Raw genomic sequence first — 58738 nt, 5'->3', positions numbered from 1 at the left:
ATTTCATTCCCATAAGAAATGCATTGCTATTTATGCTAACGAAATTTTCGGTAGCGTTCAATTTCGTAAGCTGGTACGCACCTCTAATGAAAATAACAGGGTCGTCAAAAGCATATTTTGGCAGCAAACATTTAATTTATTACAATCATTGTGTGCGTAAAAGTTTTAAAAGGTCTGTAAATAATAAAGAGTTTATTTGAGGAATATTTGGAACATATATTAACAATTTTTAAAAGCTATTAGCTGGTTTAAAATTTGTGCACACAGCCCTGTTTTTTTGTTGTAGACTTAAATAAATTTTTGCTACCGAAAATTTCGCTAGAGGTGCATACCGGCCTTTAGTGTCAACTAGATGATAGATTGAATTAAAATTAATGCACATCCTACGAATAGGCTCCACAGAAGCATAATTCGAACGTTGAAAATCAATTAAAAAAACAGGTAATTCCTAGATGCCCTAAAAGGAACATTTATCCTAATCTTAGATATCAATTCAGAGCAAGGAATATCCCCACAAACTACCCTTTACATCATCATGGAGCGTAAGGAGGAAGAACAAAATCACTGTTCCAATGAAGATGTCTTAGAGCGAACAACAAGAACTGCTTCTGTACCGATTCTATCTTATCAATGTAAACATCATACTGAGGATCCCACACCATAGAACCATGCTCCAGAATGGGTCTAACAAGGGCAGTAAACAGCCTCTTGGTACCATAAGGATCCGAAAACTCCTTCGCTCAACGCTTTATGAATCCTAGAACCCCAGATGCCTTACTCACCATCGAATTAAAATTAAAATTAAGCCTACGATCCATAACAATGCCAAGATCATCAAAAGAATTAACCTCCTCCAATAACGTGCCCTGTATACTATACCGAACATCAAAAGACTTGAAGAAACGCATAAACGTGCATTTCTTCAAGTTCAAATCCATTGATTTACCCTACCCCAATCACCAAAACTATCCAAATCATCCTGTAATAAATGCACCCGACCAGAATTATCGAACGAGGAGAATAACTTAACATCATCAGCATACATCGAAATCCTAGAGTTATGCGCTTTACAGACTATCAGTTATTCCGGACGACAGTACTTGTGTCGAACATATCCCATACATTGTGCACATTATAAGTTAAGTCCGAAGGCATAATCGATACTGCTGCATGTTTATGGGATCGATAACACATTTACCGATTATTTAGTCATCGCCGACAAGTCGTATCGATCCGACACACTGTAAGATTCTTTACAAACACCGACATTCCGTCCGGAACTGATAGTCTGTAAAGCGCATTAACTACGGACTGAGGTAAATCGTTTATAAATAACAAAAATAAGACAGGACCCAAATGACTACCCTGAGGTACACCTGTTTATGGGATCGATAACACATTTACCGATTATTTAGTCATCAACGAATTGTCGTATCGATTGGACACATTGTAAGATTTTTTACAAAACACAGACATTCCGTCCGGAAAAACTTATAGTTTGTAAGACGCATTACAAACTACAACTTATAATGTAGCCATCGAACATAACTTATATTTTGGCCATTATCTGGGTTATATTTGACACGAGCACTGTCGCCCGGATAAACTTATAATCTGGACGGCGCATTAGCAACCTGCAGTATCGATCGAAGGGCACGTACTAACATCGCGTATCATATTTCAATCGGGTAGGATGAAATTTGCTTTTCCAAGATGGGGATCGGTATATAAAGGGCTATACAGTTATGGACCAATGTGGACAAACATTTGCACGGTTGGTGGAGGGCATATAGTGATATCACATACCAAATTTTAAACGGATCGATGTAATTTGTTCATCCAAGCGGATCTGTAATGCGCTGGCCAGACTATAAGATTATCCGGACGGAATGTTTGAGTTTGTAAAGAATCTTACAGTGTGGCCGAACCCTAAGAGTTATCAATTATATCTTCAGGCCGGTACCATTATTTCGCACATAGAAAGCGGCGTTTTTTAGGTAGCTTCCCTGCCAGCATTTCAAAGTTCCATTTCATCCTCATCGCTACCACAGACTCGTAAATGTCACCACAACCATCGGAACAGTGATGGGGGAAGCATATCAAAAAGTACAAAATGTACATGAAAGTATTTTGCCATCACTACTGTTAGAAGAGCCATTTTATTTTTTGTGAAACGCCAAGCGCAACCAGCTTGTTATATTTTATTTAAATAAAAACGAAAATAAAGTTCTGAAAACATAGATATTACGCTTAAAATTGTGAAAGGTATATGGTGAAAAATTTTCGACTTTCCAAATAGAATAAAGTGATCGTTTTCCAATATTTTTCCAGGCACGCTGTCTCCATCGAAAATAAACAAACTGGCTGATAGACGCTGCAATATGTAACTTGCTACTTAAAACTCAACATAATTCTTTTATTAATGCAAAAAATTATGTTAAATGTGATGAGATAAACCGAAAAATGATGAGAAACTTTTTCGTAGTAACTTGGCGTGGTACAACTTCTCAATAGTGACGGCGCTTTTCCGACGAGTTTTTGATGTCGTATATGATTGTTTTCGACGTAGTGGGGATTCTCAGAAGCGCCCCCAATTTCAAAAAATGTTGGCAGGGTTGGAGCGCTATTTTACAGGGAGCGATATTGGATTAAGTTGGTGGTTGTTGCTTGTTTTTACAAAATAACATTTTATTTTTCCTTGGGCAATTGATCTGCTATTCCTTTGATCCTTTATATAGTTTCGGAACAAAAATATGGTCCGTGTTTGATTTATAAACCCGCACAAATAGTTTTTAATAAATAAATTATTTCTTAATTCACATTGCAAATGGCGCCGTGCTATAAACGTCAGTTTTTCAACACGAAAAAACAAAGTATCACAAATGGAAAAAATTTCGCAAATTTTTCGCATTTTTTGGTTTTGTATGGAGTTTCAACGCGAAAACTGAACAGAGTACCGGCCTTTCCGTGCCAACATTTTTTGAATTTGACGGCACTACTGAGAATCCCCACTACGTCGAAAATAAACGTATACGACATCAAAAACTCATCTGAAAAGCGCCGTCACTATTGAGAAGTTGTACCACGCCAAGTTACTACGAACAAGTTTCTCATCAGTTCAATTATTAGGTGCCTATTTAGATCAATTTCGAAGGACACCAATAAGAACCCCTGCAAACTATCAGAAAAAGTGAATTTTAAGGTAATTGTAGGAGAATCATTGTGGTCAAGTAAAACACGATTGTGTAGATGTTTATTGATTTGATTAAACATTTATAATTTCTTATAAATATTACATTTTTCGGTTTATCTCATCACATTTAACATAATTTTTTGCATTAATAAAAGAATGATGTTGAGTTTTAAGTAGCAAGTTACATATTGCAGCGTCTATCAGCCAGTTTGTTTATTTTCGATGGAGACAGCGTGCCTGGAAAAATATTTGAAAAACGATCACTTTATTCTATTTGGAAAGTCGAAAATTGTTCACCATATACCTTTCACAATTTTAAGCGTAATATCTATGTTTTCAGAACTTTATTTTCGTTTTTATTTAAATAAAATATAACAAGCTGGTCGCGCTTGGCGTTTCACAAAAAATAAAATGGCTCTTCTAACAGTAGTGATGGCAAAATACTTTCATGTACATTTTGTACTTTTTGATATGCTTCCCCCATCACAGTTTGCGATGGTTGTGGTGACATTTACGAGTCTGTGGTAGCGATGAGGATGAAATGGAACTTTGAAATGCTGGCAGGGTTGCGCTTGGCGTTTCACATAATATAAAATGACTCTTCTAACTTTAGTGATGGCAAAATACGTTCATGTACACTTTGTACTTTTTGATATGCTTCCCCCATCACAGTTGGCGATTGTTGCAGTGACATTTACAAGTCTGTGGTAGCGATGAGGATGAGGGTTTGAACATAACTTATAATTTGGCCAATATTAGGGCTGTTTTCTTTTAGCACTGGATACCCTAAAGGCCGATATGCACCTCTAGCGAAATTTTCCGTAGCAAAAATTTATTTAAGTCTGCAAAAAAAAAAAAAGAAAAACAGGGCTGTGTACACAAATTTTAAACCAGCTAATCCTTTTAAAACTTGTTAATATATGTTCCAAATATTCCTCAAATAAATTGTTTATTATTTACAGACCTTTTAAAACTTTTACGCACACAATGATTGTAATAAATTAAATGTTTGCTGCCAAAATATGCTTTTGACAACCCTGTTATTTTCATTAGAGGTGCGTACCAGCTTACGAAATTGAACGCTACCGAAAATTTCGTTAGCTAAATAGCAATGCATTTCTTATGGGAATGACATTTTTCGGTAGAGGTGTATACCGGCCTTAAGCCGTGAAGGACTAAAAGAGAACAGAGTACTCGTTTATCCAGGACATCTCCAAAAATATGCAACACTGTCATCAGCTGTTCAAAAACAATTACAGAAAAGAAGTGAAATCTTGCATTTTTAATGTATGAAATGCTCCAATTAGTAATAAATATTTACTGCTGCGATTATTTATGACACTATACCACTTTGAATTTCATGTTTTTCGATAAATTAGTCACAATAAAGTGCTATTGTGAATCGATGAAGCGTCACTTTATTGAAACACAATCTGGCAAGATCGGCGCGACTTGCACTGATGAGATGTTCTGGATAGAACACCAGTGGAACGATGTTCTGGATAGCCCATACAAATGTTGTATCCAGTGCAAAAAGAAAACAACCCTAGGGCTGTTTTATTTTTGCACTGATAACCAGTGCTAAAATAAAACGCAAAAATTTTTCAGTTCAAATTTCGATTTTGGTTGGCAACACTTTTACCCCAGCTGTCAAAATGAAGTTTTTTGTTTACAAATAAAAATGGAGGTAGAGACCACCAATTTATAGCAAAAAGTGAAAATAATAACATTAAATATAGATATCAAAAACAAACAAAAATAATTAGTCTTTCAATTGCCATTACCGAATTAGTCGTAAAAAGGAATCATACAGAAGAAGGTGAAGCGGCGGTGTGTCCAGCAGGTGATTTGGACTCTGATTATTCGAGTGGTGGTGATTATGAATGGTCCGAAGAATTACAAGGTTTAATTCTGTCCTCATTCTATATTGGTTACATTGTAACCCATATTCCTGGTGATCTATTGGCTGAAAAATTCGGTGGTAAATGGACTTTGGGTATTCTATCGACGGCTATTTTCACTTTGGTACACCAATCGCCATTACCGAAGGGGGTTCCACAGCTCTTATCATTGTTCGCATATTAATGGGGTTGGGCGAAGGTACTACTTTCCCAGCTTTAAGTGTTCTACTATCACAATGGGTCCCTCTAAAAGAACGTGGAAAATTGGGTGCCTTGGTTTTGGGTGGTGGTGGTAGGTACTATATTGGCTAATTCCTTATCCGGAGTACTTTTGGATGCCTATGATTGACCTATTGTATTTTACCTCTTTGGTGGTCTTGGTGTTTTATGGTTTATATTTTCCAGTCTCTTATGCTTTAGTGACCCCGCCTCTCATCCCTACATCAAACCCAGCGAACGTGATTACTTGGAAAAAGAAATGGGCTCCATTGTTCTCAATGAAAATCTTCCACCCACACCCTGGAAGGCTATTTTAACTAATTTACCTATGATTGCTTAAGTCTGTGCTCAAATCAGTCATGATTGCGGCTTCTACATTATGGTTACCGATTTACCCAAATATATGTCTGATGTTATGCAATTCTCCATCAAAGCTAATGGCTTGTATTCATGTGGATTTTCTCGATTTCATCTGGTTTCATTGGCGATTGGTTGATGGGCAAAAAGATTTTGAGTATTACAAATACCCGTAAAGTGATGACTGCTGTTGCTGCATTTGGTCCTGCTATTTTCATGGTTGCTGCATCCTATGCTGGTTGTGATCGTGTTGCTGTTGTGGCCTTCATTACAATTTGTAATGTGCTTTCTATGCTGGCATGAAACTTAGCCCACTTGATATGAGTCCGAATTATTCGGGTACATTGATGGCCATCACTAATGGTATTGGTGCTATAACTGGTGTAATTACACCATATTTGGTGGGAGTTATGACACCAAGTGATACATTACTGGAATGGCGTTTGTTATTCTGGGTGGCTTTTGCTGTTCTCTGTGGTACTGTTGTAGTTTATTGTATTTGGGCTTCGGGAGAAGTTCAATCTTTCAACGATCCACCAGCAGTGAAAGATATTGAAAACGAAGAACGTGGCAAAAATGAGGAAAAGAATTAAATTCCACAAGACTGTTTGCAAAACGACAACAGAAATGCAGTAAATGGATTTAGTTTTAACCTAAGTCCAAAAATTAAAAAAAAAGTTATTTGGTACAGATAACTTGGAGAAACAATAAATCAGGATTAATTTAATTTAATGATGTCTTGCTACCAAATGTGTATTTAAAGGAGATAATTGATTTATTCTCAGAAAACAGTATTTTCACTGTTTTAAGTTTGTTTTTATTTAAAAAGCACAAAACGTTTAATTTTAAAAACAATCGAACTAAAAGCCTTAAAAATGGTACCATCATTTATTCTATTTTATTAAGCCAACTGCCTAAAAATTTGACAATAACAATTGGAAAATTACCGAGAAGTATTTATTTTTGTCATTACAAGTACACTGAAAAAACAGTGAACCCTTTTCCATTGCAAAATGAACTAAACTGTAGTAATATTGACCATGATTTAGCCCTTAAGATTTTTTTCAACTTATCTAGTTTATAATTTTCTTCAATTTTAGTTCATCTATAACATTGTAGTTTAGTTCATTTTTACAACACCATAAGATTTATATACCCCTACCAAGTTAAAAAGTCCGTATTATTTTGGTTTACTTGCTTATTTTGTGAGAAACCCGATAATAAAAATTGGTTAACAGTCTCTTTAAAATGTCGACGACTAAACTATTTTTAAATCAATCATTCCACAGTACAGAGAAATTAAATAATTAAAGGAACAGCAAACCGTTTTACTATTATGAAAATTTTCATACATTAAAATTAAACTTTCTTTAAGCAAAAGTACTTTATTATAAAAACGTATGATGAAAGTTCTTAATACAATGTTTTTTGTGATTAAAAATTATGACCACGTGGAACAGAGAGTAGTTCATTTGAACTCGCTGTTTGGACATTTTGACTTATCCTTTTTTTCTTCATCGTAGGTAATTTTTTCACATATCTTGCTGGAAAAAATGGAAACAATAATGAAAATTGTTAAAAATTAACACCATGTAATGAAATATAATTTTTAATTCTTCATGTTAGCTTGTAACTTACAATATTTGGGGCATTTTATCAAATGGTGTAAGGAATTTAACTTTTCTTTGGAAAAGGTATCTCATAAAATTTGTACCTGAAACAATTAGAGAAATAATGAATTACTCTAAATAAACTCATAAAACTGTGTCGTTATCGATGTGAAAGATATAATAAAATAAATATTCTAGTTGAAAGAAAGCCAAAGTTTTAATATAAAACTTACCAATTCTCTATTAAATTGTACGCTGAGGGGAAATATAAAAAATTGTCCAAATTTATTTGGGTTACTCTGAAATTAAATATTTATTTTTTACATTAAATAAAATTATTAAATAGGTTTTCAAAAAATCTAATAAAAAAATAATAATATGCATAAAAAACCAAATATTCTTGATATCCCTAGACAGTCATCATTCGTCAAAATGACGACACGTAATTTCATTTTCGATTTAAAATGCTTTTTAGTCTATTGGGAAATGGTAAATTTAAGTTATACTAATCCGACCGTTTTATGAATTTTTGTTTTATACTACTTAAAACCAAATTGAATAAGAAAATAAATTCAAGTTTGGTTCACTTTTTCGCTCACGATGAAAATTATAGCGTCTTGAAATCAGCCATAGTCAAAATGACGAAGGATGACGTTAATGTACAAAAAATAAGGATGACTGTCCAGGGTTAAAAGAAAGTGAAAGAATCCTTACCAATTCACTATTAAATTACAGGCAAAGGAGTACTAAAAATTTGTCCAAATTTTTAAGGGGTTATTCTGAAATTATATATTTGTTTTTACATTAAAAATATTACATTGCTTTCCAAAAAAATTTATTAAAGAAATACTAAAATAAGGTATTAAAAACCTGTAATTTTGATGATAAAAAGGTCATAAAAACGTAAATATTCTAGTCGAAAAAAGGCAATTTTTAAAAGAAAACTTACCAATTCTCTATTTTTTAAATTTGTTCGAATCCATCTGGAGTTGCTCTGAAATTAAATATTGTTTTTACAACAAAGAAAACCAGTAAACTGATTTCCAAAAAAAATAATTAACAAATAATAATATACATAAAAAATATTCTTTTTTAAAGAAAGTCATATTAAAAAAATACTTACAAATTTATGAATAAACTATACGCTGAGATATAACAAAAATTTTCCAAATTCATCTGGAATTGAATATTATTTTTTTTACATAGAATAATAAAAATTTCAATACACTTTCAACATATTTTCCTAAATATTCTTAATAACTTTTTTCTAAACTACTGATAAAATATTAATAACTTTCATTTAAAAGGTTTAATTAACAAACACCAATATATGTCTCAAAAATCCAAAATATTCCACGTCTTTATATTCCCTTGTTGCATACCAGCTAAAAAGATGCAACAGCCCACGCCAACGCCAACTATACAACTAAAGCATGCCAAACAAAACCAAGCAAAGCCAAAACATTCCTACAACAACAAAAACACATGTGCCTTTATTGAAAACAACACCTCATCCAGCCAACTAAATCATCCGCGAATAACAAACACACACACACAAACCACTAAATGGACAAAAATAAAAACAACCCCACACTCATGTATACACAACAAAACTCAAGTAACATCATCTTTACATTAATCACATTCCACTATGCCGATAAAGATCTCTGTACTATGCATTAGTTCATAGCATCTGCTGACAATTTACTCTAAGAATAATACTCGTAAAGGCACACCAGTTTATGAACGATGAAACGTTTAACTTAAAATTTGCAAAATTTTCATGAAATGTTATCTACCATTTTTGACGAAAATGTCTATAAATTTAATTACATGTGAACTAAAAATATTTCATTGGGTAATTTTTTACCAACAATTATTAACTATAGGAATTGTCAGTAAGAAATTCCTATCCACTTTCAAGTTCACTTTTCGTAAAAAAATATTTTCTCATACAAAAAAATCTTATAGTAAATTGCACTTATTATTTAGAAAATACTTTACATTTCACAAGTAGTTTTATAGCATGACAAACGAATTTTTAACTACCAGTTAAGAAATTTTTTAAGGAAATTTCCATCGTATTTTGTAGGCCATGAACTAAACGATTGCTACTTAGAATTTGTAAAATTTCCTTTCGAGTAGTTAATTTTCGTTGAAGATACGAAAAATGAACTAAAATTCTGGAAAATTCTTGTAATAAATTATTGTAAAAATCTTCTTAAATTTACGAGACACTTTTTTTTCTGTGTAAGTCATTATAACTCATCGCAATGTATTGCAACGTGTAATGAAAACTGATGCCAATTGTAATGGGTTGTGGTTACCTAGTTTTTTCTGGGTAACTATGGCAACCGTGCTTGGAGCCAGAGAAGTGTATGGAGTTAAAAACAGACTATGTAAAAAATAAATTGATACTTTTTCTTAAAAATGTTATTTATTCAGGATTAAAAAACACACACTTTTTATTAAGGTTGTTTCGGTGCTGATGGAACCTTAAATTGTAATGATTTGCTTAAAACAATCCGAATAGAGTATGTAATAAAAAAACAAATATTCTTACAAATGAAAAAAATATGTTTGTATGTACATATGTTGGTTTAAAATAACAGTTGACAAACATGTAAGCAAATGCAATGCCTTTAATACCTCATTCACATTACACTTCTAAAATCCACTTTAACTAGATTTCAACTGTCATTTGCCTTATAAATAAGGGATTTCAAATCAACTTTTAATAGATTTCGAGCCTAATGTGAATGAGGTATAAGAAACCTATAATAAAATTCAAAACGAAATGAAAAAAGCGAATAACTTGTAGTTATATGTGTTGCTAAAAAGTATTTTTTATGTGTACTTGGAGTAATAAAAAGAACGTTAACATTTTTGTATGATGATTATTCAAAGCGAATGGTTTTTATGTACAGTTCAAATATATTTCGGATATGTTACTATAGATTATGCGTTAATATTTAAAAATCCATTTTGAATGCAAAAATAATTGCCCATACTATACAAAGAAATTTAATAGGTAATCCTGATGGGGGAGCAAGTAAATACTCTATACACTACCCCATCATCCTGATAGCCATGTAAAATTTCTATTTTAAGATTTAAACTAAAAAGCGATTGTTTTTAACAGACAGATGAAAATGAGGCATTTTCTGATCTTAATTCCATAAATATAAAGTTTAGGGGCATCATTATTTCTATAAAAAAAAAAAAACAAAACAAAATGATAAACATGCAAAATAAAATCTAAAAATAGACCAATTGATTTCCAGCATAATTGTCTTATATCGATGGAGTAACAATCTCTAAATTATCTGCATATTTTCAATTTATTGATAAACCAAAAAGTTATCGGTTTGTGTAATTTTCTGAGCGAAACTTTTACCCATTTCAGTGGGGGCACACCCAGAAAAAAGTGCCTTCGAAACTAAAGGAAAAAATTTTCATCAATATAGTTTATCCATTTTATTTCCATTAAGGTAAATTTTTGTGAAAAATAATAAAATTTACTCGTTTCAGTAAAAAAATCCTAAACTGTAAGCAGTTAGGAATAGTTCATTAACTAGAATAAGGCATGTAATTTTACTCATACTATTTTCTTCGCTGGGTATAAGAATTTACTACTGAAAAAGAAAATTTTATTCACCGATAACAAAGCATTCGTAAAAATAAACAAAAACCGAACTAAAACCAAGTTTCCTCAAAATTAGTAAAATTTCTTATAAAATGATAACTGCGACTTCCTTTATAATAGAAAGTTTTTCATACATACGAACAACACTTGGAATAAAAAAATATTTTAGTTCATTCGTACTAAGAAGTATGCAATCCTTTCAAAACTTAAGGAAACACACTTGTTAGAATATAGGAAATTTTTCTAAATTTCTATTGTCTACCTGTAATCGAGACCTGTCATCGTAATCGATGTGTTTGCGCGCGGGTGTACTCGATATATTTGCGCGTCGGTTGTTTTTTTAGTTGGAATCGCGTTGTTTTGGTATACGGAGAGATTGTTAAAAAATAATATGGTAAAATAATATAATAAATAACAAATAAAATATATAAAATATTTGTTATTTTAAATTAGTGAGAAAAATTTTCGTTTTTTTTTTAAATAAATCTATCAATGTTCGTGATGGTATATAAAGAAAGAAAACACCAGCAGAATAACAACCCTTTCATTTGTCTTCATTTTGGAATCTTCAATTATCAGGTAATATTCAGTGACGCTAACCTTTTGCAACAAAAATGTTTTATGATTTTTTATATTTGTAGGTATTGAAATTGTAAAAGGAGGACAAAATCGTTAGGCAGCAACTTATTAAAGGTGAAAAGTACAAGAAGAAGAAAAAGTGCGTTTTACAGTTGATAATATCACAGGGAAATTGGAAATAGTGGAATAATAAACTAATATTTCAAAGAGATTCGATGCTGTTGATTCTTAATAAATATATTCAATATATTAATAAAACATGTCTTTTATTGAAGATAAAATTGCTTATAGAAATAAATAAAATTGTATTTAAAAACGAAGGTAAGCAGTTCTAATTATGAAGTAAAAGTTTTACCACAAATGTGTAAGATTTGTCGAAATGAATGAAAAAATTTCAATAAAATCATTCCATATATGAATTCAAATTAGCTAAATTTTTTCATTCTGTAGTATAGTGGTATATAAATATAGGAAAATGTTAACTAATATATGGAATGCATTATTCCTAATTTCTACGAAAATCACATCGTTCAAACAAATAAAAATGTCTTTGGCGCTATACGAAGTTCAACTTTCTTCACAATAAGTTCATTTTAACTTAAAGAAGGGGTCACTTTTTTCTGGGTGCACTAAAGGCTATTTTATCCAAAGGTATTTCTTCACCATATATCGTATTTAATTGCACTGCTTGTATCAATTTGGTAGCGATGTGGAATCGCCTATGTAAAGGGGAAACCCATATGCGTGAAATGCCACACCTAAAATCGGAAGGAAATTAAGAATTTTTTTACTCGTTTGTTTGTTTTCATTTGTTGTTTGAAGGTTTAACTTACTTGGCTTCAAATTGTTCTTCTGTACAACAATCAACACCATCCACACACATATAGTTGTTGGCCTTTTCCAGTGGTTGGACCAAACATGAGCCCACAATTTGCATTTTTCTTACGGCGAAATAGGCAACAAACGTTTTTGGTACAATGTACGACGAAAAGCCCCGCTTTTTATCGACAATTTTTAATATATCCATTAGATGTTCCTTACGTTTCAAGGCAGTTGATTCTGGTAAGCGGATAATGCGACCATCGGGCCCCATTCGGGATATATGGCCATGATGTCCTCATCTATCCAACCCTTAAATTGCAAAACATGAAGAGAGGCGTGAAAATCACGATGGAGTTTTTCTTCTTCGGGTTCATGGACTGTATAGATTAAGCCGCATTGTTTGCACTGGTGGGCTCCAAACTCTTTTTGTCCAGCATCTATTTGATACTGATCATGACCTGCCTGCCTGCATTCCAGGAGCGAGGTTGTTTTCGTTTAGTTTCTGGCACAGCCAATGGTTGACAACCTCTCATTTGCATTTTTCTCGTCTTCTGCAATTTTCTTTGCCGCCTTCGAAATTGTGGTTTGGGAATATAGTGGAGTTTCATATACAACTTGGCTATATTCATATTCGCCCTCGGAGAGAATTTCAATAGACATATTTTCATAAGATTCCACTGGTATTAAAACATAAAGAAAGAGGTTTACGCTTAGCTATTTAAGCATTTGTTAGACAATAGTTCTATCTTTCTATAAGGGTCACAATTTTAGCAAACCCCAATATAAAGCACTGAATTCACTAAAATACCTGAAAGTTTTGAAGGAGTACATCTTTGTTCTATTCCTACATCTAATGAATGTTAGTTGGAAATTGTTGGCTGCCTTCCAAACAACTCTTCCAATTCATCCATGTATGGAACACAAGTAGCACCAGCGCCTGTGCGCCCAGCATTGTCTTTTGCAGATTTATAGGCCCTTAATAAAGATTTCATTTTATTTTCCAGGCTTTCTGGCGTTATGCTGGTATCCTAGTAAATGGGATGTATTAAATATTAAATTGTAAATATGATTCTAACCTTAAACCCTTGAAAAATCATGTCCTCCAACACACATGAATAGGCGCTTATTTCTCTACGAGGATCTTCAATATCCTCTTTCCTTGCACTATAGCACGATAAAAAAGGAGCGTTTCAGATTTGGTCCACCCTCTTCGTTTCCTATAATTTATAAATAAATTATTAGACAAAATCTAGAAATATTTCTTGTACTTACAATTTCTGCGACATGTTTGTTATTTATTTTCGTTTGATATTTTCAGTAGTTGCCAATCCAATTTTTGTAGTTGCCAACTCATATTTTGACAACTACAAAATTATCTTACCATGGTAACTCTGGTGCGACTTGCACTGATAGTTGCACTGGATAGAACACCAGTGCAACGAATCACATACAAAAGTTCCATCCAGTGCAAAAAGAAAACAGCCCTCCTATTCTTACACGAGCGCTGTCGTCCGGATAATGCGCCATCCACACTATAAGTTTATCCGGATCCGCAAGATACATCTGAGGGTCGATATGGGGGCTATACGTAAAGGCCGGTACTATGTTCATTCTTGCGAAAAATTTTTATGGAAACCATTATTTCGCACATAGAAAGCAGCGTTTTTGTAGGTAGCTTGGAGCGCTATTTTACAGGGAGCGATATTGGATTAAGTTGTTGGTTGTTGCTTGTTTTTACAAAATAACATTTTATTTTTCCTTGGGCAATTGATCTGCTATTCATTTGATCCTTTGTATAGTTTCGGAACAAAAATATGGTCCGTGTTTGATTTATAAACCCGCACAAATAGTTTTTAATAAATAAATTATTTCTTAATTCACATTGCAAATGGCGCCGTGCTATAAACGTCAGTTTTTCAACACGAAAAAACAAAGTATCACAAATGGAAAAAATTTCGCAAATTTTTCGCATTTTTTGGTTTTGTATGGAGTTTCAACGCGAAAACCGAACAGAGTACCGGCCTTAACAGTGGTCCGATATGGAAGATTTGCAATACTATATCAGTAACAACTACTTTCAAGTCCATACTTGTTTTGTTCGGAAGTTAGCGTAATTTCCACAGGCGGAGGGGCATCGCTAGACCGACTGAAAGTTTCACAATGAGCCAAAATTCTATTCTATGGCGGAGGTATACAAATACATCAATTATTAAATAAATCTGATTTATGCGCCATTCAGACCATAAGTTAAACCGGACGAAATTTCTTTGTTTCTAAAGAATCTTGAAGTGTGGTGAAATGCTAAGTTTTGTCGGGAGTAAGTTAAATATCGATAAATGTGTTATCAATCACATTAACAAGCTGTAGTCTCGATGATGCTGTAGAATATGTTACAAAATGTTGGACACGAGCTAATAATAAGAACGGCGCCCAGAGAATGAATAGTGCAAAAATTTAGTTTCAACCGCCGTCGGCAATGGGTCGGTTTCTTTTTATCCTTCATCCAAATCTTCTTATGTAAAATCGGCTTTCGATTTAACACAAGGTGTAAACACTCGCATAATTAACACGGACCCCTATAAGTATACTGTGATTTATCTACATATCATCACGACCTACAGGTGTAATAACGTATGCATGTAAAAAAGTACGATTAACACGTTGCGAATATTGGGGTAGACTTTCAATTCGTAAGATATAAAAGGCACGTTAAGGTGGGTATTAAGATCGAGTTTAGCCGCTAAAATCGTAAAATTCTCTCTAATACTAATAGCGTTAATAAATTTATCAATTATTAAGTTTTTCCTTATTTATGAATGTATTTTTCCACAAAACTAAAGGTTTGTGCAAAGTGACTGCATTTGACATTTCTCTTCGGCAAAATGCGAACGAATGGAGTTAGAGAAATCCAATTTTAGTGGTTAACGTTACGTTTTCGTTCGCATTGATTTTCGTCTCACTTGTCATTTAAATAGAGCTTAGAGAAACTCAAATCAGCTGATTTTCGTTTTGTATGCGAACGAAGAGTAGAATTCGGATATCACACGCAGAGAAGAAACATGATTGCAACAATCATATTCGAAGAGCAAAATAATATGATAGCAGCTATTTTTGCGGCGACCATGTAACATTTTAACCTGCAACCATGTTGGCTCAGTGAACATGGTTCTAAGAAAAATACAATTGTCCTCATCTAAAATGTTATTATATTGATAAAAAGAATTTTGTTTCCATTAAAAGACAATGGTCACGATCTAAAATGTTATGTTATTCGTCAAAAATGTTTTTCTTCTAGTTAAAAGAACATGGTCACAACCTAAAATGTTTTGATTTTTATGAAAAAACTTTTTTCGTCGTCGAAAAAAGGACGCCACTTGAGAAAAGAAAACACAAAATCAACTTTATTTATTTGTTTTTATTTATTTATAAACTAATTCATTGTTTATTTGTATTTATAATGTCGTGCAAGCAAACTTCACATATTTTTACACACTCTAGTTTGGTTCAATTTCAACAATAAGTAATCATTCCATATTTACTTCGTGCCCATCAAATGTACAAACGCAGACATCATTTAACTGCAAATAAAAATAAATTATACCATATATCAAAATGCAGAACAAAAACCAGGTATATTTTTTTCAATTACACTTTCCTTTTTTGTATTCACATAAAACCACGTGCCATTTCTGAATAAATAAATTATCACAAAACACAATAATTCCGTATTCTCCGTCCATTCCAAGAAACAATCAACACACGACTGACGCGCAAAATGAAAATCGTGTGTACCTGCTCAATGTTTTTATAAAATTCTTGTCGCTGCAAAAAAATTAAAAAATTAAATGGTCACGAAAACAATGTACATGGTCTTTATGGTCATGTAATGTTTGTAGACATGTCTATACGTAAACTATAAAAATATTTTTTTCTCTGCAAAAAAGTCAAAACATTGAATGGTCAGATACATGATTTTCCTGACCATATAATGGTCTCAAATTCTATCATTTAAATAATAGAACATGTTTGCGGCATTTGAGAACCATTTAAATGCTTATTACCAACATATATTTTTCTCCGCTCGAAAATTATTTTTACAAAGACAAAATACATGGTTTTCGCGACAATTACATACTCTAAATAAGCATTAAATGGATGCGGCAACCATGTCCAAACATGTTTTTTCTGTGCGTGCAGAAATAGTTTGTAAAACTACCACAGCGTTGCAAAAAGTTAGGTTTCAATACTAACACCGCAGATGAAAAAGGTAGCGGGTTTTGGACGATTTTTTTTTTCTTTTTTCCCCATTTCAAAACCTTGTTAGAGCTACAAACATGTATACTGCATAAACCTTTCCCATATAATAAAATGGAAGCACTGTTAATAAATATCAATATTTATTTTTATTATTACTCCACAAATACTAATGATATAGGAACATATTCCATAACTTTTCCCATATAAGCCTTTAAGACAATTTGAACTGCTTGATTTATGCTCGGTCGTACTACAGCAAATAGAGATTTCCAATTATCATTTATGAGAGTATGGAAAGAGTCTTCTAAAGTCTTGTCACCATTGAATATATTGGCTAAAGTAATGTGAACATTTTGAGCATCTTCTAAATCCATGCTAATTTTTTCCAAAACTGCAAATACATGGTCGCCATCTTTCCGTGTTTTCAATTGAGCTTCGAAATTAGCAAAACCATTTTCTAGAAGTGTGAGAAAAAGAAAAAATTTAATAAAGATTCGTTGTAAATTTTAATATCTTTGTTGAATATGAGGGTTGCCTTTTATATTTCGGGATTATAGAACAAACACATGTATTAATCATCGGAAATGTATGTATTTATAGACAAAAATTTATTTCTAATTACTTAAGTAATAAACTTGGGCGGTAGATAAATATGAAGGAGAACCATATTTATCTACACGCAGAGAAGAAACATGATTGCAACAATCATATTCGAAGAGCAAAATAATATGATAGCAGCTATTTTTGCGGCGACCATGTAACATTTTAACCTGCAACCATGTTGGCTCAGTGAACATGGTTCTAAGAAAAATACAATTGTCCTCATCTAAAATGTTATTATATTGATAAAAAGAATTTTGTTTCCATTAAAAGACAATGGTCACGATCTAAAATGTTATGTTATTCGTCAAAAATGTTTTTCTTCTAGTTAAAAGAACATGGTCACAACCTAAAATGTTTTGATTTTTATGAAAAAACTTTTTTCGTCGTCGAAAAAAGGACGCCACTTGAGAAAAGAAAACACAAAATCAACTTTATTTATTTGTTTTTATTTATTTATAAACTAATTCATTGTTTATTTGTATTTATAATGTCGTGCAAGCAAACTTCACATATTTTTACACACTCTAGTTTGGTTCAATTTCAACAATAAGTAATCATTCCATATTTACTTCGTGCCCATCAAATGTACAAACGCAGACATCATTTAACTGCAAATAAAAATAAATTATACCATATATCAAAATGCAGAACAAAAACCAGGTATATTTTTTTCAATTACACTTTCCTTTTTTGTATTCACATAAAACCACGTGCCATTTCTGAATAAATAAATTATCACAAAACACAATAATTCCGTATTCTCCGTCCATTCCAAGAAACAATCAACACACGACTGACGCGCAAAATGAAAATCGTGTGTACCTGCTCAATGTTTTTATAAAATTCTTGTCGCTGCAAAAAAATTAAAAAATTAAATGGTCACGAAAACAATGTACATGGTCTTTATGGTCATGTAATGTTTGTAGACATGTCTATACGTAAACTATAAAAATATTTTTTTCTCTGCAAAAAAGTCAAAACATTGAATGGTCAGATACATGATTTTCCTGACCATATAATGGTCTCAAATTCTATCATTTAAATAATAGAACATGTTTGCGGCATTTGAGAACCATTTAAATGCTTATTACCAACATATATTTTTCTCCGCTCGAAAATTATTTTTACAAAGACAAAATACATGGTTTTCGCGACAATTACATACTCTAAATAAGCATTAAATGGATGCGGCAACCATGTCCAAACATGTTTTTTCTGTGCGTGTACCGCCCAAATAAGTGATGAACACTGATGATGTTTTGTTTTTTTATTTGTCATGTTTTGAAACCTGGTTTCGATAATTTCAACTTTATCACAAATAAAAAAAAAAAAAGTATATACGGCCGTAAGTTCGGCCAGGCCGAAGCCGAATGTACCCTCCACCATGGATTGCGTAGAAACTTCTTTTAAACACTGTCATCCACAATCGAATAACTTGAGTTACGGTAACGCTTGGTATCTTAAAACCTCCTAACACCGTCTTCTAAATTGTAAGTAAGTCCATACGTGGTATATATTAAATTAAAAAAGACCGATTAAATAAGTATATAATTCGGTTTGATAAAATTTTCTATAGAAATAACATTTTGACAAAATTTTCTACAGAAATAAAATGTTGAGAACATTTTCGATAGAAATAAAATTTTGGTAGATTATTTTTGGGTGGAGTGGCAACCATGATTATGAACCGATATGGACCAATTTTTATGTGATTGGGGATCGGCTATATATAACTACAGACCGATATGGACCAGTTTTGGTATGGTTGTTAGCGGCCATATACTAACACCACGTTCCAAATTTGAACCGGATCGTATGAATTTTGCTCCTCCAAGAGGCTCCGGAGGTCAAATCTGGAGAACGGTTTATATGGGGGCTATATCTAATTATGGACCGATATGGACCAATTCTGGTACGGTTGTTAGAGATCATATACTAGCACAATGTACCAAATTTCAACTGACTCGGATGAAAATTGCTCCTCCAAGAGGCTCCAAAACCAAATCTGGGGATCGGTTTATATGGAGTTATATATAATAATGGACTGATATGAACCAATTCCTGCATGGTTGGTGGATACCATATACTCTTCCAAGGGGCTCCGGAGGTCAAATCTGGGGATCGGTTTTTTGGGGCCTATATATAATTATTGACCGATTTCGACCAATTTTTGCATGGCCATTATACCCAAAGAAATTTGTTAGTAGGGACAGCAGAAAAGTCTGCTAAAACAACAGAAAGTCTGCTGAAAATGGGACAGCAGTCACTGTTTGCTGAAATAACAAACATTTCCTGATATTTTTGAAGCTAGATTACACTAAAACATGTTTTATTTTGGCTAAAAAAAAATGTCAAGTTAGGAGCTATCCTAACATAATTAAAACAATATTTTATGAATATCTATAGTATTTGACCAAAAATCTGAATATTTATAAAATTGAGGAATAACAGCAAACAAAATGTTTGTTTATCGTATTTAGGAGCTTGTAAGTATATTACAGTGCAAAAATATACCAAAAACTACTTTTGATTCTTAAATATGCTTTGGGGAAAAATTTATAACCTAAAAATTTTATAAATTGTTGTTCATTAGGTCCTGAAGTACAAGCAGACATCGGCTGCTGTTTTTAGCAGACTTTTTTGTATGAGTGTAGAGACCATATACTAACACCATATACGAAATTTCAGCCGGATCGGATGAAATTTGCTTCTCTTAGAGCCAAATCGGGGGATCGGATTATATGGGGGCTATATGTAATTATGGACCGATGTGGACCATATTTTGCAATGTTGTTAGAGACCATATACTAACACCATGTACCAAATTTCAGCCGGATCGGATGAAATTTGCTTCTCTTAGAGGCTCCGCAAGCCAAATCGGGGGATCGGTTTATATGGGGGCTATATGTAATTATGGACCAATTTTGGTTGTTAGAGACTGTTTACTAACACCATGTACCAAATTTCAGCCGGATCTGATGAAATTTGCTTCTCTTAGAGCAATCGCAAGCCAAATTTGGGGGTCCGTTTATATGGGGGCTATACGTAAAAGTGGACCGATATGGCCCATTTGCAATAACATCTGACCTACATCAATAACAACTACTTGCGCCAAGTTTCAAGTCGATAGCTTGTTTCGTTCAGAAGTTAGCGTGATTTCAACAGACGGACGGACGGACAAGCTCAGATCGACATTTTTTAGAAAGGCCTCAGGCGGGAAGATTGTGACCCCTCCAGAAATTTGTATATCTTTGTTTGTTATTACACAAAAAAAAAGTGAACTGTTTTATAGAAGAATGAACTACCACGCACGAAAATTGAACTAAATTTTACTCCACATTTTAGATTTCCACAAAGCGTTGTAAAAACCAGGAAATTTTAATGCCCTACTTATACTTTTTAACTGCAGTTCACGAAATCACATCATCTCATAGAAGAAAAAGTTAACTAAAAGTAAAGAAGAAAATCATTGGCGCCAAGTCATGACCATTTTAACCATACAGTAGTTCATTCTTACTATTTTTGGGAATCGTACGAAAATTTTCATTTGTTTTAGTTCATATTGAACTTATGTGTACGGTCATTGAACTTTATACTCACGTTTAGTTCATAAAATTTTTGAGACATACTTACAAAAAGTAAGATTTCATTAAACTGTGAAAAATTTAGATAAAAATAATAAAATTGAACTACAAGCAAATAAATTTTTTCCAATAAAAATAAATTAAATTTACCGTTAGTTTAACTACGGAAATTTTTTTCTGTGTATAAAAAAAACTATTAGTAATAGATGGGAAGCGGATCTACACATATGTAAATTCAATCAAAGGGAAGCGGAAGATTCCCAGCTTATGTTTTTAACAGAACAAGAGATGAACGTTCTAGTTTTCTCATTAGCTTTGTAGATTTTATTGGCGGTCTTCTATTTTCAACGGAGTTTTAGCATAGCTACTTGATGCTCTCTATATCCTCGGTTTTATTCACCAGGTGAGTTTAGGGTATGATATAGTTGGTCCCACCCGACTTTCTACTTTAACTCCTTTGTTTAAACTTCCAATAGTTATTGCGGAACATGTTCACTGTACTTGTTTGGTATTAAAAAATGCTACGTTTTGCAAGATTTCACTAGGAAGAAATTTCTAGCTAAAAACTTGCAATTTCTCTATCTAAAAAATGTCAAATATAATCTCTCTTTTGTTGGTTTTTCGGTGTAAACGAACGATTTCGAGTAAAATATTTTTAACGGAGCTAATATCTTCATTTTCGAGCCAAAATTCGAAAAATCGGCATTTTTCAATTGTTTGAGAGATTTTCGTCAAAATGCCGATAAATCGGTAAAATTGGCAGCACTGGCCTTAAATTTATTATACTTTGTGAATAAAAGAATGTAATAAAATAAAAATAACGCATCTTCGAAATTGATGTGCATTATAAAAGAGAACAATAGACCAAAAATGCGAGTGAGAAAAGTAGAGCTCAACTTTATGTTCTCTTCCGATAAAAAGATAAACAAACAAAAATTGAGAAAGCTACCGTTACCATCAATATGAGTTTCATGCAGGGCTGCCAATCTTTTTATCGGCATTTTGACGATTTTTGACTCTAAAAATAGCAGTATCCAATTTTTGCCTCAAAAACGACGGTATTTCAAAAATCGTTTCTTTAAAAAATTTGGGAAAATCGAGCGAATTCGAAATATGAACCGATTTCGATAAAATTTTGCTTACTTTAAGGATGCTTAATTACCTTGTAATGAATTTGAAGACGGACGGTTTAATTAGCTCATTACGACCTCATTTGTTGAAATCGGGCGATACATATATCTAAATTCGATCCAATTTTTTCCACATTTAATAGCGCTCGTCCTTGTGCCAAAAAAGCACTGAACCAACCGGAATCGGTTGCCATTATGTTGATGACATAATTGTCTACCGACCGGTCGGTAGACAGACCGACCGAGGAACGAACCGATGCGAATAGATCAACTCAGGAAGTGATTCTGAGGAAGTGATTCAATATTTCTGGTAGGCACATTTTTTGCATATAAATGTTATTATACCACTAACCACTATGTGGGTTAGGATATAAAATCTGGATGCATTTATTGTTTTTAATGTTTAGAAGCTGAAATTAGGAATATGCAAATAGTTACTGGATTGTGTTCACCTAATTTTCGACTATGATTTACTCAGAATGCGTAATACAAACATGTACTAATTATAATAGAATTGTGTGTTTTTATATGAAATTAATACCTTTTGTTTGTTTTTAACCAAAACATAGGTTTTATTTTAATATTATTTAAATTTCCGATTTATTGTAGATTTTTAAAATGCAAGTGGCGATTATAACGATTTTTTCGGGAAAAAGTGATGATTTTTCTTAAAATTTTATTGGCAGCCCTGGTTGCATACGTTTAATATCCGCTTCTTCTCCTTGCTCAACAGGTTATTTTATTATCATCCAAAAACTAAACTAACAGTTCGGTTTTTATGCTCGTACCGTACAGTTCGTGTTGTGTGTTATGAGAATTTCTATTTCTTCTGTGGACTATATATAACAGTGTTAAAAACTATACCCATGACACACATACTTGTCAAATAACTTGAATAAATCCAATTGGTGCTTTACATGTAAGTTTGTTTACTGTTCAAAGTTTTTAAAATGCTTATACGAATTTGTTGTTAATGGAGAAATTCAATACATAACGGTTAGATCACTTACGAGCTGTACTTTTGTGGACGTAGTTTTGGTGAGTATGAAATTTTGCGTTATTTACTACAAATCCAACATCAACCATAAGCTGTTCTTGTGTTACGAAAATAATATAAGATTTGTATTTCTTTACACACACATAAGCTTACACTAAATATGAGCATACATTGCTTGTTTGCTCAACTCTTTTCATCGTTGCTTAACAGTGTTCGCTACAACAAAGAGAACATAGTGGTGAATAAAGCCAGTGATGCCAATTTGGTGCTTTTAGCACCAAATTTAGTGCTTTTTGATTTCTAAAAAGCACCAAATTGCAATTTTGGTGCCTTTTCAAAAAAAGCACCAACTTGGTGCTTTCTGGCATTTTCATTTAGTGCTTTTGGTGTTTTTTTCATTTGGAACAGTATTAAGTTTAATTGATACAAAAATTAGGATTAGACTTTCAAGAGCCGAAGAAACTCAAATTTATTGCCAAATATAGAATTTGATTGTTGTGAAGTTGGTATTGATTATTTTTTAATTAATTTAGGGTATTCTGTAGGAAAGTCGAGCGATGAGTGTCGAATTTTTGAATTTGGTAAAGATGTCATTAAAAACGTTTGTATTAAATTCACAAAAGCACGCACAACTGAAATAAGCATAGACTCCTTCCATATATTAATATTTTGAAAGTTGAAACACATCACTGATCAAAATGAATTGGACGAAAGCATTAAAACTGATCAAAGTGTATACTTGAATAGCGGTTCATAATGGTGAGTACTAAGTTTGAGTTTTGCCGCTAAAGTGAAAACTATATCAGTAAAAAAGGTATACAATTATGTATATTTGATGCAAATTTTATTATAATGGCCAATGTGAAAAAATGACTATTTTAGTAGCTAAACTCGATTTTAATGCCCACTTCTTAAAATTCAATTCACAAAAGTTCTATAATACATCTTCGGAAGTTTTTTTTTTTTTTTTAGTAGCATTGAATTTTCGATTTTGTGGTGGAAGGTGGTATGTTAGAATTTATAATATATTTTTGGTGCTTTTTGGCCTTGGGGAGTTGGCAACACTGAATAAAGCATAGGATTTACAGAGCATCAACATCGTTGACAAGGGAAGTGCGGCAGAATAAATCTATAATGGTGTGGTGGTTATAAAGGGGAACAGAAGAATCCAAAACTGTGAGTGAGAAAAGAAGAGTTTAACCCTCTAATGCCCCAGCGGAATATTCAATGTTTACGACACAATAGCAAGAAAACGAAAGAAGAAAAATGTATACGATAAAATTCAGTATATACTACAAAGCCTCTTGAACAGTTTTAACTACGTTTTTCTTAATCATTTTTATTGTCTTAAGATGTGTTTTACTAAAAGCTTCCTGATTTAACGAAGCCCGCCTAAAGGCGGGATTGGGTATTAGGGGGTTAATTTTATGTTCTCCTCCGATAAAAAAAAACACACACGCACACACACAAAACACTGAGAGTTGACGTTGTCGTCGACATGAGTTGCATGCGTTTAATTTCCGCTTCCTCTCCTTATCCAACAGGTTATTTTATTGAGATCCAAAATTGAAACTATCAGTTAGTTTTTATACCCACCACCATAGAATGGTGACGGGGGTATAATAAGTTTGTCATTCCGTTTGTAACACATCGAAATATCGATTTCCGACTATATAAAGTATATATATTCTTGATCAGGGAGAAATTCTAAGACGATATAGCCATGTCCGTCTGTCCGTCTGTCTGTCTGTCTGTATGTCTGTCTGTCTGTTGTAATCACGCTACAGTCTTCAATAATAAAGCAATCGTGCTGAAATTTCGCACAAACTCGTCTTTTGTCTGCAGGCAGGTCAAGTTCGAAGATGGGCTATATCGGTACAAGTTTTGATATAGCCCCCATATAAACCGACCTCCCGATTTGGGGTCTTGGGCTTATAAAAACCTTAGATTTTATCCAATTTGCCTGAAATTGGAAATATGACAACAAAGAGGTGTGTCAAAAATGGTGAGAATCGGTCCATGTTTTGGTATAGCCCCCATATGGACCGATTCCCGATTTTACTTCTTGGGCTTCTAGAATCCGTAGTTATTATCCAATTTGGTTGAAATTTGTAATCTAGAGGTATTTTAGGACCATAAAGAGGTGTGCTAAAAATGGTAAGTATCGGTCCAGGTTTTGGTATATCCCCCATATAGACCGATCACCCGATATGGGGTCTTGGGCTTATAGAATCCGTAGTTTTTATCCAATTTGCCTGAAATTGGAAATCTAGAGGTATTTTAGAGCAATAAAGAGATGTGCCGAAAATGGTGAGTATCGGTCCATGTTTTGTTATAACCCCCATATAGACCGATCTCCAATTTTTACTTCTTGGGCGACTAAAATCTGTAGTTTTTATCCAATTTGCCTGAAATTAGAAATCAAGAGGTATTTTAAAACCCTAAAAAAGTGTGCTGAAAATGATGAGTATCGGACCATGTTTTTATATAGCCCCCATATAGACCGATCTCAAGATTTTATTATTGGGCTTATAAAACCGTAGTTTTTATCCAACTTGCCTCAAATTGGAAATCTAGAGGTATTTTAGGACCATAAAAAGGTATGCCGAAAATGGTGAGTATAGGTCCATGTTTTGATGTAGCCATCAGTAGACCGATCTCCCGATATAACTTTTTGGGCTTCTAGAAACCGTAATTGTTGTCCACTTTGCCTGAAATCGAAAATCTGGAGGTTTTTAGGAATATAAATAGCTGTGCAAGAAATGACTTTATTTTTTAGGCTTCTAGGATCCGTAGTTTTTATCTAACTTGCCTGAAATGAGAAATCTAGAGGTATTTTAGGACCTTAAATATGAGAGCCGAAAATGGCATGTAGTGGTCCATGTTTTGGTTTATCTCCCAAATAGACCGATCTCACGATTTTACTTTTTGGGCTTTTAGAAACCATAGTTTTTTTTCAAATTTGCATGAAATTTTAAATCTAGAAGTATTTTAGGAACATAAAGAGGTGTGCCGAAAATAGTGAATATCGGTCCATGTCCATGCACTGATAATGAAAATTGCTTGAAACTGAATTATAGTTTCCAGATTTTACTTCTGGTAATCATTTAAATAATGGGGGTAAAAATCTACAGATGTTAGATTTTAAATAAGGCTTTATTTCATCGTTTTCTTGCACACGATGTTTATGATTCCTCTTAAACTCAAACAAATATGGTTCTTATAAATCCAGAATCTGATCTAGTCTTCATAGGTAAAATCTTTGAATTTATCTTCGGGAAGTGTACTGGTTGAACTGATCTGCTTGTCATCAAATCCCCCTGAAATTTTCACAGGAAACTATAATATTTGATTCATGGTGGTGGGTATTTAAAATTCGGCCCGGCCGAACTTACTGCTTTATATACTTGTTTCTGCTTGTATCGTTTGGTTGGTTTTGTGTGTTGCGATAATTTTCCACGGATGATACTTTTTATAGTTCTGTGTTTTACTTTATTTCTTCTGTGGACTATATAACAATGTTAGAAAACTATTTACATCCATGACAAGCATACTCGCTACAAAATTAGTGTTTTCTAAGTAATTTCTTGATTAAATCGAATTGTAAGTTTTTTTTCAGTTCATAGCTTTTAAAACTTGTTGTTATATGAGAAATTAAGTTTTTACCAATACATGGTTGTTAGATCATTTACGTACTGTACTTTTGGGGGAGTAGCTTTGGTGAGTAACTGTAAGCTGTTATTTTGGTAGGAAAAAAAAATTGTATCTCTCTTAAACACACGCACAAAAATGCATTAATTATGAGCATATATAGTGCTTTCCATACAAAAGTTCTGATTAGACTGGCAAAAGCTTAAGAAATTTAACTAAATTGCCAAATATAGAATTTGATTGCTATGAAGGTGTTTTAAATCAATTATGTTAATTAGGGTATTCTTTTGTGAAAAGTCTTGTGACGAGTGCAGAATTTTTGAACTTGATAAAGATGTCATTAAATATTAATAAGAAATAGACTCCTTTCAAATATTAAAATACCAGTGAATATTTCCAAATTTAATGTTGAAAAATGTATTTTCTCCTCTGAAAAAATAACAGATTTTGAAATTTGAAATTCATTACTGATCATTACTGATCAAAATGAATAAAAGTAAAATAAGCATTAACAAGTATACACGGCCGGCCAGGCCGAATCTTATGTACCCTCCATCATGGATTGCGTAGAAACTTCTACGAAAGACTGTCATCCACAATCGAATTAATTGGGTTGTGGTATCTTAAATCTTCTTAACATCGTTTTCTAAGTTGTGAGTTAGTCCATTCGTGGTATATATTAGACAAAAAAGGTATGTATAGGTAAGTCTACAAATAATTACGAATCGACATGGACTTTTGCACGGTATGTAGAGAGCCAGAATTGAAATATGGGGGTCGCTTATATGGGGGCTATATAGAATTAGGAATTTGATATGGGCCAATTTTTGTGTGACTGCACGCAGAGAAGAAACATGATTGCAACAATCATATTCGAAGAGCAAAATAATATGATAGCAGCTATTTTTGCGGCGACCATGTAACATTTTAACCTGCAACCATGTTGGCTCAGTGAACATGGTTCTAAGAAAAATACAATTGTCCTCATCTAAAATGTTATTATATTGATAAAAAGAATTTTGTTTCCATTAAAAGACAATGGTCACGATCTAAAATGTTATGTTATTCGTCAAAAATGTTTTTCTTCTAGTTAAAAGAACATGGTCACAACCTAAAATGTTTTGATTTTTATGAAAAAACTTTTTTCGTCGTCGAAAAAAGGACGCCACTTGAGAAAAGAAAACACAAAATCAACTTTATTTATTTGTTTTTATTTATTTATAAACTAATTCATTGTTTATTTGTATTTATAATGTCGTGCAAGCAAACTTCACATATTTTTACACACTCTAGTTTGGTTCAATTTCAACAATAAGTAATCATTCCATATTTACTTCGTGCCCATCAAATGTACAAACGCAGACATCATTTAACTGCAAATAAAAATAAATTATACCATATATCAAAATGCAGAACAAAAACCAGGTATATTTTTTTCAATTACACTTTCCTTTTTTGTATTCACATAAAACCACGTGCCATTTCTGAATAAATAAATTATCACAAAACACAATAATTCCGTATTCTCCGTCCATTCCAAGAAACAATCAACACACGACTGACGCGCAAAATGAAAATCGTGTGTACCTGCTCAATGTTTTTATAAAATTCTTGTCGCTGCAAAAAAATTAAAAAATTAAATGGTCACGAAAACAATGTACATGGTCTTTATGGTCATGTAATGGTTGTAGACATGTCTATACGTAAACTATAAAAATATTTTTTTCTCTGCAAAAAAGTCAAAACATTGAATGGTCAGATACATGATTTTCCTGACCATATAATGGTCTCAAATTCTATCATTTAAATAATAGAACATGTTTGCGGCATTTGAGAACCATTTAAATGCTTATTACCAACATATATTTTTCTCCGCTCGAAAATTATTTTTACAAAGACAAAATACATGGTTTTCGCGACAATTACATACTCTAAATAAGCATTAAATGGATGCGGCAACCATGTCCAAACATGTTTTTTCTGTGCGTGTGGGGATCGATTTATCTGAGGGCTATATATAACTATAGACCGATATGGACCTAGTTAGGCATGATTGTTAACGGCCATATACTAGCACAATGTACCAAATTTCAACTGACTCGGATGAAATTTGCTCTTCCAAGAGGCTCCAAAACCAAATCTCGCGATCGGTTTATATGGGGGCTATATATGGTTATGGACTGATATGGACCACTTTTGGCATGGTTGTTAAATATCATATACTACCACCACGAACCAAATTTCAACCAGATTGGATGAATTTTGCTTCTCCAAAAGGCACCGGAGGTCAAATCTGGGGATCGGTTTATATGGGGGCTATATATAATTATGGACTGATATGAACCAATTCCTGCATGGTTGGTGGATACCATATACTAACATCACGTATCAAATTTCAACCGAATCGGATGAATTTTGCACCTCCAAGGGGCTCCGGAGGTCAAATGTGGGGATCGGTTTAAATGGGGCGTATATATAATTATTGACCGATTTCGACCAATTTTTGCATGGTCATTGGAGACTATATACTAACACCATATACCAATTTTCAGCCGGATCGGATGAAATTTGCTTCTCTTAGAGGCCCCGCAAGCCAAATCGGGGGATCGGTTTATATTAGGGGGCTATTTTATAATTATGTACCGATGTGGACCAATGTCGCATGGTTGTTAGAGACCATATACTAACACCATGTACCAAATTTCAGCCGGATCGGATGAATATATATATATATATATAATTTCATAAAATTAAAAATGCTTCAATTCAATTCAATACCCAAATTATTTATAATAAATCTTTGAAAGTTTGAACTTTGAATTTCAGGAGTAGTTTTTGTGGTGGGATCTGCTATGTTAAAATTTATAAAATATTTTTGGTGCTTTTTTTACTAACCGATCGTCGTCAAATTTGGCACAAAGTAATCTTCTGCATCACCCTTTAATTCTGGAAAATTTCATCGAAATCGGTTCAGATTTAGCTATAGCTCCCACATATGTTTTGCCCGATTTTGCCAAATTGGGCCGTAAAACTCTTATTTATCGACCGATTATTGGCTAAATCTATAGCACTAACTGTATGTGCAAAATTTCATCGAAATCGGTTCAGATTTAGATATAGTTCCCATATACATGTATCGCCCGATTTTGCCAAATTAGGTCATAAAACCCTTAATTATCAATCGATCTCACACAAATTTGGCTTACTCTAATCTTCTATAGTACTGACTATATGTGCAAAATATCATCCAAATCGGTTGAGATTTAGCTATAGCTCCCATATATATGTATCAACCGATTTTGACAAATTTGGCCATAAAACCGTTATTTATCAATCGATCTCACACAAATTTGGCTTACTCTAATCTTCTATAGTATTGACTATATGTGCAAAATATCATCCAAATCGGTTGAGATTTAGATATAGCTCCCATATATATAACGCACGATTTTGAAAAATTTTCCCTCTTATAACCTTATTTTTGACCATAGTGGCATCATTTATTAACCGATCTTACTCATATTTAGCACAAGGTAGTCTCCTGTAATATCAACCAAACCAGCAAAGTTTAATCCAAATCGGTTCAGTTTTAGATATAGCTCCCATATATATGTGTCGCCCGTTGTTCTAAAATGTACCCCTTATAACATTATTTCTGATCATAATCCCCCAATTTGTAACCAATCTTACTTAAATTTAGAACACGGTAACCTTCTGTTGTATTAACCAAACCTGAAAAATTTCATCCATATCGGTTCTGATTTAGATATAGCTCCAATATATATGCATCGCTCGATTTTCCCAAATTTGACCATAATACTCTTATTTATTAATGTTTTGAATAACATTCAAATTTTGAAATATTAGCCGATCGTAGTTAGACTTATATGTAACTCTTACTGAAATATATTTACCCACACTAATTGAGCGATTTCCTCTATTTTAACAATGGACTCAATATTAGTGGCATACTAACTCTGTAGGTTCAGAATCAACTATAGCTCCTAATATCAGAAATTTGTGTTCAGATTGTGTAAAACTCCCATAACCATGTACCCCTCTATGTTCTTAAATATGGAAATGCGGTTTATCTCCCAAATCTATACTATTGATACCCCACAAACAATGTTTACTAATTCAGTAGGGGTGGTTTAGGGTATCATATAGGCGGCCCCGCCCGACTTTCTATTGTACTCACTTGTTTAATAAATTTCATGAAAATCATTATTGCAAACCTGATTTATTATACTGAACGGATATCGAAAAAAATCCCCAAATTTATGGAAATTTCCCATCCCAAGACCCCAACTCAAAATTTTCGTCTACATCCACGAAAAAATATTCCCAACTTTGAGAAAATTTGCAATACTGGTAACACTGTCCGTGACAACAACTGATTTTGGACGACCTTCACGAAATTCGTTGTGCAGTGAACTACGACCTCGGTTGAACTCACCAAACCATCGATAATCACCGGTCCTTGGCGGAGCTTCTACACCAACAATTATATTAAATTAATCGATGCACTGTTGGTGAGTTAATTCACGTCGAAAAATAATTGCACTAAATTGTTTACTGTTTAATTCCATTTTTTGGGCGAGATGATTTTTTTAAGTTGCTGTAAACAACACAGGTAGCGCCCGTATGTCGAAAAGTTCAGAGTATGTATAACCTCAAAAATGTCAAGCTTTATGATAGAACTGTCAGTTGGCAGATTTCAACCAAGATAAGTTAACTATTAATATTTCCATAAAGTATAATTAAGACGTACTTATCAATATTTCGATCTTTCCTTTGCCATCTAATGCCAAATTCAAAACATTCCCTTTTACATCGTAATCGCCAACAAGTTTAAATGACGGCACTTTGACTTTATATTTGAAATAAAGTTTGCTGAGATCGCTTCTGAAAAATTAAAAAAAAAAAATAAAAAAAAAAATGTATTAAAATTTAGTATAATTAATAATTAAATATTATAATATTTTTGTGTATTTTTAAATTTTTTTTTGTCTTTGAAATGTGTGTAGGTGTTTGTAAGATGGGGGTTTGTAAGATGGGTATATATTTGTCTCAGTATATATATTCTGAATCGTTGTGATCTGAGTCTATCTAGGGATGTCCATCTGTATTGGTATTGCAAATTAGCCATATCGGGCCACTTTTAGATATAGCTCCTATCGCCAGATTTTACTTCCGGAGCCTTATGGAAGGGCCAATTTCATCCGATACTGTTGAAATTTGATACTCGATGTAAGTATAAGCCCTTTAACAATTATAAAATAATTGGTCCATCTCGGTTCATAATTATATATAGCTCCTATACAAACTGATCGCCAGATTTGACTTTCCGATCCTTCTTGGAAGTGCCAAATTTCACCAATAATTATATGTAGCCACCATATAAATCGTTCAACAGTTTTGACTTCCGGGGCCTCTTGGAGGAGTAAATTTCATCCGACCCGGATGAAACGTACGTGATGTCAGTATATGCTTTCTATTAATCTTTCAACAATTGTCGATATCAGTTAATAAAGGGTGATACGGTCAAAATTTGGTCAATATAAACTTTTTTTTTTTTAAATTTTGCATTTAAAAAACCTGAACACCCCTCATTTTGAAGGTGTGTGTGTGTAGAATGTTGCTCATATTTTGATTTTGGAATTCACTCTTCAGTTGTCAAAATGCCGTCCAAGCAAGAAGAGCAGCGTATCAAAATTTTGCTCGCGCATCGCGAAAATCCGAGCTACTCGCACGCTGGCTGGCTAAAAGTTGCCAAATCAACCGTTACAAATGTAATTAAAGTGTTTGGGGAACGTTTGTCGACAGCCAGGAAGTCTGGATCGGGGGGAAATCGAAAACCGGAAGCCGCTGAGACGACAAAGAGAATTGCCGGTAGTTTCAAGCGAAACCCTAACCTCTCTCTCCGAGATGCCGCAAATAAGCTGGGTGTATCGTCTACAACCGTGCATCGAGCCAAAAAACGAGCCGGACTATCGAATTACAAGAAGGTAGTGACTCCAAATAGCGATGATAAACAAAATACGACGGCCAAAGCGCAATCCCGAAGGCTGTACACGACGATGCTGACGAAGTTTGACTGCGTGGTAATGGACGACGAAACCTACGTCAAAGCCGACTACAAGCAGCTTCCGGGACAGGAGTTTTATACGGCAAAAGGAAAGGTAGCAGATATTTTCAAGCACATAAAACTGTCAAAGTTCGCAAAGAAATATCTGGTTTGGCAAGCCATCTGTACCTGTGGCTTGAAAAGCAGCATTTTCATAGCTTCCGGGACTGTCAACAAAGAAATTTACGTGAAAGAGTGTTTGAATAAACGTCTGCTGCCTTTCCTGAAGAAACACGGTTGTTCCGTACTGTTTTGGCCGGATTTGGCATCTTGCCATTACGGTAAAAAGGCCATGGAGTGGTACGCCGCCAACAACGTGCAGGTGGACAAGAACCCTCCCAACACGCCAGAGCTCCGCCCAATTGAGAAATACTGGGCTATTGTCAAGCGGAACCTAAAGAAGACCAAAAAAACTGCTAAGGACGAGTAGCAGTTCAAGGCAAACTTGCTTTCTGCGGCGAAGAAGGTGGACAAGGTGGCTGTACAAAATCTGATGGCAGGTGTCAAGCGTGAGGCCCGGCAATTCGGATTTGGAAAAGCGAAAGCCTAACTGAATATTTTTCCTCAATTTTATACTAATTGAACTTGAAAAAGAAATGTAATTTGATTTTTTAAATAAACGATTTCACCGATTTACACGCGTTTTCCCTTGACCAAATTTTGACCGTATCACCCTTTAAGGCTATTAAAGCCTTAATAAAAACCGACCCCAAAATGTGGCATCTGGAATCCCGAATTGGAGATATTTTTTCGTGGATGTGGATGAAGTTTTTGAGTGGGGGACTTGGGGATGTGGTGGGGAATTTATCTACCATACAATTTTTATAACTTTAGTTATTAGTAGAACATTTGGTATGACAAGCATTTAATATATTTTCAATTTTGTTTGTATTACTGATTTTCTACCGCAGAGTAAAACTTTTTATACCATCCACCATAGGATGGGGTGTATATTAACTTTGTCATTGCGTTTGTAACACATCGAAATATTGCTCTAAGACCCCATAAAGTATATATATTCTTGGTTGTGGTGAAATTCTGAGTCGATCTGAGCATGTCCGTCCGTCCGTCCGTCTGTTGAAATCACGCTAACTTCCGAACGAAACAAGCTATCGACTTGTAACTTGGCACAAGTAGTTGTCATTGATGTAGGTCGGATGGTATTGCAAATGGACCACATCGGTCCACTTTTACGTATAGCCCCCATATAAACGGACCCCTAAATTTGGCTTGCGAGGCCTCTAAGAGAAGCAAATTTCATCCGATCCGGCTGAAATTTGGTACATGGTGTTAGTATATGGTCTCTAACAACCATGCAAAAAATGGTCCACATCGGTCCATAATTATATATAGCCCCCATATAAACCGATCCCCAGAGTTGGCTTGCGAGGCCTCTAAGAGAAGCAAATTTCATCCCATCCGGCTGTAATTTGGTACATGGTGTTAGTGTATGGTCTCTAATAACCATGCAAAAATTGGTCCACATCGGTCCATAATTATATATAGCCCCATATAGACCGATCCCCCGATTTGGCTTGCGAGGCCTCTAAGAGAAGCAAATTTCATCCGATCCGGCTGAAATTTGGTACATGGTGTTAGTATATGGTCTCTAACAACCATGCAAAAATACAAACCAATCACCAGATTTGACCTCCGGAGCCTCTTGGAAGACCAAAATTCATCTGATTCAGTTGACATTTGGTACGTGGTGTTAATATATGGCCTCAAACTCCTATGCAAAAATTGGTCTAAATTGGTCAAACTCCTATGCAAAAATTGGTCTCCTATGCAAAAATTGGTCTAAAATTGGTCTAAATATAGGCCCCATATAAACCGATCCCCAGATTTGACCTCCAGAGCCCCTTGGAAGAGCAATATTCTTCCCATTCGGTTGAAATTTGGTACGTGATGTTAGTATAGGGTATCCAACAACCATGCAGGAATTGGTTCCTATCAGCCCATAATTATATATAGCTCCCATATAAACCGATCCCCAGATTTGACCTCCGGTGCCTTTTGGAGAAGCAAAATTCATCCGATCTGCTTGAAATTTGGTACGTGGTGATCCTATATGATATTTAACAACCATGCCAAAAGTGGTCCATATCAGTCCATAATCATATATAGCGCCGTATAAACCGATCCCGAGATTTGGTTTTGGAGCCTCTTGGAAGAGCAAATTTCATCCGAATGAGTTGAAATTTGGTACATTGTGCTAGTATATGGTCGTTAACAACCATGCCTAACTAGGCATATATATATATATATATATATATATATATATATATATATATATATATATATATATATATATATATATATATATATATATATAAGTTAATTAATATCCTATTTACTGAATATTAATAAAAAGAGTTTGTTTTTTATTTCGGTACCTGATTACCAGACGTACCATTTATTTTCAGTTCCGTAAGTAAACTAAACTTTTAACAATTACCAAGAACTTAAAGCTACCTATCGTTAGTGTTTGTTGCCTGTGCCCATAAGTTGGTATTCGCTGACACTGCGCCTCGTGCGTGGTGTTAAGTTTCCCGGTATCTTCGCTTAGGCTGGGAAACGTTTGTTTGCTGACACTACTGTCTGGCAAGAAATGCTGTGGTTGATCATTCGCTGAGGTGTTAATTCATTTTGGTAACACAATGATATTATTAGGGTGGATCGTTATTTTACAAAAGTGACTAAGCACTCGAAACTGTGTTAACTCCTCCCTTACTTAAGTTAGGGCCGTCCTCGGACGTTTTGTAGCTATCGATAACTGCTTCAATATCCTGACGTCTTACTACCCGTTTTTGACGTAATTTAGAAATTACAAAGTAGATGAGGATTAGAGAAATTGTTGCAATGCCTGAAAGTGCTGGTCCTGTGATTGTTTTATCTCTGATTTCGTTGATGTGTCTTAAATTTTCCAGGCTTAGCCTCTGGAGGTATGGGAGGCTCAATATTTCTTGGTGCTTCGTGACATTGACGATTGTTGTCGCTGCTGAGGTAGGATTTCTTTTTAGTATTCCTTTCGGGTTCTTAAAAACGGATCCATTGATGCTGACTTCATTGTCGAACGTTACCAAGTGGGTACCAGTAACTGTTGTAACAGAGCCTTCTGCATTTTTTATAGTAGCAGTGTTATCGTTAATGATGATCACACCGTCATCGATTACCTGCAATGGGTCGAGGTGACTCGGCCTTGTGCTGCAGTGTGCCACATCACCTGCATGAAGTTGTAGAGCGCACGTTGGTTCTGGAGATTGCCTACAGAACGAAGCAGTTAGTGCAGCTTTGCATTTTTCAATTGGAATTATACGACTTCCACAATTAGCGACATTGTTATCGTCGCCCAAGTTTAATACCGTTCCATTATGTTGCACAGGGTAGAGGCGAATTTTCTTACATTCTAATGTAGGTTTTGGGTATTTGATTACAAAGTGTAAAAGCTTATCATCTAAAAATACCTTAATAAATGATACCTCTAATAGGTCTGAGATAGTTACATTGACGAAATTTGATTGTAGTATTTGCTGTGTCTCCGTGGAGTCTAAGAGAACAGGATTTATTATACCGGCTTTTGCGAGGGCGACTGAAATCAAAAGTGTTTCTATTTCCGCGATTATGATTCTATTTCTGGCCAGAAGTGTTTCGTATAAATGACCAGTATCAATCCGCGCCTTTGTGTTTCCGAGGATTTTGTTTACGGTATCAGTCAATTGGTTTATTTGTTTTTAGGTCTTCGTGTTTATCAGTATTTGTCTGTTTACGGAGTCAATTAGTTCCTGTTGTCGAAATTTTTGATTTTCGAAGTCATCAAAATCCGGGGTTCCAGCAATTACTTTAAGTGCTGTTCCCAGGATGTTAATACTTCTGGCCTGTCTATGGTGGACTTCTAGAGATTTTAGCAGGGTTTCTATGCGCATTGTGTCGGAGTTAAGTATTTCTACCATGTGCGATGAGGGGAAATGTTTCGTTAGTTGTTTTGTTTCGTCCGCAATGTACGAGTAGGTGGTCAAATTTGATGTGCGTCCTACGAAATCAAAGTCGCTCCAAACAACCACGTCACCATCCTCGATTGGTATATAGTCATTGCCAGTAAAGTCAATCAGTTTCGAAGCCATTGGTCTAATGAGTACTAGTATCCAGATCCTAAAAGAAGTGTATGACAGAAAATAACATTGAGGTAGCTTGAATTTTGAAGTTTATCTCAAATTGTCCTTGTGAGTGTCGAAAACATTAGCGACACACTTTTCTTTAATGGTAGTGAAACCATGAATGGATTTCACTACAAAAGCACGATCTACTGGGACGACGTTTTTTAAACCTTTTATAGGTTTTATGTAATTTTTCGAAGCCCCAGTGTCTATTAATAATTTGATTGTCCTCCCTGCTATACTTCTTTCTATGTATGGTAGCAGGGAGCCATTCCTAAAAAATTTATATGGTCATAATCATCTGTAGTATCGGCATCAACGTCATTTACTTCCGTTTCTGCCAATTCGTCATACTCCTGCTCCGTCTGAGGAGCTTCCTGTGAAATCATATTGATTCTCTGTTGTTTGGGTCCGGTAAATCTAGTCGTACCGCTATGTGGCCTTTTAAATGCCGGTGTATTTGATTGATCATAATGTTGGCTCTGTGAAGTGCCGGTATTATTTAGTTGGTACCTTGTTGTTTGCCTAAAGCGTGACGAATCGTCCACTTCCATTGGTTCGATTGTATCACGTCTTTGGTCATTTTTATTACCAGATTCTTGTCTTCTAGTAAAATGGGGATTTTTATTCCGCGCCCCAGTTGCTGGTTGAGGATCACTTCGCTGTCTTTCTTTGTCCTCACGGGACTTGGCGAAATTTATCGCAAATAGATATCTTTCACGATTTGCTTCGACCTCCTGGGCCAATGCAAGGGCTGATGGCAGGTCGCTTGGCTGAGCTGCGAAGAGTACGTTACTCAATTCTTTTTTTGTGCCCGAAATAAATACGCGTAGAGCATCTAACCTGTATTTGGCATTGAACTCTGATGCGGTTCTCGCATCGTACGTCATTATGGTCTTATTTGTAAGCAGAGTCAGTTTTTTCTCTACCTCGTCATAGAATTGCAGGAGTGTCATGCTCCCTTGGCGAAGTGTAGAGAGTTCTTGTTCGATGAGGTAAATGGGACGTTTGTCCGCATAAGTGAAGTCAAGTCGGGCAATTATTGCCTTGAAATTAAGGACTGTGTTGAAGGAGGACAATACCATGTCTGCCGGACCTTTTATTTTATTACGAATAATTGCCACTGCCTGATAATGTTTAGAGCTTCCCTCAAATTTCTCGAATATTTTATAGGCCGTATGCGCCGCTTGGCGCCACGAAACGTATGATTCGTGTTTACCTTCAAAATCAGGTAGTGATTTTACTATGTCAAGGGATTCGTCACACTGACGTCCTGGAAGGATTTCTATTTCCCTATACGATTCGACCTCAGGGGCTTTGGTTGAAAGACTATTGAACTTTTTATTAATTTCGTCTAACTGTTTTTCAAATGTCTCCTTTTGAACACTTAAAGCTGCTGTGATAGCAGTATCGATGAGCACACGTAAATGTTCTGCAGTCGCTGTCATTGTTTTATTTTCGTCTGTTTTTCTGTCCACTGGAATTCTATTGAAATGGTCAATCAAATTGTCGAGTTCTTGATTTATATTTGGTTCATTCATTTGCTATATGAGTTCAAGCTTTGTTCGTTTCAGTCACCCTTTACAATTATAATTACGATTTTTTATTTATATTTAGAAACGTTTTAATAATAAAATAAAAAAAAATCTTTTGTTTTTTTTTTTTTTAAGAAAATCAATAATATTAAACTAAGCTTACAGTTTATTAATCATGGTTTCTGTTGCTGGTGTTGATGAATTGTTTCTGTTGCTGATGTTACTTTTGCCTTCCTTCCTTCCTTTGTTAAACCTTCTCACTGCTGATGTTGCTGACGTTACTTTTGCCTTCCTTTCTTCTCGCTGCCCAGGCTATTTCGAAGCCTGGTGACTTTAAATTTTTCTTCACACACTAGCTTTGTTGTTTGTCTAGTTCTTCTTCACCCACTAGCTTTGTTGTTTGTCTATAATTTGGATTGCTTGTTTCTTTTCTTTTTTTTAATATTTTTTGTGAATAATTCTTTTTTATTTTATTTCACGTTGAGCACCAAATGTTTGTCTATAATTTGGATTAATTGTTTTTTCTCTTTTTTTTTTTAAATTTTTTGTGAATAATTCTTTTCTATTTTATTTCACTTTGAGCACCAGTTGTTTGTCTATAATTTGGATTGTTTTTTCTTTTTTTTTTTATTATTTTTTGTAAATAATTCTTTTCTATTTTATTTCACGTTGAGCGCCAGTTAATTAATATCCTATTTACTGAATATTAATAAAAAGAGTTTGTTTTTTATTTCGGTACCTGATTACCAGACGTACCATTTATTTTCAGTTCCGTAAGTAAACTAAACTTTTAACAATTACCAAGAACTTAAAGCTACCTATCGTTAGTGTTTGTTGCCTGTGCCCATAAGTTGGTATTCGCTGACACTGCGCCTCGTGCGTGGTGTTAAGTTTCCCGGTATCTTCGCTTAGGCTGGGAAACGTTTGTTTGCTGACACTACTGTCTGGCAAGAAATGCTGTGGTTGATCATTCGCTGAGGTGTTAATTCATTTTGGTAACACAATGATATTATTAGGGTGGATCGTTATTTTACAAAAGTGACTAAGCACTCGAAACTGTGTTAACTTATATATATATATATATATATATATATATATACCTAAGATGGACTAACTCACAATTTAAAAAACAATGTTAAGAAGTTGTAAGATACCACAACCCAAGTATTTCGATTGGGGATGACAGTCTTTCGTAGAAGTTTCTACGCAGTCCATGGTGGGGGGTACATAAGATTCGGCCTGGCCGAACTTACGGCCGTATATACTTGTTTTTCTTAAATTGGGGATGATTTAAATTGGGGATTTTTGAGGACGAAAATATTCTAATTTGGCGACTCGTGTCAGAATATTACTGGGACTAATTTACAATTTAAAAGACAATGTTAAGAAATGGAGATATATCTTGCCACAAACCAAGTATTTCGGTTATGGATGACAGTCTTTAGTAGAAATTTGTACGCAGTCCATGGTGAAGAGTACCTCAGATTCGATCGTATATAATTGTTTTGTACATACCCTGCATCTTCAAAAGTAGTTGTCGATAACCCATATAAATCTGCATTTTGTATATCTAAATTTAGGGAAATCAAATCGTGTCCAGCTTGTTGAACGCTAATACGTTTCACATGGATTGGGTCTAATGACCGAATAGCCTTGAATCCAGGAATACCTGTAGGGATAATAAAAAAAAAGAGTTATTTAAATTTGTTCACTTCGAACTGGCGAGCATTTCTTCCATACACAATGACATTTTATTTTGTACCAAATTTTATTTGGATTCAAATGTTTTGAGACAATTAAGTAGGATATTTATATTACAATAAAGACCGGAATGCACCGCTTGCGAAAATGTTCGTTGCCATAAGAAATATATTGCACACAAAAAAGATTTTCTGACTCAATCACGAAATTAATTGATCCAATTAATTTTTTAATTAAAATGTCTTTAATCACGAAAATGATAGTATCAATCGCAGTTTCAATTGCACATTAAAAAATAATTGATTAACCAATTAATTGATTTTAATAGCAAATTCCAAAAATTTGTTAAGTGATTCAATTAAAAATTTAATTGATGTTGATTGCAAAACTCAATTAAATTTTTTTATTAAAAACGTAACTATTTTCAATTACTTTCTTAACGGACTTAAGGCCATTTTCATGTAGCTATGTTAGGCTTTAACTACCAGTTAACAGAAAGTAAATTGCAAATATCTTCTCTCCAGTTAACTTTAACTGAAAAATTGTCAGCAGTTAAGCTCCTAACATACATATGGAATATATATACAAGATGACAGATGTGCCAATAGTTCAGTTTAAAAATTCGTTAGATAACGTAGCACTAACGGAGCTTCATGCAAATGGGGGTGAGTTTAGGTTTTAGTTTAATTAAAAAATTGATTGTTTGAAATAAATTTTTAGTTAAAAATTAAAACAAAATCCTTTACTTTTTTTATACCCAGCAGCATAAAATGGTGAGGGGGGTATAATAAGTTTGTCATTCCGTTTGTAACACATCGAAATATCGATTTCCGACTATATAAAGTATATATATTCTTGATCAGGGAGAAATTCTAAGACGATATAACGATGTCCGTCTGTCTGTCTGGCTGTCTGTCTGTTGTAATCACGCTACAGTCTTCAATAATGAAGCAATCGTGCTGAAATTTTTCACAAACTCGTCTTTTGTCTGCAGGCAGGTCAAGTTCGAAGATGGGCTATATCGGTCCAGGTTTTGATATAGTCCCCATCTAAACCGACCTCCCGATTTTGGGTCTTGGGCTTATAGAAATCGTATTTTTTATACCCTCCATCATAGGATGGGGGTATATTAACTTTGTCATTCCGTTTGTAACACATCGAAATATTGCTCTAAGACCCCATAAAGTATATATATTCTGGGTCGTGGTGAAATTCTGAGTCGATCTAAGCATGTCCGTCCGTCCGTCTGTTGAAATCACGCTAACTTCCGAACGAAACAAGCTATCGACTTGAAACTTGGCACAAGTAGTTGTTATCGATGTAGGTCGGATGGTATTGAAAATGGGCCATATCGGTCCACTTTTACGTATAGCCCCCATATAAAGGGACCCTCAGATTTGGCTTGTGGAGCCTCTAACAGAACCATATTTCATCCGATCCGGCTGAAATTTGGTACATGATGTTGGTATATGGTCTCTAACAACCATGCAAAAATTGGTCCATATCGGTCCTTAATTATATATAGCCCTCATATACACCGATCCCCAGATTTGGCTTGTGGAGCCTCTAAGAGAAGAATATTTCATCCGATCCGGCTGAAATTTGGTACATGGTGTTGGTGTATGGTCTCTAACAATCATGCAAAAATTGGTCCACATCGGTCCATAATGATATATAGCCCTTATATAAACCGATCCCCAGATTTGGCTTGCGGAGCCTCAAAGAGAAGCAAATTTCATCCGATCCGGCTGAAATTTGGTACATGATGTTGGTATATGGTCTCTAACAACCATGCAAAAATTGGTCCACATCGGTTCAAAATTATATATAGCCCCCATATAAGCCGATCCCCAGATTTGGCTTGCGAAGTCTCCAAGAGAAGCAAATTTCATCCAATCCGGTTGTAATTTTGAACATGGTGTTAGTATATGATCTTTAACAACCGTGCCAGAATTGGTCCATATCGGTCCATAATTATATATAGACCCCATATAAAACGTTCTCCAGATTTGACCTCCGGAGCCTCTTGGAGGAGCAAAATTCATCCGATCCGGTTCAAATTAGGAACGTGGTGTTAGTATATGGTCGCTAACAACCATACCAAAATTGGTCCAATCACACAAAAATTGGTCCATATCGGTTCATAAACATGGTTGCCACTAGAGCCAAAAATAATCTACCAAAATTTTATTTCTATAGAAAATTTTGTCAAAATTTTATTTCTAGAGAAAATTTTGTTAAAATTTTATTCGGTTCATAATAAAATTTTCATAATTGTCAAATCTTTATTTCTATAGAAAATTTTGTCAAAATTTTATTTCTATAGAAAATTTTGTTCAAATTTTATTCGGTTCATAATCATGGTTGCCACTCGAGCCAAAAATAATCTACCAAGATTTTATTTCTGTAGAAGTTTTTGTCAAAATTTTCTTTCTATAGAAAATTTTGTCAAAATTTTTATTTCTATAGAAAATTTTATTTCTATAGAAAATTTTGTTAAAATTTTATTTCTGTAGAAAATTTTGTCAAAATTTTATGTCTACTTTGTCAAACTGAATTATATACGTATTGGATCGATCTTTTTTGATTTAATATATACCACGTATGGACTTAAATACAATTTAGAAGATGGTGTTAGGAGGTTTTAAGATACCTTGCCATCGGCAAGCGTTACCGCAACTTAAGTAATTCGATTGTGGATGGCAGTGTTTAGAAGAAGTTTCTACGCAATCCATGATGGAGGGTACATAAGCTTCGGCCTGGCCGAACTTACGGCCGTATATACTTGTTATCCAATTTGCCTGAAATCTGAAATCTAGAGGTATTTTATGACTATAAAGAGGTGTGCCAAAAATGGTGAGTATCGGTCCATGTTTTGGTATAGCCCCCATATACCCTCCATCATAGGATGGGGGTATATTAACTTTGTCATTCCGTTTGTAACACATCGAAATATTGCTCTAATTCTGAAGTCTAAATTCTGAGTCGATCTGAGCATGTCCGTCCGTCCGTCTGTTGAAATCACGCTAACTTGCGAACGAAACAAGCTATCGACTTGAAACTTGGCACAAGTAGTTGTTATTGATGTAGGTCAGATGGTATTGCAAATGGGCCATATCGGTCCACTTTTACGTATAGCCCCCATATAAACGGACCCCCAAATTTGGCTTGCGATTGCTCTAAGAGAAGCAAATTTCATCCGATCCGGCTGAAATTTGGTACATGGTGTTAGTATATGGTCTCTAACAACCATGCAAAAATTGGTCCATATCGGTCCATAATTACATATAGCCCCCATATAAACCGATCCCCCGATTTGGCTTGCGGAGCCTCTAAGAGAAGAAAATTTCATCCGATCCGGCTGAAATTTGGCACATTGTATTAGTATATGGTCTCTAACAACCATGCACAAATTGGTCCACATCGGTTCATAATTATATATAGCCTCCATATAAACCGATCCCCCGATTTGGCTTGCGGAGCCTCTAAGAGAAGCAAATTTCATCCGATCCGGCTGAAATTTGGTACATGGTATTGGTATATGTTCTCTAACAACCATGCAAAAATTGGTCCATCTCGGTCCATAATTATATATAGCCCCCATATAAACCGGTCCCCCGATTTGGCTTGCGGATCCTATAAGAAACGAAAATTTCATCCGATCCGGCTGAAATTTGGTACATGGTGTTAGTATATGGTTTCTAACCACCATGCAAAAATTGGTACATATCGGTCCATAATTATATATAGCTCCCATATAAACCGATCCCCAGATTTGACCTCCGGTACCTTTTGGAGAAGAAAAATTCATCCGATCTGGTTGAAATTTGGTACGTGTTGGTAGTATATGATATTTAGCAACCATGTGAGTTGAAATTTGTGGATGACAGTCTTTCGTAGAAGTTTCTACGCAATCCATGATGGAGGGTACATAAGATTCGGCCTGGCCGAACTTACGGCCGTATATACTTGTTAACTTTAACTTCCATTTCTGGAATAGTCTATAAATATCCCAGACTCAGTTTTAATCGATTTTACGCAATTTTGTTCTCGTTATCCAATGTGAGCATTTGATTTATGTGAAATTTCTTGCGATTCATATTAGATGGTATTTAAAATTCTGTACAGCATATATGTTCTACTTTACCTGATTTCCATTCTCGAAATAGTAATTCGATATTCTTTGCAGCACATGTCCCAGCTTTGGGGTCACTTAGTTTACAAGGAATGACAAAATTGGCTGTTTGAAGAAATTAGTTAGTTTTTCTATGAAAATTGATTTAAAATTTATCTCACGTTTCTCTGTCAAAAATTTGCCACATGCCACAAGAGAAAACAAACTAGACAAAATCACAAAAACTATTGTCTGTATTGGGAGTTTCATGTTTCAGGCTTCTAGTAAAAAATTATTCCCAGTTAAAACACTCCTTACGAATGCTATTTTACAAATGATCTAAATTCTGATATTGTAAGAATTTTATATAAATACTCTTGGAATTTTAATATTAATAAAAATGTACAATTATAACAAGTAGAATTATTAGGGGCCTTGTACTCATTAATTTGCGTTCCTAGACTTGCAAGCAAGTTATTTAGAACTCGAATATAAAATCAATTTTTAAAATCACCAATTAATTAAAAATAGAAGAAAAATTAAAACAAGATTCATAAATCAGACGTGACATGAAGCAAAAAAAAAACAACGTTTACAGTAATCTCGTCTCTCATCAAGAATATGGAGTTCATTGACTCTACGACTTAGCACAATTAAATAGAAAAAATATTTCGTGTAAAATTCGTTCGGCCAGAATCGTTTGTATACTCGGCCATAATTATTATTGAGAACTTTTAGAAATAAAAAAATAGATAATAAGAATAAAAATTACAATTTATACCAATTGCAAACAAACAAATGAAAATAAAATTAAAAATTTCGTCCCCGCAGGTATTTGTACACACAACATTTTTTTCTGATTCAATCACGAAATTAATTGATCCAATTTATTTTTTAATTGAAATGTCTTCAATAGCAGAAATGATAGTATCAATTAAAAATTAATTGATCCAATTAAAACATTATTTTTGTGATTGAAAAATTAACTTTGTGATTGATTTTTGTTGAATATTTTTTTAAGACTCAACAGTCTTAAAAAAACAGTTAAATCTACTTAAGTTAAATCTACTTAAGTCTTTTCGGGAGCCACCGTGGTGCAATGGTTAGCATGCCCGCCTTGCATACACAAGGTCGTGGGTTCGATTCCTGCTTCGACCGAGCACCAAAACGTTTTTCAGCCGTGGATTATCCCACCTCAGTAATGCTGGTGACATTTCTGAGGGTTTCAAAGATTCTCTAAGTGGTTTCATTGCAATGTGGAACGCCGTTCGGTCTAGGCTATAAAAAGGGGGTCCCTTGTCATTGAGCTTAACACGGAATCGGGCAGCACTCAGTGATAAGAGAGAAGTTCACCAATGTGGTATCACAATGGACTGAATAGTCTAAGTGAGCCTGATACATCGGGCTGCCACCTAACCTAACCTAACCTAAGTCTTTTCACTTATTTATACCTAATATGAATTTGTTTATGTATAAAACTAATAATATCACTTTATCTATTTATGAATTCAAATATGAGTATGAGTATGGGAGCCACCGTGGTGCAATGGTTAGCATGCCCGCCTTGCATACACAAGGTCGTGGGTTCGATTCCTGCTACGACCGAACACCAAATAGTTTTTCAGCGGTGGACTATCCCACCTCAGTAATGCTGGTGACATTTCTGAGGGTTTCAAAGCTTCTCTAAGTGGTTTCACTGGAATGTGGAACGCCGTTCGGACTCGGCTATAAAAAGAAGGTCCCTTGTCATTGAGCTTAACATGGAATCGGGCAGCACTCAGTGATAAGAGAGAAGTTCACCACTGTGGTATCACAATGGACTGAATAGTCTAAGTGAGCTTGATACATCGGGCTGCCACATAACCTAACCTAACCTAAATATGAGTATACATTTTAAATTATAAGGTTTCTTGAACTGCTTAAAAATAATCCCTTACGACTTTATGAATTCTTTAAACGCAACTTGAAAAAAAAAAACATTATTTTTATTAATCAAGAGTGGCAACTCGATCAGGCGTTTTTCCACCCCTGTCATTTTAGCAAAGGAAATATACTCCTTCTTTTTCTTACTATCCATCACGCGGCACGCATCGAACAGCCACTCTTGGACTCCCGTACTCTCGTCTCTCACATCTACTGTAAATAAATGTAAGTGAAAGAGAATAGTATTGGTGTTCTTACTTTGGGTTGGTGGCCCTTCAGTTCTTGGGACTGGTCCCAAACCGCTCGTTTCACCTTTCCTTTATAGCCGGTACAGGTCCGTTAACTGGTTAAGTGACCGGTGAAATTAATATGGGGTTGTCATAGGAAGAGTCAATTGACCCCCTGTTTGGGATTTTTTCCTCCCAAACTGAATATATTATTAATCTATAAACGCAATCCCTACATTAAAAATGATGTCTCCACTTGAGTTGCAAAAATCATTCTTCTACTCCCTTTTTCAACTATTATTTGTTTACCCAAAATGCATAACTAACTGTTCTAGCCATACATACTAACATGCATATGAGTATTTACATACACACTCGTCAGTACATATTTATGTAGGTACAGACAAGAAAACATTTTTGGGTGATCTGCTGCTATGACTGCTTGGGGCAGTAACAAAGTCACTTGCGTTTGGTCATCTACAAGAAGCAGAACATTTGAATTATTTTAAATCAAAGCTATGCATTGGGACATAGCTAGTAAATAGTTTTTGTATAAAATTGAGTTTCAACCACTTACATGAAATTATAAAATAATTTATAAGTGAATATGGATTAATAAAACTTTTGAATTGTGAAATAATTATGAACTAAAAAAAAAAACAAACAAAAAAAGTGTTTCTTCATTTGACTATTCTGATCATGGGGATCAGAAATTAAACAAATTCTCCTACATATAAATGGTGCCGAAACCCGGGAGCTGTCCGCGTGGAGACAAGGCCTCCCTTTACCTATAAAATTACTGCCGTCAAGCCTACGGTATTTTTAACGTGCTGTCTGCACTCTGGTTTACTGCCGTCAAGTCTACGGTATTTTTCATACGTACTGCCTGTACATTTGTTTCTTTCCTGAATTTCGAGCCAAATTCAAAGAAACATGTCATCGTCTGAAGTAGCTATCGAAGACCAGAAGAGGATCTTCAACCATATTAAGCGCGTGGCTGCGGCCTTCAACGCTAAGCCCAAAGAAGCCATATCTAAAGGTTATGTGCAAACAATTCTGGAAGACTTGGAAAACAACTTTAAATTCATCAAGGATGGACACGATCAAATCATGGAGATTCTACGAGAAAACTCTATTAATGAAAAGGACGTGCCTTATATCAGTGGTGATACCTATTACATGTGTTATGACACATATATTACTTTGAAAAGTAAATTACTTGATAACCTTTTCGATTTTGATTCCCCACAGACTCCAACCGTTCACGCAAGTACTTTCTCAGCCACCAGCCGCAATGAATCGTTCTGTGCTGCAGCCCGGTTACCAAAAATTGATTTGCCAACATTTTCAGGGGATTATCTTGAATGGATTGCATATCGTGATATGTTCAATACCCTTGTGCATCAAAATAGTTCCCTTACTAAGGTACAAAAATATTTTTACTTGAAAAGTTCATGCACCGGTACGCCACTTAGCATGGTAAGTGAATACCCAGCAGCAGAATCAAGTTATGATATGGCATGGGATGCTCTCGAGAAGAGATTTCATAATGAACGTAAACTTATAGAACAAATTTTAAAGCGCCTGTTTTCCATTCCACCATCTAACGGTACATTTAAGAATATAAAATTTCTACTGGACACCACCAGAACTTGTCTGTCTCAACTGAAGTCGTTGAACATTGATATCTCAACATGGGACTCAATTCTAATTTATTTGCTTACGCAAAAACTAGATGCTCAGACCCGCAAGGAGTGGGAACAGTCACTCAAAGCCAGTACTTCCATCCCTCCTATGTCTGAAATGTTAATTTTTTTGGAAACTACCTTTCGAACTTTGGAATCTCTAGAAGAAGATTCTAGTTGTACACCAAAAACCTTTGGTATTGAATCTCGTAAAAAGCCAACAAAAACGGTACGAGCTCACACAGCTTCAACTGTCAACGATGACAACTGCCCTTGCTGCCACAAACGTCATCCACTTTATAAATGCTTCCGATTTACTACCCTTTCGTCCGCGGAGAAAAGGAATCTCGTAAATCGGCATCGTCTTTGCCGTAACTGTTTAAATTCTGGACACCTGCATTCGTCTTGTAGACTAAACACTAGATGCCATATTTGTCGTGAGCCGCATCATACTATTATACACAACGAATTCGTGAAAAATACATCACCTATTACTCAACCGAATAATTCCACCATGGATCAAACATTCCAGCCGCCTGCTACGACATCTACTCCTGACGCTGCTACTGTAAGTACAAACCTTTCTAATTTTGGCACATCGAACTTGAATCCAGCAATGCTGCCAACTGTGAAAGTTTTAATCAAAACTAATGACCAACATTTTTGTGCTAGAGCTCTTGTGGATCAAGGGTCACAAATTTCATTTATATCTGAAGAACTTTCACAGCTACTACCTATTACTATTTCCAAAACCAACGTTGATGTTTCTGGTATAGGTGGAGGACGAGCCATCACTGTGCATAAAGTTGCCAATTTTACCATATACTCTAAATACAAAAAGGAATTTGAATTACCTATTACGGCTTTTATTGTTTCCAGTGTAACTTCATACATTCCGCCGAAAATATCAGTAAAAAGTATTCCCGATGTCTCTAAGTTCTTTCTTGCAGATCCTGAATTTTTATCCCCAGATAAAATTGATATTCTTCTTGGAAATGATGTCTACTCTGATCTAAAATTAAAAAAATTACAAAATGGGCTTTTGTTGCAAGAAACGTATCTAGGTTGGATGATATCTGGTTCCACTAAATCATATTTTAATTCTCCAAGAATTTCCGCTAATTTATGCTCTCTTGATGAGCAGCTGCGACTGTTTTGGGAACAGGAGGAAATTATGGACGCCAAGCCGCTGTCTACGGAAGAAGATCTTTGCGAAAAATTATTCATGGAAACTCATACACGCGATGATACTGGACGCTACACTGTACATTTACCGTTTAAGAAATTATTACAAGGTCATGAGCTACCTTCTTTTTCCCACACGGACTACAATGCTTTAAAACGACTGAAACAATTGGAATCAACATTTGAACACAAACAACAATTTGCCGCAGAATACAAAAAGTTTATGTTGGAATACGAAAATCTACAACATATGGTAAAACTCGGTGAGTACCCACACTCAATACCTCCAACTGCATATTTCTTTCCCCACCATGGTGTGCTTAGAGAGAGCAGCACAACAACAAAACTTCGTGTTGTTTTTGATGGTGGTAACTGCAAACCTCCACAAACTTCTATTAATGAGGAACTCTCAGCTGGCCCTGCGTTACAAAATGATCTCCCAACAATTCTCACTCGTTGGCGAAGACATCACATTGCCTTTACAGCTGATTTGGAGAAAATGTTTAGGCAAATACTTGTTTGTCCTGAACACCAAAACTACCAATGTATATTATGGAGAGATGCCTCTCGCAAAATTTGTGTATATGCTTTACGAACTGTAACATACGGTACTACGTCTGCTCCCTACTTAGCAATTAGAGTATTGCAACAACTAGCCACTGACGAGGAGAAACGTTTCCCACAAGCTAGCAAAATACTGCTTACTGACACGTATGTTGATGACGTCATATCTGGAGCAGACACTCTACAAGAGGCCTTTTATTTGCAAAAACAACTTACTTATCTTTTGAAATCAGGAGGATTTCATTTAAGAAAGTGGAATTCCAATTCAGTGGAGCTCATGGAGAGCATTTCAGAAGAAGACCGTGAAGTTAAAAATTTATTTGCTATCCAAGAACCAAAAATGGCTAAAGCACTTGGTATACACTGGGATACCAAGAACGATAACTTCTGTTTTTCAATAAATTTTCAATTTTCTGAAAACATTACTAAAAGCAGTTTACTTTCAGATGCATCCAAATTATTTGATCCGTTAGGCTGGATCAGCGCAACGACCATTTTAGCAAAAATTATATTTCAGCAGTTGTGGAAATTAAAATTAGACTGGAATGATACTTTACCCAAAAATATTCAACAGGAATGGCTCCGATTTCGATCAAAATTAAAATCTCTTGAAGAGATAAGAATACCAAGATGGATTGGCTACAGCTCAACCGGCTGTGAAATACAATTACACGCATTCAGCGATACCTCAAAACTGGCTTACGCAGCTGTAGTTTATACCCGAATAAAAACACAATCTGGTGAGATAATAATAAATTTATTACAGGCGAAAACAAAAGTCGTACCCCTAAAAAGTCAAACAATTCCCAGGCTGGAATTAACAGCGGCTGCCCTCTCGGCAAAGTTAGTTGCCAAGATAAAAGCCAGCGTAGATTTCAACGTTAGCAGCACTGTGTACTGGACGGATAGTACCATCGTTCTTGCGTGGCTGAAAAATACTTCAAAACGGTTGGAAGTCTACGTGGCAAATAGAGTCGCACAAATTCAACGTTTAACTGATGTAAATGACTGGCGATATGTCCCAACTAACGACAACCCGGCTGACTGCGCGTCCCGTGGATTATTTCCTGAACAACTGATACATCATACATTGTGGTGGAAAGGTCCAAGTTGGCTCCAATTAGAACAAGAGCAATGGCCTCTTTCCCCTACCGAATCTCATGTGGAAGATTTCAACGAAAACATTGTCACACATCATGTAACAAAAACAACTACCACATCGTCATATCCCGAAATAACTCATCGTTATTCAAAGCTGTCTACTTTAGTACGTGTGACGTCATACATTCTTCGTTTTTACAACAACATTAAATCACAAGCAAAACAAAACAGCAAAGAAACCGGTTTTCTTAAATCGTACGAGCTAAAGAGAACACTGCATTTGCTTGTCAAAATTACACAGGCCATTTCATTTCGAGAAGAAATTAGCTGCCTTCAATTGGGACACAGAGTTCCAACTCGAAGTAATATTTCAAATCTATCACCATTTCTGGATGAAATGGACATTTTAAGAGTTGGTGGACGTATATCAAATGCACAAATTCCGTACAATACTAAACACCCGATTTTGTTGTCCAAACAAAATCCGCTATCTTTTCTTATATTTTCAGATGCACATATAAAAACCTTTCATGATAGCCTCACGCTCATGCAGTCTTACGTTTCTCGTACTTATTGGATCATATCAGCTCGAAATTTAGCAAAACGGGTCCAACGTGCATGTGTTGTCTGCTTTAAATACAATGCACAAAGCTGCCAACAACTTATGGGGAACTTGCCTTCGGTCCGTCTTCAACCAACCCGAGCCTTCAAACATAGTGGGTTAGACTATGCCGGTCCCATAAATATAAAAGCTTCGTCACTGAGGACAGCTGCAACAACAAAAGGCTACATTTGTCTATTCATCTGTATGTGCACAAAAGCAATACATCTTGAAGGTGTAACAAGTCTTAATGTGGATTCTTTCATCGCCGCCTTCCGCCGCTTTACTTCACGAAGAGGTCAATGTACTGACCTTTACTCAGACTGCGGCACAAATTTTGTAGGCGCTAACAAAGAACTCCAAGTTCTTTACCAACGGAACAAATCATCACTCCCAGAGTATCTTGTGGAAACTTTGGCGAATCAAGGCACAACGTGGCATTTCATACCCCCTGCTTCACCCCACTTTGGCGGCTTATGGGAAGCCGGTGTGAAGTCAACAAAACACCACTTGCGTCGAATCATGAAAGACCGTTTACTCACTTACGAGGAACTGTCCACCCTATTGGCACAAATTGAAAGTTGCCTGAATTCAAGGCCCTTATGCCCCCTATCATCTGATCCTGCAGATTCAAACGCGCTTACACCAGCGCATTTTCTAATTGGTGAGGCCACCAATTGCATCCCCGACGATGACTTACTTGAAATCAACATTGATCGTTTGAGCCGTTGGAAAATGGTCGAACGTCTCAAACAAAATTTTTGGCATAGATGGAACAAGGAATATCTATGCAGATTACAATCTCGCCCAAAATGGAACAAAATAGAACGCAATATCCGAGTCGGAGACTTAGTCCTACTTTTACATGAAAGAAGTGTTCCAGGTCAATGGCCACTTGCCAGAGTTGAACAATTACATCCAGGTCCTGATGGCTTGGTACGTGTTGTAACCCTATACTGTAATGGCAAGTACATCAAACGACCTATTACAAAAATATGCTTCCTGCCGTCTAACGATAACTATGTCAACAGAGAAGAAACTACAACTATAAAATCGTAGTTCTTGGCCCGGGAGAATGTTTGGGATTTTTTCCTCCCAAACTGAATATATTATTAATCTATAAACGCAATCCCTACATTAAAAATGATGTCTCCACTTGAGTTGCAAAAATCATTCTTCTACTCCCTTTTTCAACTATTATTTGTTTACCCAAAATGCATAACTAACTGTTCTAGCCATACATACTAACATGCATATGAGTATTTACATACACACTCGTCAGTACATATTTATGTAGGTACAGACAAGAAAACATTTTTGGGTGATCTGCTGCTATGACTGCTTGGGGCAGTAACAAAGTCACTTGCGTTTGGTCATCTACAAGAAGCAGAACATTTGAATTATTTTAAATCAAAGCTATGCATTGGGACATAGCTAGTAAATAGTTTTTGTATAAAATTGAGTTTCAACCACTTACATGAAATTATAAAATAATTTATAAGTGAATATGGATTAACAAAACTTTTGAATTGTGAAATAATTATGAACTAAAAAAAAACAAACAAAAAAAGTGTTTCTTCATTTGACTATTCTGATCATGGGGATCAGAAATTAAACAAATTCTCCTACACCCCCACATAGATACCTACAAACCAATCCTTTAACATCAATTGACCAGTTCAAATAGACGTGTTAGAGAGACAGTTATAAAAATTTTTTTCCACCAATTTTACTTCTTATTAGAAATAAAAAATCTTATTATCAAATTTTTATTTGAGAAACATTTTCGCTCCGACCAGGGGGCTAATCACGGCATTCGATATCGAGAACTTTTGATCGAAATCTAAATTTTTCGGATCACGGGAGTCGATATCGAGTTTTTTGATCGACAATTTTTTCGATTGGTAAATTGAAATCGTAAAACATTTTTCACTTTTTTTACATTGTTTTCGCCATATACACGCTCACAAAAAATCGCTTCTGTAACATATACTCCCAAACATATTTTGCTTCAAGCATATACATTTTTGGGTATTGCCCAAACATTTATATGTTTGATCTCTTCCAATATATAATATGTTTGAAAGCATATTGGTCTAAACTATATATGTTTGTGTAGTCTAAGTTCCAAACATTTTGTATTTTTGCATCCAAATTCAATAATGTTGTCTTCCAAAAAACAATATGTTATTATGTGACCATATAATATGTTTGGAAGCATTTTGCACCCAAAAATATTATATGCTTAAAAAAAATTCTCCCAAACAATATTGTGCTCAAAATTTTATTTATTTATTTAAATACTTACAATCATAATGAATTATGAAAATAAACAGGTAATATAGGTGCTAACAACATAGGTTTTCGACCTGAATGCTCAAAATTTTGTTTCTGCCCAATTGTATATTCCCCGACATCTTTCTCATTTCCACAATATTTTTTAGTTCTTAGCACCTTTTTCTGTAATACAAACATTGGAGAAGAAATTATTCAATTTTATGATTTTTTTTTTTATTTTTTTTTTATTCGAACAGCGGACCACACAGTTTGTAAGGATCAAAGAAGTAGCTGATCAATTGCCCAAGGAAAAATAAAATGTTAATTTTGTAATAACAAGCAACAACCACCAACTTAATTCAATATCGCTCCCTGTTAAATAGCGCTCCAAGCTACTAAACGCATATATGTTTATAGGCTATTTCTAAATTAATATATGTTTGCATTCAAGCATATTATATTTACAAACATTTTATGTCCCAAACATAATATGTTCTAACATATTAACATATATGTCCCAAACATGTTATGCTAGTTTATGAACATTATATGCTTGCACTCAAAAATATTGTGTTTAAAAATTTGTGTTCCAAACATATAATGTTTATAGCCAAACATATGAAAAACAGTCTTTTTCAACCGTGTAGGGATAGTAAATATATTAGTTTTAGTTCGAATTGTTGCTAGTTTGTAGTAAATCTACATATAATGAACATATTTTGAATATTTAGGACTAATGCAACTCCAATAAAAGTTAAACAAAAATTAGTCATATTCGAGTTCGGCAGCGAGCATCCTAGCTCGGCAAAGAACCATATATAAAGTGCACATGATAGATCGATATCCAAGAGATTGTGATCAACCAAACACCGTACCATTCTGTGACAACATAACGCTTCTGGACCACCTTGTAAGAATAGTGAATTATGAAGGCTTCCACTCGCAAAAAGTTTTAAGACGGCAGACAATTGTAAAGTGGTAGAATTAACGTCGACATGCCACCAAAAATTATTTTCCATTTGAACGCCTCCTTCGTCAGCCGAAATCGTCCATTGAGCCTGCAAAAGGTGACTTTCTAACAGTGCACACCATTTCAAACCCATGTACTTACACCAATAACAATGTGCACTTTTATTCCTTATTTGTCGCCGAATTATTTTATATTCATCTCATCCTCCAATTAGGGAGGAATTCGGAGGAATGTAAAAAGAGATATGGGTCCATAAGATATAATGCAATACAATTTACTTTTTACTTTGAAACCTCCAAAAACATGTTTTTTTCTACATTCTATTTTGTGCATAAGCGTAGGAAGGCCTCTGGGGAGGGGGCTTAGACCCCCCCAGAAAAAGTTTAGCCCCCCCAGAATTTGAAACTCTATTTATGATTTTCCATTTTTCAATAAATGTCAATAGTTTTTTTAATTTTTATAAAAATTAAACAAGTATATACAATCGCACAAAGTTCCGCTAAAGACTTTCATGAACAATCGAATTACTTGGGTTGTGGTAGCAGTTGCCGATGGCAATGTTTCAAGTCAGATATTTATGAAATAAAGCTGTGGTTGAACTTATGATTGATTTTGTTTAATCAATTTAATTAAAAAAATAATAATTGATATTAAAACTATTCTTTCATAAAGTAATATCTTAATAATGCTGCGAAAAAGCATTGCCAAAAAAAGTAGTGAAAATGTTCTTTTTGGGTGTAGAAGTGGTGCAAAATTGGCGGAGAAGCAATGAATGTAATATGAGCTTGTCATAGGACAAATGTCCACCGTTTCAACAGCCGTTGCAATGAATTTGCATCACTTCTTAAGGTGAGATCCGAATTCAGTGTTTTGAATGTTAATTAAAAAATTTTGTGATATTTTCCCAAATAAATAATTTTTATATTGTTTTTATGATTTTTAAATGCATTCCGACGCTTGTTTGAAACGATTTTCCTCGAATAATTTCCAAAATTATCAATTTTTCTATAATGGATTTAGCAGTTTTGTGGCAAAATTTGAATAATTTGTACCAATTTATTTATTCTTACTCTTTTTTTTAAACTATTTAAAAAAAAAAAAGAAAACAAAAAATTACACATTAAAATATGAAAAAAAGTAAAAAAACTTCCTGAGGACATTTTTGGAAGTACGTTTAAAGTTGTGCCTTTAGAACAACTCACAATTTTTTTGGTGGGAAAAGTGTGAAACTACTTGTAGTTGCTTTATTATAAATTAATTGTCGAGTTATTTTGATGTCTAATTTTTTATTCAATTATAAGTTCAGTCTATAAATTTTTAGCTAGGGGGGCTATAGCCCCCCCTAGGAAAATTGTCTAGCCACGTTAATGATTTTGTGACGCTAACTTAATTTTGTCATTTCATTTTGTACTGCTTCGTTTTTTGCTGTTGGCAACGCTTGAGAAATTGCATCAAATTTCGATCGAATCCCGTGATCCAAACTTTTAATCGTATCGACAATTTTTTCGATACGATTATGAATTCGATATCGAATGCCGTGGTTAGCCCCCAGGTTTTGTACCTGGGTTTACCGGCAGCATAACAGAACGCCTTCAGCCACAAACGCTATTGAACACACAGCGTTGAAACGTCAATTTAAATGTTTGTGATATTGGTAGAAAATGAACAAATGTAGGGAAATATAACTGAGAAACAAGTAAGGAAAGTCTAAAGTCGGGCGGGGCCGACTATATTATACCCTGCACCACTTTTTAGATCTAAATTTTCGATACCATACCACATCTGTCAATTGTGTTGGGTGCTATATATAAAGGTTTGTCCCAAATACATACATTTAAATATCACTCGACTTTTACAAAATCTACACTGTTAGAAAAATATGTTTTTCATATGTTCCGATATAAACAAAATATGTTTCGGGAAAAATTTTTTAACACAATATATTTAAGTGCAAACATGTAATGTTCCTAAACTAACACTAAATGTTTGGGACATCTATGTTAATATGTTAGAATATATTATGTTTGGGGCATGAATGTTTCATAAAAATCATATATGTGAATGCAAACATATATAAATTTACAAATTTCGACTAAACATACATATGTTGTGATATTTTATTCAAAGCGATAGAGAGAGTATAGAGAAAGAAATAGATATGGAAACCGGGAGAGTTGACGAAAGATATCAACATAATACAGCGAAAGAATCAAAAGAGAAAAAATTCTGTGAAACCGCTTGTATGTTGTTTCGGAAAACTGTTTTATGATAAGGCCAAACATTTGATATGCTTAAGTCTAAATATTATTTAATTTGAATAAAGAGAATAGACATTCGGAACCAAGAGAATAGACATTTGAAAAACAAACAGCATATGATTTCGCCTTGAGAGCAGCATTTTATGTATGTGTTGACATGTGTTTTGTTTATCATTTTGGCATTATGGGCACAATTTTTTTCTTGGTTCGTTAAAAGAAATCAGGGGTCTTCATACAAATAACGAAAAAAACACTATACACTTTTTAGAGTTGGGACAGTAAAATGAAATAAGGAGGAAATAGTGAAAAATCACACAGTAAAATGTATAAAAACAAAGTTTAGTTCACCTTTATAATAAGTAGTCCACGAGGAGTTGACGGACACCTTCAAATATAAAAGCGGACATTAAGTTCGAGTTTTGCAGCTAAAACAATTTTCGGAGGGTTCAAGTGTGGTTTATTGTTGGGTTTAATGAACTGCCTGAATTTATTCTGATAATTGGTTGATAGTTTTGCTGCAAGTAGAGGATGCTGATGAGGAATGTGGTAATTCCGAAACGTGCGTCCATCCAACCATCTTGCAGTCTATAGGGCTTTGCCCAAATAAATTTGACAAACATTCTTTTCCTCTGTTGGTTAAGCTACACTTGTAGTTTAGTCAATGTATGGTTTTAAGCTGAAATCAAAAAACAACAAAGTTTACTTTCTTTAAAATGAATTATTAAAGAAAAATAAGAGGCATTTTAGAGCGATGGTGTTAAATGCTATTAAAAAACTGTTCACGCCTAAATAAATTTATGTTTATATTATAAAATTATTTTTGTATGTTTATACTCGACTCCACGTTCTTCTTTTGTTAGAGTTTTTGAATTCCTTCCAAATTTTAAAGTTTTGTACCAAAAACAGTTTTTTGTTACAAAATTGTTATTTTTGCAATAAAAAAATATTTTATCCAAAAATCAGTCAATTTCGTTTATATCAAGCACTGTTACTGACTATAAATCTTTAATAACCCACATTTCGAAGTTTCATTATAAAAATTTAATATAGTATAAATATAAATGTGTAAATTAAAAAAAAAAAAAGTGTTCGGTCGGAGCAGGGATGGAACCCACGACCCTTTGCATGCAAGGCAGACATGCTAACCACTGCTCCACGTGGCAAACAAATGTATGTTTCTGTTCTGTTACGCTGCAAACTATGCTATATAAATGTAACTTATAACGATAATTATCTACTGGTGACTATAACAGCTACGTAGCCCAGTGGATAGTGTGTTGGCTTACAAACTGTATGGTCCTCGGTTCAATTCTCCGTGCAGGCGAAAGGTAAGATTTAAAAAATTTAACAAAGTGAATAATTTCTTCAACATTATTTGTATTACAGAAAAAGGTGCCAAGAACTAAAATATTTCTTGGAAGTGAAAATTACGAGTATGTTAGGGAATGAGCACAATCGTGTTTGCGAAAAATTCTTCCAAGCATATAATATTTTTGGGCTCAAAATGCTTCCAAACATATAATATGTTCACATAAAACAAACATATTAATGTTTCGGCAGTATCCAATAATATATGTGCTTCCTGCAAAATATGTTTGGAACATATGTTAAAGAAGCGATTTTTTTTGAGGGTGTATAGACTCAAAATTGAAGTTGGCTAATGCACTAGGGTGGAACACAATTTTAGTAAAAAAATATTGGAAACATTTAAATCTGAAGCAATTTTAAGGAAACTTCGCAAAAGTTTATTTATCATTTATCGTT

General features: G+C 34.5%; 2 protein-coding genes and 2 pseudogenes across 2 annotated transcripts; 3 read left to right on the top strand and 1 right to left on the bottom strand.

Annotated features, from left to right (window-relative positions):
* Positions 1–4848: 4848 nt before the first annotated feature.
* On the top strand, positions 4849–5630 carry LOC142235876 (sialin-like; annotated as a pseudogene).
* A 145-nt stretch (positions 5631–5775) lies between these two features.
* LOC142236191 (putative inorganic phosphate cotransporter) lies at positions 5776–6569 on the top strand (annotated as a pseudogene).
* A 10142-nt stretch (positions 6570–16711) lies between these two features.
* On the bottom strand, positions 16712–40118 carry LOC142235874 (protein takeout-like). The gene is made up of 4 exons (XM_075307127.1): positions 40088–40118; positions 39884–40037; positions 31321–31454; positions 16712–17041 (listed from the first exon to the last, which is right to left on the bottom strand). The coding sequence occupies exons 1-4, from the start codon at positions 40116–40118 to the stop codon at positions 16737–16739; spliced, it is 624 nt and encodes a 207-aa protein (XP_075163242.1). The 3' UTR covers positions 16712–16736.
* Positions 40119–47266: 7148 nt separating this feature from the next.
* LOC142235873 (uncharacterized) lies at positions 47267–52528 on the top strand. Its single transcript, XM_075307126.1, has 2 exons — positions 47267–50123; positions 50307–52528. Exons 1-2 carry the CDS (start codon positions 47267–47269, stop codon positions 52526–52528), a joined length of 5079 nt encoding a protein of 1692 aa, XP_075163241.1.
* The last annotated feature ends 6210 nt before the right edge of the window (positions 52529–58738 follow it).

The sequence above is a fragment of the Haematobia irritans genome, chromosome 4 (genome assembly GCF_050003625.1).
Source record: "Haematobia irritans isolate KBUSLIRL chromosome 4, ASM5000362v1, whole genome shotgun sequence".
Taxonomy (NCBI): domain Eukaryota; kingdom Metazoa; phylum Arthropoda; class Insecta; order Diptera; family Muscidae; genus Haematobia; species Haematobia irritans.
This window is presented reverse-complemented; position numbering and strand designations above follow the sequence as displayed.

Excerpts from the sequence above, each read along its gene's own strand:
- LOC142235874 (XM_075307127.1), bottom strand. The coding sequence starts at position 40,118 with ATGTCATTGTGTATGGAAGAAATGCTCGCCA. Across the intron at positions 31,455-39,883 it reads ACTACTTTTGAAGATGCAGG|AAGCGATCTCAGCAAACTTT; the intron begins GTATGTACAAAA and ends TTAATTTTTCAG. Across the intron at positions 17,042-31,320 it reads AAAGATCGAAATATTGATAA|AAAATGGTTTTGCTAATTTC; the intron begins GTACGTCTTAAT and ends TCACACTTCTAG.
- LOC142235873 (XM_075307126.1), top strand. The coding sequence starts at position 47,267 with ATGTCATCGTCTGAAGTAGCTATCGAAGACCAGAAGAGGATCTTCAAC. Across the intron at positions 50,124-50,306 it reads AAAAATGGCTAAAGCACTTG|ACTGGAATGATACTTTACCC; the intron begins GTATACACTGGG and ends AATTAAAATTAG.